The 63856-nt window shown below is 57.4% G+C and overlaps 3 protein-coding genes across 3 annotated transcripts in view; 1 reads left to right on the top strand and 2 right to left on the bottom strand.

Moving 5' to 3' along the window:
• Positions 1–7409: 7409 nt before the first annotated feature.
• Positions 7410–34226, bottom strand: LOC144951299 (stromal interaction molecule 1-like). The gene is made up of 13 exons (XM_078881501.1): positions 34160–34226; positions 23887–24081; positions 22383–22510; positions 21844–21958; positions 19342–19453; positions 18190–18305; positions 17560–17737; positions 16295–16487; positions 15749–15916; positions 13112–13212; positions 12303–12448; positions 11500–11779; positions 7410–10914 (listed from the first exon to the last, which is right to left on the bottom strand). Exons 2-13 carry the CDS (start codon positions 23990–23992, stop codon positions 10437–10439), a joined length of 2121 nt encoding a protein of 706 aa, XP_078737627.1. The 5' UTR covers positions 23993–24081; positions 34160–34226; the 3' UTR covers positions 7410–10436.
• Positions 34227–55808: 21582 nt separating this feature from the next.
• Positions 55809–61545, top strand: LOC144951226 (transmembrane protein 26-like). Its single transcript, XM_078881374.1, has 4 exons — positions 55809–56014; positions 56524–56698; positions 59897–60257; positions 61295–61545. The coding sequence occupies exons 1-4, from the start codon at positions 55809–55811 to the stop codon at positions 61543–61545; spliced, it is 993 nt and encodes a 330-aa protein (XP_078737500.1).
• Positions 61546–62872: 1327 nt separating this feature from the next.
• LOC144951208 (pre-mRNA-splicing factor ATP-dependent RNA helicase DHX16-like) overlaps positions 62873–63856 on the bottom strand; it is a 37013-nt gene continuing 36029 nt past the window's right edge. The window contains 1 exon segment of the mRNA XM_078881356.1: positions 62873–63839. Coding sequence (XP_078737482.1) covers positions 63714–63839 — 126 coding nt within the window. The 3' untranslated portion in view covers positions 62873–63713.

Here is a 63856-nt window from a genome sequence, read left to right as displayed (position 1 = left end):
CGTCCTCTCTCTCTCTGAGTCGTCCTCTCTCTCTGAGTCGTCATCTCTCTCTCTGAGTCGTCCTCTCTCTCTCTGAGTCGTTCTCTCTGTCTCTGAGTCGTCCTCTCTCTCTGAGTCGTCCTCTCTCTCTCTGCGTCGTCCTCTCTGTCTCTGAGTCGTCCTCTCTCTCTGAGTCGTCCTCTCTTTCTGAGTCGTCCTCTCTTGCTGAGTCGTCCTCTCTCTGAGTCGTCCTCTCTCTCTCTGAGTCGTCCTCTCTCTCTGAGTCGTCCTCTCTCTCTCTGAGTCGTCCTCTCTGTCTCTGAGTCGTCCTCTCTTTCTGAGTCGTCCTCTCTGTCTCTGAGTCGTCCTCTCTTTCTGAGTCGTCCTCTCTCTCTCTGAGTCGTCCTCTCTGTCTCTGAGTCGTCCTCTCTCTCTGAGTCGTCCTCTCTCTCTGAGTCGTCCTCTCTGTCTCTGAGTCGTCATCTCTCTCTCTGAGTCGTCCTCTCTGTCTCTGAGTCGTCCTCTCTCTCTGAGTCGTCCTCTCTCTCTGAGTCGTCCTCTCTCTCTGAGTCGTCCTCTCTCTCTGAGTCGTCCTCTCTCTCTGAGTCGTCCTCTCTCTCTCTCTGAGTCGTTCTACCTCTCTCTACGAGAGCGAGGAGTGTGTGTGGCGGTGCGCTGCAAGTCTAAGTCATTATTTGCATGTTAACGTTCAACCGATGTGTAACATCACACGCTGGCCCCATGCTGCTGCTGCCTACAGCGGTGGAGGGTCTCAAGCCGTCGCAACGAGAGGATTGTCATTCCGTGCCATTGAGCAGCCACGGTGGAAACCCGTGCAGGAATTTCATTATCGCGGTGCCAATCAGTTGTTGGCCGTGCTGGTGCCCAGGGCGGTGAAATTGTTGATAACCCCCCCCCCCCCCCCATAATTTAATTAAAATAGCGTTCACGATGATGATGAATTAGCAGCGTTTAGAGCCAAGTTCGCGCTACACGCAGAGATAATCGCCTAATGCCGCTGGGTGCCACCCACAGCGATTTTGTGCTGGTGGTGGTGGTGCTGGTGGTAGTGGTGGTGGTGCTGGTGGTGGAGCTGGTGGTGGAGCTGGTGGTGGTGGTGCTGGTAGTGCGGGTGGTAGTGGTGGCGCTGGTGGTGGTGCTGGTGGTAGTGGTGGTGGTGCTGGTGGTGGAGCTGGTGGTGGTGGTGCTGGTGGTGCAGGTGGTAGTGGTGGTGCTGGTGGTGGTGCTGGTGGTAGTGCTGGTGGTGCTGGTGGTGGTGTTGGTAGTGGTGCTGGTGGTGCTGGTGGTGGTGTTGGTAGTGGTGCTGGTGGTGGTGTTGGTGCTGGTGGTGCTGGTGCTGGTGGTGGGGGTGGTGGTGGTGCTGGTGGTAGTGGTGGTAGTGGTGGTGGTGCTGGTGCTGCTGCCTCCCTGCTCCTGGCTCCTCCGAGTCGTCCTCCGACGTGACTGCGACCATCACCATCATCATCATCACCATCATCACCACCATCATCACCACCATCATCACCATCATCATCACCACCATCATCACCATCATCATCATCACTATCATCACCACCATCATCATCATCATCACCACCATCACCACCATCATCATCACCATCATCATCATTACTATCATCACCACCATCATCATCACCACCATCATCACCAGTACTTCCTCAACAGATGGCACCTCAGCCAGCCACTCACAGGGGGTGGCTTCTTCCAATATTTGAGGCACCGCAGCCTCAGCAGGGTTATCCACACTTTGTGCTACGATGTTTTCCTGGCTGAGGGATTTCCCCTCCCCCAGGACCTCACAAATGCTCAGCAAATCTGCAAACCAGTTCCTGGGGGTCGGAGATTGGATCACCGTTTTTCCCCTAATGATGGTAATAGGTGTGGCGCTGCAGGTTACTTTTTTAATGGAGTTAAAAAGGGATTTGTGATCGCGGGCCACTGAGGCAGATTCCATCCCCTCAGCAACCCGCGACCACCACCCATCCTTGCAGCACCTCACGGCTCTCTGAACCTCCGAGCGAAGGCTGCGGTAAACCTCCTCATTCTCTGACGTGGGATGCTGCAGACGATTAGAGTGGGCCTGTCGCTTTTTCTCAACCATCCTGAACACCTCCTCTGTCAGCCAGGGTCTCTGGGGAGGTCTGAACCGCGTACCCAAAGCAGCCATTGCAGCTGCATGAGTCACAGTCCTACACCTCGCCCATTTACCCTCAACATCAGGAGTGGGGGACGATGCCAACCCCAGCTGCAAGCGATGATGAAATTCTCGCTTGCAACTTCTATCACCTAGCTGAGACCAGGCCACCTTAGGTTCGAATGGGGTCCTGGGTGTACACCCACCACCAGAGTGGAAGAATGGCAGGCGCATCTTACAGATGACAAGTCGATGGTCAGAGGGCAGATCAGCTCCACGGTAGGTCCTGGTGTCAAGGACATGGGCTCGCATCCGCTGGCCCGTCACTACGTAGTCCAGCAGATGTTCTTGCTTGGACCCGGCATGCATCCATGATGTTGTGTGGATGCGCCGATGCCGGAACAGCATGTTGGTAATTACAAGCCCATGGGCTGCACAAAAATCAAGCAGCCTCCTACCGTTATTATTGAGCTGATCTGGCCCATGCCTTCCAATCACTCCAGACCAGGTGCCAGCATTATGACCAACTCGGGCATTGACATCATCCAACAAGTTGACTCTATCCCGAGGAGCCACTTTAGCCAGCACCTGTGACAGGTCATAGAACGCATCTGACTCATCGGCGTTGCCTGCATCCCTCCACGGATGTTCGTCTTCGGTAGGGGCATAAGTAACCACGACCACTACTTCTCGCCTCCGGTTGATGGGAAAGCGAGCCCAAAGTAGCCTGGGGCTTACAGCTTCCCACACCTCACCGCCACGCTCCCACGCACCCTTAATTATTTTATTCAGAAGAAGAGCCATACCCTGTTGTTTGGCAGTCTCCTGCCCCGAGTAGAGAGCTGTCCACCCCTCATGGTGGCAGGAGCCAGAGCCGGTCCACCGGACCTCCTGAACGCCACAGAGATCCAGGCGGTACCGGTCCAGCTCCCGACAGAGGAGTGGCAGCCTCTCCTCTGTAGTGAGCGTTTGAACATTACACGTGGCCATCCGAAGTGGCTTTTCGTTGTTTCTGGAGGAGCCCCGAGGGTAAAGATTCAATCTCCTGGCTCCGCCAAATGGGGTTTGGCCAGGAGACGTCATAGACGCCTGTCCCCCTGGGGCCTCCGGCACAAGCTTATTAGTTAGATATTTCATTCGTGGTTTAGTGGTAATTTATTGAAGGTGGAGGGGTTACCAGCCCCTCGCACCCTTCCAGAGCCCCCATTTAGCCACTGTGGTGGTCAGAGACGCCATGAAGGGAAAGGCCAATCGGAAATGGCCTACGTACACACAAAGATCCCCCGTATAGCCTTAACAGACTGTAGGGGCAAGTGCTGTTAGCGAGCACCTATGAAGGCCGGAACGGTACACGAGGGGGTGGGTGGCCAGCACCACGCCCGACCGCCTTTGTTTACACACCGCACCAGGTACTCATTTAAGGCTGAGTCGACCTAGGGGAGGCCCAGGACCGGTTCAGATAATCGTCACTGGTGTTAGCCATGAGCGGGAATCGAACCCGGGTCGCCAGGTTCATAGCGCAGCGCGCTAACCGCTACACTACCGCTCCCCACTACTACGTACACACACACACGTACACACATACACACACATGCGCACACACAAACGCACAAACACGCGTGCTTCTGCCACCACCACCGACGCAACAACGCAACATCCAAATAAATGCAGACGACTTCAGCGCGCGTATCCTTTAAAGACTTTCTTTTAATTCAGCAAATGACACCAACAATATTAAATATGTTTTAGCCAGGGCGAGGGACGTGGGCCTTACAAGTACAGCACAGCATACAGTCAGCCTGAAGGTTCAAAATCTGCGGGCGATCAAAAACCCGGGCAGGCGAGGGAGCCCTGTGCGGGCACCTTGCATAGCAAGCGGTCGCGTTCACTCGACCTCACGACGGCAAGCACCACCCCTCCCCCCTCCCCTGCACCCACCCACCCCTCCTCTCTCCCCTGCATCCACCCACCCACCCCTGCACCCACCCACCCACCCTACCCCTGCACCCACCCACCCACCCTTCCCCTGCACCCACCCACCCACCCTTCCCCTGCACCCACCCACCCTTCCCCTGCACCCACCCACCCCTCCCCTGCACCCACCCACCCACTTACCCACCCACTCCTCTCCTGCACCCACCCACTCACCCAGCCACCGACTCACCCACCCCTGTCATGCACCCACCCACCCCTCTCATGCACCCACCCACCCCTCCCCTGCACCCACTCACCCCTCCCCTGCACCCACCCACTCACCCACCCCTCCCCTGTACCCACCCACCCACTCATTTACTCACCCATCCACCCAATCACTCACCCACCCACTCCTCCCTCCCCTGCACCCACCCACATCCCCTGATGCTCTGTGCCCTGAAGGTCAAGATAAATAAAACACCAATCGGCTCGCTTTTGTATCGTAGCAGGTGAGACCCACTGCGCTGCGATGAAGCCCTTGTTCAGAAGCCAGCCGGCGATCACCAACGACAGCTCCGACGAAGTGTGGCTTGTCATGTAGAGGCGGCCAAATAGTCTGAATGCATTCGTGATTCGAACGCAGTTTCTGAATGTGGAAACTAAAAACGAAACTCGACAACAAGATCGTACTTCACTAGATAAGGCCCACTACCGATCTGCTACGTGGCACTTTTGAACAAAAGCAACCTGGCCACCGCAAATGACAACAACACAACGAAGTGGCGGCGGCTTATCGTCAACATCAACATTGTCAACATCGTCGACGTCAACATCGTCGTCTGCGTGGAAATTTACAGCAGTGGCCAAATAATCTGCGCGGCGACATCGATTCAGAATGTGGGGAGGAGGGAACGGAGGCCCCGGAGATCGAAATCCTCGCGATCACGACAGCCGAAGGAGCAGCAGAGCCACGTGGACTGCCCACTCGTGCATACACCCTGCCCATAGACTCAACACTGCCCATAGACTAAACGCTACCCATAGACTAACACTGCCCATAGACTAACCCTGCCCATAGACTAACCCTGCCCATAGACTAACACTGCCCATAGACTAACCCTGCCCATAGACTAACACTGCCCATAGACTAACACTGCCCATAGACTATCACTGCCCATAGACTAACACTGCCCATAGACTCAACACTACCCATAGACTAACACTGCCCATAGACTAACACTGCCCGTAGACTCAAAACTGCCCGTAGACTCAACACTGCCCATAGACTCACCGCTACCCATAGACTAACACTGCCTGGCAAGGTTCCGACTGTAGTACGATTGTAAATTTCGCGATGGAAAAAGGATCGTAAGTAAGCGGGGGCAGGGGGGGCAGGGGGAATCGTAGCCTCAACTCTCATCTGTGTCAGTGGTTGCGAGGGATTACGTCATCACTGCCACCACACCGGCCAATCAGCTGCCGTGAAGACAACCCCTCACGCAACATGGCCGACGCCACGTCCCCCAGGAAACATGGCCGACACCACATCCCCCAGGAAACATGGCCGACACCGCGTCCCCCAGGAAACATGGCCGACACCACGTCCCCCAGGAAACATGGCCGACGCCACGTCCCCCAGGAAACATGGCCGACGCCACGTCCCCCAGGAAACATGGCCGACGCCACGTCCCCCAGGAAACATGGCCGACGCCACGTCCCCCAGGAAACATGGCCGACGCCACGTCCCCCAGGAAACATGGCCGACACCACTTCCCCCAGGAAACATGGCCGACGCCACGCCCCCCAGGAAACATGGCCGACGCCACGTCCCCCAGGAAACATGGCCGACGCCACGTCCCCCAGGAAACATGGCCGACACCACGTCCCCCAGGAAACATGGCCGACGCCACGTCCCCCAGGAAACATGGCCGACACCACGTCCCCCAGGAAACATGGCCGACGCGACCTCATCACTCCCACGAGCACCGGGACATCAGCCACCACGACGACGCAAAAACCACACGCAGCCAGGCACAGTGGCGGCACTTGTTGTCTTAAAGGGGCCCTAAAAACACACGACGTTTTATTACTTGCATAGTAAAGTAATTCTATTTTTTCATTTGCTACACAGCCACACGACAAGTCGCTAACCTTAAACACCCAGTCGTTCGTAAAAGTCGAAGGCGGTATAGTACTATAGTAACAGAGCAAGTGCAGAATCACTGAACCGGAATTGATAGCTTGAAAGCATTTAGCGCGGGGCCCTTGAAAGTTCGGGGCCCGTAACTACTACATAGTAGCTACTTATGTAGCTACATAAGTACTACTACACGTGTAGTAGCTACTACTTATGTAGCTACTTGTGCTACTACGGTAATCCGGCACTGGCCAGGCAGCATCACTGGCGTGAGCTCATCGCTTCGACGCGTTTGAAGCCGCTGTGGCGATGTGGGTCGTACGTTGATGCTGTTAGTGCCGATGGCATTAGCAACGCTACAGTAACACCTAGGGTGCATTCTACACAAAGTGGCAATGTGGGATCTTTGTGATTGTTTCTCTATGTCTGATTATGCCTTTGCGTGTTTGTGTTGACAGGCAGGAGTCTATGGGCAGTGTTGAGTCTATGGGTAGTGTTGAGTCTATGGGCAGTGTGAGTCTATGGGTAGTGTTGAGTCTATGGGTAGTGTTAGTCTATGGGTAGTGTTGAGTCTATGGGTAGTGTTGAGTCTATGGGTAGTGTTGAGTCTATGGGTAGTGTTAGTCTATGGGTAGTGTTAGTCTATGGGTAGTGTTAGTCTATGGGTAGTGTTGAGTCTATGGGTAGTGTTGGTCTATGGGTAGTGTTGGTCTATGGGCAGTGTTGAGTCTATGGGTAGTGTTAGTCTATGGGTAGTGTTAGTCTATGGGTAGTGTTGAGTCTATGGGTAGTGTTGAGTCTATGGGTAGTGTTGAGTCTATGGGCAGTGTTGAGTCTATGGGCAGTGTTGAGTCTATGGGCAGTGTTGAGTCTATGGGCAGTGTTAGTCTATGGGCAGTGTTGAGTCTGTGGGTAGTGTTGAGTCTATGGGTAGTGTTGAGTCTATGGGTAGTGTTGAGTCTATGGGCAGTGTTGAGTCTATGGGCAGTGTTGAGTCTATGGGCAGTGTTGAGTCTATGGGCAGTGTTGAGTCTATGGGCAGTGTTGAGTCTATGGGCAGTGTTGAGTCTATGGGCAGTGTTAGTCTATGGGCAGTGTTAGTCTATGGGCAGTGTTAGTCTATGGGCAGTGTTAGTCTATGGGCAGTGTTAGTCTATGGGCAGTGTTAGTCTATGGGCAGTGTTAGTCTATGGGCAGTGTTAGTCTATGGGTAGTGTTAGTCTATGGGCAGTGTTAGTCTATGGGCAGTGTTAGTCTATGGGCAGTGTTAGTTTATGGGCAGTGTTAGTCTATGGGCAGTGTTAGTCTATGGGTAGTATTAGTCTATGGGCAGTATTAGTCTATGGGCAGTGTTGAGTCTATGGGCAGTGTTAGTCTATGGGCAGTGTTGAGTCTATGGGTAGTGTTGAGTCTATGGGCAGTGTTGAGTCTATGGGTAGTGTTGAGTCTATGGGCAGTGTTAGTCTATGGGTAGTGTTGAGTCTATGGGTAGTGTTAGTCTATGGGCAGTGTTAGTCTATGGGTAGTGTTGAGTCTATGGGTAGTGTTGAGTCTATGGGCAGTGTTGAGTCTATGGGTAGTGTTAGTCTATGGGCAGTGTTAGTCTATGGGTAGTGTTGAGTCTATGGGTAGTGTTGAGTCTATGGGCAGTGTTAGTCTATGGGTAGTGTTGAGTCTATGGGTAGTGTTGAGTCTATGGGCAGTGTGTCTGCATGTTGAACTTCTATCGCAACGTACGTAGCCAGCCGTGCTAATCGCTCCGTCGCGTGCGCCGAGCGACCTCCGGCGAGAACGTCGCTCGTACGACGACGACGACAAATCCTCGAGACGCTTCGGCGCTCCGGCGGTTTGCCGACACGACTTGGAATCCGCCAACACATTTTCACCGTGACCTGACGACCCCAGCGGCTCTTTTGGTGGGTGGCGCCGGAGAGGTTTTTTTGGTAAAATAGTTTTTTGATATTTTGCCTTCAAATAAAATAATAAATACGCTGTAACCAACACGACGATCTCACCGAAGCAGAGAAGAGTTATGGCGAACATCGGTCACGGGGGGGGGGGGGGGAAGCCTTCAAATAAAAGTCGCCGTCAATGTTACTCGTCGCGGATTTCGTGACCGAAGCCGTAGCAGTTCCTCACCACGAGCGGCTGAGACTGACCATGAGCCACGTGACGTCCCACGTCTCCCCTCTCCGCCCCGGGGTTGCCTCCACGCGGCGCTTTAGACCAAGTTGACGTGAAAGGCCCCTCGTGAAATGAGCGTCGCACTTGGAGCGACCGATCGCTCGCAAGGCCACACTTTACTCTGCTACCTCTATCCCCCCAGGGAAGGTTTTGTGAATGGGAGGGATCAAGGTGGGGGGGGGGGGGGCAGGACACACGCACGGACTCGCTAAGGCAAAACTTTCTCTCGGCGCGACTGCGGTAACAAACGGGACCGGGGCAGAAATCCCGGAATAAATACGCAGAAAGCGACATGCTTGCACACACACACACACGCATCTACACACACACACATCTACACACACACGCATATACACACACACACACGCGCATCTACACACACATATCTACGTACACACACACGCGTCCGTACACGCACGCGCGTAGCGCTTCATGCAAAAAACAAATAATCTCGCGACGTCACAGCCGCGTGTGGCTGTGACGTCGTGAACCGTGGGCAGCGCCCCCCCCCCCCAAGCCGGCGAGCCGAGTTCGATTCCCGCTCGCGGCCCAAATGCCGGCCAGCGTCACGATTATTTGAAGCGGTCGCGGGACTCCCCGAGGTCGACTCAGCCCGGAATGAGTGCCTGGGTGGCGCGGCGCGTAATAAAACATGGCCACTGGGGAGACGAGGCGGCCGCGGCGTGGAGCTGGCCGCCCACACCCCCCCCCTCGTGCGCCGTGCCGGGGCGTGCGGGCTACACGTGTGGGCTTCACGTGTGGGCTTCACGTGTGGGCTTCACGTGTGGGCTACACGTGTGGGCTTCACGTGTGGGCTACACGTGTGGGCTACACGTGTGGGCTACACGTGTGGGCTACACGTGTGGGCTACACGTGTGTGCGGGCGTGCGTCAGTTCTGTGTCGATGCGGATCGACGTATTAAAGCTGAGCAACCACTAAAAACAGGCAGTCGCCACCCTGCGCTTCACGCACACACACACACACACGCGCACGCACGACACGACGCACGCACAGAAGCACGCACGACGCAGGCGCCCGCAGCGCACCAACCCCACGCTCCGCGTAAACGCCGCGCAAGCTTCCGCCGGTGCCCACGTTTTTTCGACCGGCGCATCAGAGCCAGCGCAGGGTGGCGGGGGGGGGGGGGGGTGCTATCGTGGACGCGTGGTTTTTACCGCCGGCTTTAGTTGCCGAGCCGTTTACCGTGCCGTGACTCGCTGCTGGCCCTCGCAGAAGCTGCGGATCTTGCTCGGAGCCAAGCAGGGCCGGCGTAGGGGGGCGGCGGGGGCTCTCGATGCGCTCGCCGCAGGGAGGGGGGGGGGGGTGCCGTGACATCAGCGACACGCGGGAGAGACGATTTCGTCGCCGAAACGTCCCTCGTCTGGCTCCCGGGCTCCCGACTGTTTCCGAGCGAAAGCGATTGTGGGAAGGCCGCAGGGCAACGTCACGAAGCCACCGGCGGAGAGGCCGATGCCGCCGCCTCTGCAAGGGGCAGCAGCCGCGTGCCGGGCGCGGTGCGAACGAGCGGCGACGGCGCCGGCGAGGACCGCGGTGCGTTCACCGTCGCGAAGGACGTGGGGGCGACGGTGAAATCGGCGGCGGGCGCCGGTGGCGCTTTGCCACGTGGCAGGTTTGCACGAGGCGGCGGCGGCGGCTTGGTTGAGGCCTTCATCCAGCAGTGGACCGATCACGGCTCGTGACGAATTAACGATGTGTATTTGTACGCAACTGAACTGTGGCGCTGGCTGCAACGAGGCGGCCGCGAACCAAAACAATTCAACGACAAGTGTTTCTGTTCGTGGGTTCCGCCTTCCGTTACAGTGCACTCTCGCGTCCCACGTTGTTTTGGTTCAAGCAAATAGGTCAAAGACAACTCGGGATAAAAAAAAGAGAGAAAAATACAGCACACGCACACGCTGCGGTTACCACAGACCGGCGATCAGACGTACGGGCGATCGGCGATCGGACAGACCGGCGATTGGACAGACCGGCGATCGGACAGACCGGCGATGGAACGGACGGGCGATCGCGCGAGCGCGGCGACGGGGCGGGTTGCGCCGCGGCGGCTAGCTGCTCGTCTTCTTGAAGAGGCGCGCGATCCGGGACTTGCGGCCCACCTTGAACTCGGACACGGACGAGGAGTCGTCCGCTCTCGCCGCGTCTCCCGCCGGGCGCGGGGCCCCGGGGGCCGGGCCGAGGGTGGTGGCACTGGCCGTGGCGGCGGCCTCGGCGAGGCTGCCGCCGCTGTTGTTGCTGCTGTCGCTCTCGTCGGCGTCGTCGTGAGCCGCGAGGACGGCACCCGGCGGGGCCGCCAGCTGCTGCAGCTGCTGCTGCTGCTGCGGAGGCTGCAGGTGGTGCAGGTGGTGGTGGTGCTGCAGGAGGTGCGGGGTGGCGTGGGAGGGGGCGTGGTGCTGCTGGGAGGAACCCGCGCCACCACCTCCGCCCCCAGCGCCGCACGGGGGGAGGGAGGCCAAGGAGTGGAAGGAGACTGGGCCCGGAGGAGCGGAGGCCGTGGAGAGGAGAGACTCCATGCTGGAGTGAGGCCTGCGTGGTGGACAGAGAGAGTGAGAGTGAGAGAGAGTGAGAGAGAGTGAGTGAGAGAGTGAGAGTGTGAGAGTGAGTGAGCGTGTGAGAGAGAGTGAGTGAGAGAGAGTGAGAGAGTGTGAGAGTGAGGGGAGAGTGACAGAGGGGTGAGAGTGAGAGTGAGTGAGTGAGAGTGAGTGAGTGAGAGAGTGAGTGAGTGAGAGTGAGTGAGAGAATGAGCGAGAGTGGAAGAGTGAGTGAGAGAATGAGAGAGAGCGAGAGTGGGAGAGTGAGGGGAGAGAGCGTGAGTGAGAGAGAGTGAGTGAGAGCGTGAGTGAGAGTGAGTGAGTGAGTGTGTGTAGTGGAGCGGTTAGCGGCTCTGCGCCACAAACCCGGCTGCGATCCGAGTTCGATTGCCGCTCACGGCCAGCAACACCGGTGACGATTCTCTGAACCGGTCCCGGCCTTTTTAGCTCTGGGTTTTTTGTGGTCTCCAAGGAGTTTCTACGTCAATCCCCAACTCTCAGACATCGGCTCGTCTCAGACAGAGTTGCCGTGACCCCACGTCACACGCAGACGGACCGACGGACGGAGATCGACCCTCACCAGCTGGAAGAGGCCGAGAACATGATCATGGAGTCTCGCTCGTATCCGGAGGAGGGCAGCTGGTCATGTGACACGGCCCGCGACCAATCGGAGAGCGGCATGTGGGAGCTCACGTGACGCCGGGACACCGGCGACGGAGTCTTATTGGCCGGCAGTCGGGTCATGTGACTGTCGGCCGTCACGTGATTGGTCGGCTGGGGCGGCGCCGGCGCCGGCGCCGAGAGGGACGACTGCGTGACGATCATGGAGGGCGGAGAGGTGACGAGGCTGAGGGGTTCGTCTGTAAAACAGCGACAAGGGTGGAAGTTCCACGTTACTATGGCAGGCAACAGTCTCTCCATCGGATGGCCAGCGCTCTTTGCTCAAACTGGTGCTTATTTTATTGACTCCAGATTTATGATCTGCACACACACACACAGACGTGTACACACACAGACACACACACACACAGACGTGTACACACACATACACAGACGTGTACACACACAAACAGGTACACGCACACAGACGTGTACACACACACAAACAGGTACACACACAAACAGGTACACACACACAGACGTGTACACACACACAAACAGGTACACACACACAGACGTGTACACACACACAGACGTGTACACACACACAGACAGACACACAGACAGCGGGAACCGGGTATCGCGGATCGAACTCGGGTTCGCCGGGTTCGTAGCGCAGCGCGCTAACCGCTGTACCGCTACACCCCCAACACACTCACACGCGTGTACACACTCACACGCGTGTACACACGTACATGCGCACGTACACGCGTGTACACGCACCGTCCTGCGGGCTCTCGTCGTAGAGGCGCGTGTGCAGCGCGGCGAGCCCGGCGTTGTTGACGATGTGGAAGCCGCACACGTGCTCAATGTGCTGCCAGCGGTGCAGCCGCTCACGCAGGCTGCTCGTCACCTCGTTCAGCGCCTGCCTGCCACGGGAGAGCGCACGCAGAGTACACACAGTACACACACAGTACACACAGTACACTCACAGTACAAACACAGTACACACACAGAGTACACACACACAGTCCACACACACACAGAGTACACACACAGTCCACACACACACAGTCCACACACACACAGTACACACACACACAGTACACACACACAGTACACACACACAGTACACACAGTACACGCAGTACACATACACTACACACACAGAGTACACACACAGCACACACATTACACACACAGCACACAAACACAGTACACACAGTACACACACACAGTACACACACAGTACACACACACAGTACACAAACACAGTACACACAGTACACACAGTACACACACACAGTACACACACACACAGCACACACACAGCACACACACAGCACACACACACTACACACACACAGCAAACACACACACACAGTACACACACACAGTACACACAGTACACACACAGTACACACACAGAGTACACACACACAGTACACACACACAGTACACACACACAGTACACACACAATACACACACAGAGTACACACACACAGCACACACATTACACACACACAGCACACAAACACAGTACACACACACAGTACACACACACACAGTACACACACACGGAGTCACTCACTTGGCCGAGAGGATCTTGTGGTCGACCTCGTCGAGCGAGGAGCTGTGCGCCACGTAGAACGTGCCCAGCACCGAGTTGCGCTTGCGGTTGATCTTCTCCGCCTGAGCGGGCGCACGCACGCACACACACACAGTTACACACGCACACACGCGGTTACACACGCACACACACAGATACACACGCACACACGCGGTTACACACAGTTACACACACACACACGGTTACACACACACACACGGTTACACACAGTTGCACACGGTTACACACACACAGTTACACACGCACACACGGTTACACACACACAGTTACACACACACACACGGTTACACACACACACGCGGTTACACACAGTTGCACACGGTTACACACACACAGTTACACACGCACACACGCGGTTACACACACACGCGGTTACACACAGTTACACACACACGGTTACACACAGTTACACACACACGGTTACACACAGTTACACACGCACACGCGGTTACACACACACGCGGTTACACACAGTTACACACGCACACGGTTACACACACACACACGCGGTTACACAGAGTTACACACGCACACGGTTACACACACACACGCGGTTACACACGCACACGGTTACACACGCACACACGGTTACACACGCACACGGTTACACACGCACACGCGGTTACACACGCACACGCGGTTACACACGCACACGCGGTTACACACGCACACGCGGTTACACACGCACACGGTTACACACACGCACACGCGGTTACACACGCACACGGTTACACACACACACACGCGGTTACACACGCACACGGTTACACACGGTTACACACGCACACGGTTATACACGCGCACACACACACACGGTTACACACGCACACGGTTACACACGCACACGGTTACACACGGTTACACACGCACACGCGGTTACACACACACACACGCGGTTACACACAGTTACACACGCACACGGTTACACACACACACACGCGGTTACACACACACACGCGGTTACACAGTTACACACACACAGTTACACACGCACACACGCGGTTACACACACACACACGCGGTTACACACACACACGCGGTTACACACAGTTACACACACACACACGGTTACACACACACACGCGGTTACACACAGTTACACACGCACACACGCGGTTACACACGCACACGCGGTTACACACAGTTACACACAGTTACACACACACACGGTTACACACACACAGTTACACACGCACACACGCAGTTACACACACACACGGTTACACACAGTTACACACGCACACGGTTACACACGCACACGGTTACACACGCGCACACACACACACGGTTACACACGCACACGGTTACACACGCGCACACACACACACGGTTACACACGCACACGGTTACACACGCGCACACACACACACGGTTACACACGCACACAGTTACACACGCGCACACACACACACGGTTACACACGCACACGGTTACACACGCGCACACACACACACGGTTACACACGCACACGGTTACACACGCGCACACACGCACACGGTTACACACGCGCACGGTTACACACGGTTACACACGCACACGGTTACACACACACACGCGGTTACACACGCACACAGTTACACACGCGCACACACACACACGGTTACACACGCACACGGTTACACACGCGCACACACGCACACGGTTACACACGCACACGGTTACACACGCGCACACACACGGTTACACACGCACACGGTTACACACGCACACGGTTACACACGCACACACACGCACACGGTTACACACGCACACGGTTACACACGCACACACACGCACACGGTTACACACGCACACGGTTACACACGCACACACACACGGTTACACACGCACACACACGCACACACACGCACACGGTTACACACGCACACGGTTACACACGCACACACACGCACACACGCGGTTACACACACACACGGTTACACACGCACACACGCGGTTACACACACACGTGGGTACACACACGCACGCACGCACGCACGTGGGTACACACACACATCAGCCCACAGCTGCCCACGCTTCACCTCCACGCCCCCACAGCCCTTCACCGCGTCGTCACCAAGTGCCACTCCCCTGTCGCTGAGCAGGCGTCCGCGGCAAGGACACAAACACAAAGGTCCCCCGTGTAGCCTCCAACAGACTGTTGGGGAAAGTGCTGCTTCGCGAGCAGCACCTGTGAAGGCCGGCACGGCGGCCAGCACGGCGCACGGCGATGATGACGATGTGACGGCGATGGTGACGATGGTGATGATGATGATGACGGTGAGACAGCGATGAGGATGGCGATGATGACAGTGATGATGATGATGACGGTGATGATGACGACGATGATGACGATGGTGATGATGACGACGACGACGATGATGACGGTGATGATGATGACGACGGTGATGATGATGATGATGACGTTGATGATGATGACGGTGATGATGACGACGACGATGATGATGATGACGATGGTGATGATGATGGTGATGACGGTGATGATGACGTTGATGACGATGATGACGACGATGACGACGGTGACGACGGTGATGATGACGATGGTGATGTAGCTACGATAACGGCGGCGGTGCGGTACCCGGGGCGTCCGTGCCTCACCACTTCCTTGGCGGCGCTCAGCTGGCGCTCGGCCTCCATCTTCTGCAGGTTGTAGTACTGCAGCTCCACCTCGTGCGTCAGCTGCAGCCACGCCTGCAGCGCCGTGGGCACCCCCGAGCGGCGCACCGCCTCCAGCTCCTGCTCCGCGCGGCGCAGGCTGCGGCGCACCTGGGGGGGGGGGCACAAACACGTGCGTGTGTGTGTGTGTGTGTCTGTGTGTGTGTGTCCGTGTGTCCCTGTGTGTGTGTGTGTCCCTGTGTGTGTGTGTCTCTGTGTGTGTGTCCCTGTGTGTATGTGTGTCCCTGTATGTCCTTGTCTGTGTGTGTGTGTCTGTGTGTGTCCCTGTGTGTCCTTGTCTGTGTGTGTGTGTCTGTGTGTGTCCCTGTGTGTGTGTCCTTGTGTGTGTGTCCCCCTCCGAGTGTCTCCCCGCGTGTCTCCCCGAGTGTCCCCACGTGTCTCCCCGCGTGTCTCCCTACGTGTCTCCCCGCGTGTCTCCCCGCGTGTCTCCCCGCGTGTCTCTCCGCGTGTCCCCCGCGCAGTCCCCACCTGCTCCAGCTCCTCCTCCGCGAACCTGCGCCGCATCTGCTCCCCCTCCGCATCGCCGTGCTGCTGCTGCGCTTCGTGCTGCTGCTGCTGCTCACGCCGCTGCTGCTTCTCCGTCACCTCCCAGCGAAGCTTCGTCTCCAGGTGGCGCTTCTCGTCCTCCACCAGCTTCTGCTCCTCCTGAGCCTTCTGCAGCCTGCGGCGCGCGGAGGGAGGGAGGGGAGACACGGGGAGTGGTGGAGGGAGACACGGGGAGTGGTGGAGGGAGAGGGGGAGACACGGGGAGTGGTGGAGGGAGAGAGGGAGACACGGGGAGTGGTGGAGGGAGACACGGGGAGTGGTGGAGGGAGACACAGGGAGTGGTGGAGGGAGAGAGGGAGACACGGGGAGTGGTGGAGGGAGACACGGGGAGTGGTGGAGGGAGACACGGGGAGTGGTGGAGGGAGAGAGGGAGACACGGGGAGTGGTGGAGGGAGAGAGGGAGACACGGGGAGTGGTGGAGGGAGACACGGGGAGTGGTGGAGGGAGACACGGGGAGTGGTGGAGGGAGACACGGGGAGTGGTGGAGGGGGAGAGGGGAGACACGGGGAGTGGTGGAGGGAGAGAGGGAGACACGGGGAGTGGTGGAGGGAGACACGGGGAGAGGGGAGACACGGGGAGTGGTGGAGGGAGAGAGGGAGACACGGGGAGTGGTGGAGGGAGAGAGGGAGACACGGGGAGTGGTGGAGGGAGAGAGGGAGACACGGGGAGTGGTGGAGGGAGACACGGGGAGTGGTGGAGGGAGAGAGGGAGACACGGGGAGTGGTGGAGGGAGACACGGGGAGTGGTGGAGGGAGACACGGGGAGTGGTGGAGGGAGAGAGGGAGACACGGGGAGTGGTGGAGGGAGAGAGGGAGACACGGGGAGTGGTGGAGGGAGACACGGGGAGAGGGGAGACACGGGGAGTGGTGGAGACACGGGGAGTGGTGGAGGGAGACACGGGGAGTGGTGGAGGGAGGGAGACACGGGGGAGTGGTGGAGGGAGAGAGGGAGACACGGGGAGTGGTGGAGGGAGACACGAGGAGGAGTAGGGAATGAGACGGAGTGCCGTCTGTGCCAGCGTCTCGATTCAGCAAGGAGGTAACGACGGCCTCCCACCACCCCTCCCCCCCCACCACCCCTCCCCCCCCACCACCCCTCCCCACCCCCCCCACCACCCCCCCCCCCACTCCCCCCCCCCCACCACCCCCCCACTCCCCCCCCCCCACCACCCCCCCCCCCCCACTCACTTGCCCTGCATGTCCAGCAGGCTCTGCTCGGCACGCTGCAGGCTGTCCAGCTCGCGCATCATCTTCTTCATGTGGTCTCGCGAGAACTTGTGCTGGATGTATGCGAACCAGCAGCCGCCCACCCCCATCACCACGGACACCATCAGCAGCAGGTCCTTGAGGCGGCTCCGCTGGGTGGCTGCGGGGGGGGGGGGTCACAGTGGGGGGCGTGGTGAGTGTGGGGGGGGGGGCTGAGTGTGGGGCAGAGGTCGCAACCGGGTACCCGATACCCGTACCCTACCCGACACCCGGCTACCTGTACCCGGCCGGGTACGGGTAGACCGTGAGTCACTGGTGAGTAACTGTTTGTCACTCATTTCCCAACGTCTTGTTTCTTCTCACAATTCAAGTTCCTAGAATCAACCCACCCGCGCCTGCAACGTGGCTTCATCCCAGAGGTCATAATCAGGTACCGGATACCCGTATAGGTAGGGTACAGGTAGGGTACGGGTACGGCCGGGTACGGGTACGGGTACCCATTTGCGACCCTGGTGCGGCCGGGTACGGGTAAGGAATCAAAACCCGTTTGCGACCTCTGGTGTGGGGAGGACCGTGTGGGGGGGCGTGGTGAGAGTGGGGGGGGGGTCTCACACGCGGGCGTGCCGAACAGGATGGCGTCGAGAGCCTTGAGCTGCAGCTTCTGGCGGTGGCTGCGGTCGGTGATCTTCAGCACGCCCGACATGAGGGTCTGGTTGTTCACGGCCAGCCTGGGGGGGGGGGGGGGGGCACGCGGGGGGGGGGGGTGGGGGACACGTGCACGAGACACAGAGTGAACACGTGCAATGATGGGGGTGGGTTGATCGTACTTCACCGCGCTGCTCGGTGCGGGTTGGTGTCAGGTCGAGGGGGGGGGGGGCAGCCCCCGGGCCGGTTCGGACGTCGCTCGCTGCCACCGACGTTGGTGGTGCGCTAACCGCGCTCCCGACGGGAGTGACGTCGACCGGCGTCGTCACGGGGCGAGGGACCCGCTCGTGGATCTCGCACGAGCAGTGCCCCCCCCCCCCCCCCCCGCGTGCCCCCCCCCCCCCCCCGCGTGCCCCCCCCCCCCCCCCCCGCGTGTTAAGAGAACGTCCCGCGGAAGCGGATATCACAGAGCTGCCTCCGAGTTCCTTCTCTGCTGCGTGACGGTCATTTTAGTTAACCACACACTCACGTGACAGCTCCTCTGCCCTGTGTTCTTGCTGTTATCGCTCCCCACGCACACAACACACACACATGCACACACACAATGCACACACAACGCACACAACGCACACACAACGCACACACGAACGCGTGGTGTGTTATTCGTGCAGCACGGCACACGCGCACGTGCAAGCCCCAGGCAACGCGGGTGCCGATTGTGCACAGCAACACAAACAACACAAAGATCCCCCGTGTAGCCCTGGACAGACTGTGGGGGCAGGCGGTGTGAGTGAGCAGCAGCAGCACGGTGGCACACGAGGGGGGGGGGGGGGGGCGGGTGGCCAGCACCACGCCCGGCCGCCTTTGTCTCCCCGGCGCCGGTGCTGTTTGCTCACCGCACCGGGTGAGTCCAAGGGCAGGCCTCAATCTTCACCGTCGCCGTTATTGAACGCGCGTGTTGACACACACACATGCACGCAAGCACACACAAGCGTGTACACACACATGCGTGTACACACACACACATGCGTGCACACACGCACGCAAGCACACACATGCGTGTACACACACATGCGTGTACACACACACATGCGTGCACACCCACGCGTGGACACACACCTGGGAAGACTGGGCCCATCAATGTTGTTTTGTGTGAGGATGTCTGAGTACTGAGGCAGCTCCACAATCTGCTCTAGCCAGTGGATCACGTCTTCCACTGTCCAGTTATAGACTAGAGACACCACGGAGACAGAGACAGTGAGAGACACAGATACAGAGTGAGACACAGAGAGACACAGAGACACACACAGAGACACAGAGACACCACAGAGACAGTGAGACACAGAGAGACAGAGACACAGAGACACCACAGAGACACCACAGAGACACCACAGAGACAGTGAGACACAGAGACACCACGGAGACACCACAGAGAGAGTGAGACACAGAGACAGACAGAGACACAGAGATACCACAGAGACACAGAGACAGACAGAGACACAAAGACACACAGACACACAGAGATAGAGACACAGAGACAGACAGAGCAGTATGGCATGGAGAGACGCAGAGACAGACAGACAGAGGCAGAGAGACAAAGCGTTACGTCACAGAGCCACGATTCAGCATCGCACGACATCATGCACACAGGTACGGAGATGACCACACAGGTGTACACAGAGAGAGACACACAGAGAGAGACAGAGACAGACATCGGCACAGACACACACGCACACAGACACACACATAACAACAACCGCCATTCGCCACTAAGTGGCGGTGACGTCACCACGATGCCAGGCCATGTGCACCTTGAGGCCACATGAAGTGTCGAACGCCCGCTGGCAGGAGGTCACGGGGCAGACCCAGGTGCCACGGGTCGACTGACTGAGATGACCGAGATGACTGGCTGATGCACCACCTGTGCCCCCTACTGTGCCAACTTGCTGTGCTTTAGCCACCCGGCGCTCTGCTCGTTGTTGTGAGCGTCGCTCCTCCGCCCTCCATTGTTGTTGGAGGGCGACTGCCTCCAACTGCCCAGTAGCGTCCTTCACGAGCCTCCTCCACTGAGGCCGATCTTGACACCGCTGGTACCAGTCATCGGCAAGTCCACTCAGCTCCACGTCCTCCTGTACCACGTCACTCCATTTCTTTTCTAGCCCATGCCACGTCCGTTTAGCCCCCTCGATCTGGCCGAACAAAAGCTGTTTAGGCATGCGGTGGCTGGGCATGCGAGCTACATGACCCAGCCAGCGCAGCCTTGCCTGCCGAAGGACTTTTCCCAGATCTTTCAAGGATTTCTGAGCTCCTCACACAATCCAGCCTGGTTAAACCCAGGATGGATTGTAGGCAGGCCAGCCTAAATGTTTCCAACCGGCGAAGATGCTCGATTAGGGGGGTCCACGTTTCGCAAGCATAGAGAAGGGAGGGAATGACTGTGGCCGAGAAGACCTGAAGCTTCGTGCGGAGCAACAGACCAGGTAGCTTCCACACAGCGTTACGCAGCCGATGAAAAGATATTGCCGCTCGACTGATTCGGAGTGAGACCTCTGCTGTCAAACCGGAGCCGGTCATGAGCACACTGCCCAGGTATGGGAAACTCTCCACTCTCTCCACAACTGCCCCATCACAGACACACACAGACACATACACAGACACACACACACAGACGCGTATCGAGACACAGGTAACCTGTATCACCTTAACAGACTGTTGGGGCAAGGGTTGACTGCGAGCACCTATTAAGGCCGGCATAGCCCACGAGCCGCCTCTGTCTCCCCCGTGGCGATGTTCACACACCGCACAAGGTACTCAGTTAAGGTCTGAGTCGACCTAGGGGAGGCCCAAGACCAGTTAGAATATTCAACCTGGAGTTTACATAGAACAGTGGTGTTGTGAGTCTCACACTCACTAGGGGAGAGAGAGAGAGACAGTGGTGGTGGTGGTGGTGGTGTTGGTGGTGGTGGTGTTGGTGGTGGTGATGGGGTTGGTGGTGTTGGTGGGGTTGGTGGTGGTGGTGTTGGTGGTGGTGGTGTTGGTGGTGGTGGTGGTGGGGTTGGTGGTGGTGGTGTTGGTGGTGGTGGTGGTGTTGTTGGTGGTGGTGGTGTTGGTGGTGTTGGTGGTGGTGTTGGTGGTGGTGGTGTTTGTGGTGTTGGTGGTGGTGTTGGTGTTGGTGGTGTTGGTGGTGGTGATGTTGGTGGTGGTGGTGGTGGGGTTGGTGGTGTTGGTGGTGGTGGTGGTGTTGTTGGTGGTGTTGGTGGTGGTGGTGGTGTTGGTGGTGGTGTTGGTGGTGGTGTTGGTGGTGTTTGTGGTGTTGGTGGTGGTGTTGGTGGTGGTGTTGGTGGTGGTGATGGGGTTGGTGGTGTTGGTGGGGTTGGTGGTGGTGGTGTTGGTGGTGGTGGTGTTGGTGGTGGTGGTGGGGTTGGTGGTGGTGGTGGTGGTGGTGTTGGTGGTGGTGGTGGTGTTGGTGGTGGTGTTGGTGGTGGTGTTTGTGGTGTTGGTGGTGGTGGTGTTTGTGGTGGTGGTGTTTGTGGTGTTGGTGGTGGTGTTGGTGGTGTTGGTGGTGGTGTTGGTGGTGGTGGTGTTGGTGGTGTTGGTGGTGTTGTTGGTGGTGGTCTTCACCTTCTGAGTTTCTCCAGCTGAGCCACATCTCCTGCAGGCTGATGTGCTGGTCCTCCTTGTGGAAGTTGCTGTGCTTCAGCGCGGGGTCGCTGTACTTCATGTCCTCGCGCAGGAACTGGGGACCACAACGAGCACTCAGGACGTCCGCCGGAAAGAGCTTCACAGCTCCTCGGATTCGAGTCGCGAGACGGACAGACCACCTCGCCCCCCCCACCCCCAACTCCCTCCCTGTCTCACTCCCTGCCTGCCTGTGAGCGGGTGTGTGAGTGTGGGAGCGAGTGTGTGTGAGTGTGGGAGTGTGTGGGAGTGAGCGAGTGTGTGTGAGTGAGCGTGAGCGAGTGTGAGCGAATATGGGAGTGTGAGCAAATATGGGAGTGTGAGCGAGTGAGTGTGAGTACGAGTGAGTGAGTGTGCGAGTGAGCGAGTGTGAGTGCGAGTGAGTGAGCGAGTGTGTGAGCGAGTGTGTGAGTGAGCGAGTGTGCGAATGAGCGAGTGTGAGCGAGTGTGCGAATGAGCGAGTGAATGAGTGTGAGACTCACGTCGTCGCTCTCCTGGGTGTCCACCGAGCCGTCGTCATCGTCGTCCATCTGGTTGTGGATTGCCCGCACGGCCTCGTAGCTGAGCAGCTCCAGCTCCGAGTAGACGCACTCGTCTAGTGAGCAGAAGCCTGGGGGGGGCAAGGGGACATCTCGGACGTGATGGTGGTGATGGTGATGATGGTGGTGATGGTGGTGATGGTGGTGATGTAGACGCACTCGTCCAGCGAGCAGAAGCCTGGGGGGGGCAAGGGGACATCACGGCGGTGATGGCGGTGATGGTGGTGATGGTGATGATGGTGGTGATGGTGGTGATGATGGTGATGATGGTGGTGATGGTGATGATGGTGATGATGGTGATGATGGTGGTGATGGTGGTGATGGTGGTGATGGTGATGATGGTGGCGATGGTGGTGATGGTGGTGATGGTGATGATGGTGGTGATGGTGATGATGATGGCGGTGATGGTGGTGATGGTGGTGATGGTGATGATGGTGGTGATGGTGGTGATGGTGATGATGGTGGTGATGGTGATGATGGTGATGATGGTGGTGATGGTGATGATGGTGATGGTGGTGATGGTGATGATGGTGGCGATGGTGGTGATGGTGGTGATGGTGATGATGGTGATGATGGTGATGATGGTGGTGATGATGATGGCGGTGATGGTGGTGATGGTGGTGATGGTGATGATGGTGGTGATGTAGACGCACTCGTCCAGCGAGCAGAAGCCTGGGGGGGGGGGGGGCCAAGGGGACATCACGGCGGAGATGGCGGTGATGGCGACGGTGGTGGCGGTGGTGGTGACGACGGTGGTGACGATGGTGATGATGGTGATGATGACGGTGGTGGTGACGGTGGTGGCGGTGGTGGCAATGGCGGTGGTGACAGTGACGGTGGTGGTGGTGGTGACGGTGGTGGTGACGGTGGTGGTGACGGTGGTGGTGACGGTGGTGGCAATGGCGGTGGTGACAGTGACGGTGGTGGTGGTGGTGACGGTGGTGGTGACGGTGACGGCAGCAGTGGCGGTAACGCAGGAGGCGCCGGTGGCAATGTCGGCGCCGTTTGTTTTTACCCGCCGCGAGTTTAACCTTCGTCAGTTCACCACGTAGTGGCGGTCGTAGGCTTCCGTGACCAGTGTCATTCGCAAGGAATGTTTATGGGTTCCATGGCGTCGACAGAAATGCGTTGGTCACCCGCCACCGCCGCCACCACCGCCGCCACCGCCGCCACCACCACCGCCGCCACCACCGCCACCACCGCCACCGCCGCCACCACCGCCACCGCCGCCACCACCGCCACCCGACACAGCCGACGAGCGAGGCTCGTCACGTAGCTCGTGACGACGCCCAACAGCGCGGCGCTGCGCGAGTGAAAGTGCCACGTCTTGTTTGACGAACCTCGCCGAGTGGCCGTGTCGGGTGGGTGGCGGACTTGTGGCGGGTTAACGACGCGTCCATCATGAGCCCAACAACAAACAACAACAAACAGAACCCGCCACGTTTACCTTCGTCGTCGGCTTCCGCCTCCGCCTGGGCCCTGTTCACCTCGATGCAGTTGGAGAGCACCGCCATGAGCGACATCACCACCATCGCGTACTTCCTGGGCCTCATCGCGCGGTGGGGGCGGCGGTGGCGGCGACGGGATCCGGGCCGCTCCTCCTCCCGGGCCGAAGGCGACGCGGAGAGAGACGCACGCCTCGCTGCGGGCAGGCGGAGAGAGCGAGAGGGAGAGAGGGAGGGAGAGAGAGAGAGATAGAGGGAGATAGAGGGAGAGAGGGAGGGAGAGACTTTTTTTTTTACTTTTAAAACGGTTTTATTGCTGCGGCAGCAATTGTGCCGCAGCCACTTTTTGCATCAAAGTAGTCCATGGCCCGAAGACCACGATGCTCATTACAGTGGGTCACACAGAATCCACCACGGACACAAGGACACACAAAAAAAAACACAAGGAGTCATGGCACATGCGCCACCAACTCATACGCGCGCGTGCCACTCGCTCGCACCGCACCGCTGCACGCGCGCCCCGCCGCCAAACAGCTGCACGGGCTACTCCGCCAACTCACCCTCCAACTCACCCTCCCACTCACCCTCCAACTCACCCTCCCACTCACCCTCCAACTCACCCTCCAGCTCACCCTCCAACTCACCCTCCCACTCACCCTCCAACTCACCCTCCCACTCACCCTCCAACTCACCCTCCCACTCACCCTCCAACTCACCCTCCAACTCACCCTCCAGCTCACCCTCCAACTCACCCTCCAACTCACCCTCCCACTCACCCTCCAACTCACCCTCCCACTCACCCTCCCACTCACCCTCCAACTCACCCTCCCACTCACCCTCCAACTCACCCTCCAGCTCACCCTCCAACTCACCCTCCAACTCACCCTCCCACTCACCCTCCAGCTCACCCTCCAACTCACCCTCCCACTCACCCTCCAACTCACCCTCCCACTCACCCTCCAACTCACCCTCCCACTCACCCTCCAACTCACCCTCCAGCTCACCCTCCAACTCACCCTCCAACTCACCCTCCCACTCACCCTCCAGCTCACCCTCCAACTCACCCTCCAACTCACCCTCCAGCTCACCCTCCAGCTCACCCTCCAACTCACCCTCCCACTCACCCTCCAACTCACCCTCCCACTCACCCTCCAGCTCACCCTCCAGCTCACCCTCCCACTCACCCTCCCGCTCACCCTCCCGCTCACCCTCCCGCTCACCCTCCAACTCACCCTCCCACTCACCCTCCAACTCACCCTCCCACTCACCCTCCCACTCACCCTCCAACTCACCCCCCAACTCACCCTCCAACTCACCCTCCCGCTTGTCCACTGTACTCGCATTCTGCCGGGCTGAACAGCGGCGGGTCGTGGCCCACGTGCACAGGGTCTCTCGCGACCCCCCCACGGTTTACGTTCCGCGTAGAGACCCAGCCCCCCCCCCCCACTAGCATCGCCCTCACGTCGTAATAATACTTTTACACACTCACACACTCACAGCGGCCTCATTCATGCCAACAGCATCCCACAGCGCCGCACATTAATTCATGTACGGGCACCAAATCCCATCGGTATGCGCAGTTGGCTGCGCAAAAGCCAGGAAATAATTAAGAAACGGGCACCAAAAACGAAAAGCGCAAACGACAAAAAGAAGTCGTCACGCGACGTAGAGGATAGCAGAGCTTGGACAACCGTTGGTGGTGCGGGATCCTCCTGGCGCCCCCGGAGTCGCCCCCTCTCTGTGAGGGCGCCCGTCTGGAACGCTCTCCCCCCCCCCTTACGATGTGAGCAAGCCACTGGGAGCTACGATGCCCTTTTAGATCATCGCCATCCAAGACTCACAAACTCGTTTCTTTGGCACGGATTTGTGTTGTCCTTCTCCCGCGCCTCTGATTAGCACAGATGGCTACGTACGGTGCGAAAGAAGTTAACTGTACACGCAAACATAGACTCAACACTGCCCATAGACTCAACACTGCCCACAGACTCAACACTGCCCACAGACTCAACACTGCCCATAGACTCAACACTGCCCATAGACTCAACACTGCCCATAGACTCAACACTGCCCATAGACTCAACACTGCCCACAGACTCAACACTGCCCATAGACTCAACACTGCCCACAGACTCAACACTGCCCACAGACTCAACACTGCCCACAGACTCAACACTGCCCATAGACTCAACACTACCCATAGACTCAACACTGCCCACAGACTCAACACTGCCCATAGACTCAACACTGCCCATAGACTCAACACTGCCCATAGACTCAACACTGCCCATAGACTCAACACTGCCCACAGACTCAACACTGCCCACAGACTCAACACTGCCCATAGACTCAACACTGCCCATAGACTCAACACTGCCCATAGACTCAACACTGCCCACAGACTCAACACTGCCCATAGACTCAACACTGCCCATAGACTCAACACTGCCCATAGACTCAACACTGCACATAGACTCAACACTGCCCATAGACTCAACACTGCACATAGACTCAACACTGCCCATAGACTCAACACTGCCCATAGACGCAACACTGCCCACAGACTCAACACTGCCCACAGACTCAACACTACCCATAGACTCAACACTACCCATAGACTCAACACTACCCATAGACTCAACACTACCCATTGACTCAACACTGCCCATTGACTCAACACTGCCCATAGACTCAACACTACCCATAGACTCAACACTACCCATAGACTCAACACTTCCCATAGACTCAACACTGCCCATAGACTCAACACTACCCATAGACTCAACACTGCCCATAGACTCAACACTACCCATAGACTCAACACTGCCCATAGACTCAACACTACCCATAGACTCAACACTGCCCATAGACTCAACACTGCCCATAGACTCAACACTACCCATAGACTCAACACTACCCATAGACTCAACTCTGCCCATAGACTCAACACTACCCATAGACTCAACACTACCCATAGACTCAACACTGCCCATAGACTCAACACTACCCATAGACTCAACACTACCCATAGACTCAACACTACCCATAGACTCAACACTGCCCATAGACTCAACACTACCCATAGACTCAACACTACCCATAGACTCAACACTGCCCATAGACTCAACACTACCCATAGACTCAACACTACCCATAGACTCAACACTGCCCACAGACTCAACACTGCCCATAGACTCAACACTGTCCATATACTCAACACTGCCCATAGACTCAACACTACCCATAGACTCAACACTACCCATAGACTCAACACTACCCATAGACTCAACACTACCCATAGACTCAACACTTCCCATAGACTCAACACTGCCCAGAGACTCAACACTGCCCAGAGACTCAACACTGCCCATAGACTCAACACTGCACCTCCGATTAGCACGGTTGGCCACGTACGGTGCGAAATAAGTTAAACGTACACACATGCCGTGCGACGGTGGCGTCGTTACTATTGCTTTTTGTGTGTGTGTGCGCGTGCGTGTGTGTGTGCGCGTGTGTGTGCGCGTGTGTGTGTCGTAAACCCCTCCACCACCGGACAAGCGCCCATGAACAGATCCGGGGCACACGGCACGGAGACCACCGCCGCCACCACCGCGGCGCTTCTCCTCCCCGCAGCGACGCCTCACCGCTCGCTCGCCACCAGGCGCTCCCCCCGTGCACACTCACGCACTCCGGTGACTGCTCAGGGAATTCAACAAAGTCCCGTATTTGGCGAACGCGGCTCAGGCATCGGGACGGCAGCTCGTCCCCTGCCGCCCACACTGAGACGCACACGAAGATAAAGACTCCACCCCGTCCGTGTAGCCTTAGCAGACTGTCGGGGCAAGTGCTGTTAGCGAGCGCCTGTGAAGGCCGGCACGGCACACGAGGGGGTGGGTAGCCAGCACCACGCCCGGCCGCCTTTGTCTCCCCAGTGGCGATGTTTACACGTCGCACCGGATACTCGTGTTGAGGCCGAGTCGACCTAGGAGAGGCCCACGACCGGTTCAGACAATCGTCATGAAGAGGTGCACAGTGGCCGTGTCAGAGATGCCGAGACCCTGGGTTCAACCCCTGGGTCTGGGTGTCTCTTCCTCTCTGGCCATGAGGATGTTCATAGTGGCCGTGTCAGGGACTCGGCCCTGCTCCCTCATCGTCCGTTCGACGGACGTCCGCACGTCGCGGCGGCAGCGGCCGCTGTCCGGTACGCGACGCCGCCGTCGGCAAAAGCGGCCGCGCAGCGCTGATGAGCCTCCTGTCTTCTCGGCGAGGTAGGAGGGGGGGGGGGCGCCGGCTGCGGGGGAAGGGGGTGGGGGGTGGGGAAGCTCCACGCCGGCACAGGGCGGGAGAGACGGGGAGAGCGCCCCAGTGCCGGCGAGACTTGCCGCGTAGACGACATTCGGGAATCTTGGAACGGGAACGGGAGAACCGACCGGGAGGGGCGGGCGACAGAGGTCGCAAACGGGTTTTGATTCCTTACCCGTACCCGGCCGCACCAGGGTTGCAAACGGGTACCCGTACCCGGCCGTACCCTACCCGATACCCGGCTACCCGTACCCGGCCAGGTATCGGGTAGGGTACGGGTACCCGATTGCGACCTCTGGGATGAAGCCATGTTGCAGGCGCGGGTGGGTTGATTCTAGGAACTTGAATTGTGAGAAGAGACAAGACGTTGGGAAATGAGTGACAAGCGGTGACTCACCAGTGACTCACGGTCTACCCGTACCCGGCCACACCAGGGTCGCAAACGGCTACCCGGCCAGGTACAGGTACGGGTACAGGTACGGGTACAGGTACAGGTACGGGTAGCCGGGTATTGGGTACCCGATTGCGACCTCTGCCGGGAGACGCCGTCTCGGCCGGCGTCCGCGGCAAACCGTCCCGGTGATCGGATGCCGATTCCGCTCGGGGGTCGGTTCGGAGGTCGGTTCCAAGAGACGTTACTTTGTCAGTGCTGCCTTCCTAACGTCGTGAGGGAGGGAGGGAGGGGCGTTCCGGACGGGCCGCTGAAGCGTGCAGCCGCGAGCGGCGCCACGCGGCGACCGGCTCTGCTCGACGGCACACGGCGGACGCTCGCACAGTGGTTTTGAGGAGCGAAACGGGAGGATTTCTACACAAATCTGGCTGCTGTGCGCCTGATGAAGCGAGTTGTAATTACTGGCGAAAGGTCGTCCACTCAGATTGTGAATGTTGTGGCTTGGCTCGCCGACACACACCCGGTGGTGCTGTGCTCACGCTCTGTTGACGTGACGAACCGTGCCGATTGGCTGCGTCGGGTGGTGGCGAGTTTAACGACACGTTTCTATTCATGCGGTCTGACACAAATAAATGAAACCTACATTAATGGATGACATTGTTCGCGAAATCCTACCGCCTGTTAAACTGCGGGTTGGGAAATTTTGACAACGCCGCCCTTATAAGGGCAGCCTCCGCGGAGCAGCGAGCGGTTCGCAATGAACCAAAACTAAACAACTTTTTTTATTTTACCGGCTGTGGGGCCCACTGAGCTTTTTTTCAGACGCGACGTGGGCACAAATGATGGCTCAACGAAGCGGATTGTAGCGTGGACATTTATAGCGGCAGCCAAATAATCTCGACGCGTGACGTTGCTTCTAAATGTGGAGGGGGAAACGGAAGGGCCCCGAGAAAAATGCACACGGCCACAACGGAGAAAGACAAACTCCAAATGCACAGCAGCAGGCATCGTCAGGGTCAGGATCGAACCCACGACCTCCTGCGTACCAGGCGATGGAGTTAACATCTCCTAGCCACAGTGGGTTGTAGCTGGGGTTGACTCAGCCCATCAGCCTATCAGCATCATCACTCCCTCCAGGGCAGATAAAACGAGCACCGGTCACCAGAGGTCGCAAACGGGTTTTGATTCCTTACCCGTACCCGTACCCGGCGGCACCAGGGTCGCAAATGGGTAACCGTACCCTACCCGAAATGAGTGACAAACGGTTACTCACCAGTGACTCACGGCCTACCCGTACCCGTACCCGGCCGCACCAGGGTTGCAAACGGCTACCCGTACCCGGCCGGGTACGGATAGCCGGGTATCGGGTAGGGTACGGGTATCGGGTACCCGGTTGCGACCTTTGCCGGTCACACGGCCCAGCGGCAGTGCAAGTTGCCGACTTGCGGCGGAGGTTCGCGGTTGTAAACCGAGGCAGGCCGCCCCGGTTACCGCTGCGGTGTCCGCCGGTCGATCAAAAAAGATTCCACGACTCACGTCGCAGGTACAGGGGCAGGACAACCAACTCAGCACAACAGCGCGTTGACAACTCCGCGTGGATTGGCAGCGCCGCCACCGTCACCATCGCCGCCGCGGTCGTGGGGGGGGGTGGGGTGGCACGTGCCCCTCACAATGATCCGATTGAAATCCCTAATTTCGATCGGATCATTGGGGTTTATTAGTAATAACTCGGCATTTTGCGACCCCCACTGCCACTGTGTAGCATATTATTACGTGCCAGGGACTCTATGAGATGATAGGACAATAGTCTGAGTCCATAATTGGCAATAAGTAATGGCAAAGCGGTTATAAGTGATTCACAGAATTGTGCGCAGTTGCGTACACAGCACACGACTTCCCAGAAGGCATCAACACCTTCAGCGAGCGCGATGCCGATCACACGACGCGGTTCGAATTCGACCCTCGATCGATGGCTGCGCCATCGCCGCACACGCGTCGAATCAAAAGCAAGGGACAAGTCCTTACTCACTAACAACTCCTTACTCACTAACAACTCCTTACTCACTAACAACTCCTTACTAACAACTCCTTACTCACTAACAGCTCCTTACTTACTAACAACTCCTCTATCATTTCTCATCGCTGGAGGGGTTGCCCCCCCCCCTACCTGAAAATCCTGGCTCTGCCATTGACGACACATACATTGAGACCCATAAAGATTCACAGCGTCCCAGTGAGATCCATGAAGATGATGAAAAAACGAATGGGCTTGATCCTTTCCGGCAAGAATGCAGGAGGTGTTACAAGCCGGCACGTTTGCATTCGCCACGCATTCTCGCAGTAAAACATGCACACACGTTTTGTTTGCATATTAGGGGCGTTCAGTGGCTAGGAGATGTTAACTACCTCGCCTGGTGTACATGAGGTCGTGGGTTCGATCCCAACCCTGACGCCTGCTGCTGTATATTTGGAGTTTGCGTGTCTCTCTCTCTCATCATCATCATCACGGTGGCTAGGAGATGTTAACTACCTCGCCTGGTGTACAGGAGGTCGTGGGTTCGGTCCCGACCCTGACGCCTGCTGCTGTATATTTGGAGTCTCTCTCTCCCCGTGGCCGCGTGGATTTTTCTCCGGGTCCTCTGCTTTTTTCCCTCCACATGTAGAAGCTGCTGCTGCACATTCCCATGCAGATGATGACGACGCTAAGCCGCTACTTTGTTGATCTGCTATCATTGTGATCGCCAGGTCGCTTGTGAACAAAAGATCTGCATAGCTCAGTGGGCCTTCACCTGGTAAGATAAAAACATGGTTCAGTTCTATTTCTATTTATTTTTTGTAAGCGATTTGTTTCCCTATCCGCGCCCGTTTGGTGTTTGTGTCATCGTGTTTGTTGTTGTAGCAATCTGACCCCGTGCCACATTCCCCTTCTCGACATCTGTGCAAAACGAGAAGAGCTTTATCGCTCATCGGATTCCTCCAACTCCACTACAAACACTGTCAATGGGCTGCAGTTGAGTGCAGTGAAGAGTGGATTGCAGTGATCAATGTGCTGTTGATGACGATGATGATGTGTGCTGTGCGTTAGTAAGAGGACGGCTGCTTGCGTTGTGGCCGAAACGTCGTGAGAATAATGTTATTATGTTTTATTTTTATTATTTTATTATTTCCATTCTACGTGATGACTTTACCGAAAGAACCAAGAAGAAGAAAAAAGGAGGATGTATGCCATCCAGCAGTGGATTGAGCTCGGCTGCTGCTGCTGCTGATGACGATGGTGATGATGAAGAAGCGACCGATCAATAACACAATCACGCTGCCCTAAGGGCACATTCAGTGAGCTCAGCACGGCTGGGGATGCTGCCCAGCTGGTGTCAGAGGCAGCTCTGGGGGCCGCCCAGTCGCTGTAACCGCACCGCGGATCCCATCAAAGCGCCGTGTGCTGCTGGGACGATGATGAGTGGTGTAGTGATACTATAGTGTAATAGTAGTGATACTATAGTGTAATAGTAGTGATACTATAGTGTAATAGTAGCAGTACACACAGTGAGGAGTGTGATGCTGTGGTGATGAGTGGTGTAGTAATACTATAGTGTAATAGTAGTGATACTATAGTGTAATAGTAGTGATACTATAGTGTAATAGTAGTAGTACTATAGTGTAATAGTAGTGATACTATAGTGTAATAGTAGTGATACTATAGTGTAATAGTAGTAGTATTATAGTGTAATAGTAGTGATACTATAGTGTAATAGTACTAGTACGATAGTGTAATAGTAGTGATACTATAGTGTAATAGTAGTGACACTAAAGTGTAATAGTACTAGTACTATAGTGTAATAGTAGTGATACTATAGTGTAATAGTAGTACTAGTGTAATAGTAGTGATACTATAGTGTAATAGTAGTGATACTATAGTGTAATAGTAGTAGTACTATAGTGTAATAGTAGTGACACTATAGTGTAATAGTACTAGTACCATAGTGTAATAGTAGTGATACTATAGTGTAATAGTAGTTATACTATAGTGTAATAGTAGTGATAATATAGTGTAATAGTAGTGATACTATAGTGTAATAGTAGTGATACTATAGTGTAATAGTGATACTATAATGTAATAGTAGTGGTACTATAGTGTAATAGTAGTGATACTATAGTGTAATAGTAGTAGTACTATAGTGTAATAGTAGTGATACTATAGTGTAATAGTAGTAGTACTATAGTGTAATAGTACTAGTACTATAGTGTAATAGTAGTAGTACTATAGTGTAATAGTAGTGACACTATAGTGCAATAGTAGTAGTATAGTGTAATAGTAGTGATACTATAGTGTAATAGTACTAGTACTATAGTGTAATAGTAGTTATACTATAGTGTAATAGTACTAGTACTATAGTGTAATAGTAGTGATACTAATAGTACTGATACTATAGTGTTATAGTAGTGATACTATAGTGTAATAGTAGTGATACTATAGTGTAATAGTAGTGGTACTATAGTGTAATAAAAGTGATACTATAGAGTAATAGTAGTGATACTATAGTGTAATAGTACTAGTACTATAGTGTAATAGTAGTAGTACTATAGTGTAATAGTACTAGTACTATAGTGTAATAGTAGTGATACTAGTAGTAGTGATACTATAGTGTAATAGTATTAGTACTATAGTGTAATAGTAGTGATACTATAGTGTAATAGTAGTGATACTATAGTGTAATAGTATTGATACTATAGAGTAGACGAACCTGTTGTAGTGCTACATAGTAGTGATACTATAGTGTAATAGTATTGATACTACAGAGGAGACGAACCTGTTGTAGTGCTATATAGTAGTGATACTATAGTGTAATAGTATTGATACTATAGAGGAGACAAACCTGTTGTAGTGCTACATAGTAGTGATACCATAGTGTAATAGTATTGATACTATAGAGGAGACGAACCTGTTGTAGTGCTACATAGTAGTGATACTATAGTGTAATAGCATTGATACTATAGAGGAGACGAACCTGTTGTAGTGCTACATAGTAGTGATACTATAGTGGAATAGTATTGATACTATAGAAGAGACGAACCTGTTGCAGTGCTACATAGTAGTGATACTATAGTGTAATAGTATTGGTACTATAGAGGAGACGAACCTGTTGTAGTGCTACATAGTAGTGATACTATAGTGTAATAGTATTGATACTATAGAGGAGACGAACCTGTTGTAGTGCTACATAGTAGTGATACTATAGTGTAATAGTATTGATACTATAGAGACGAACCTGTTGTAGTGCTACATAGTAGTGATACTATAGTGTAATAGTATTGATACTATAGAGACGAACCTGTTGTAGTGCTACATAGTAGTGATACTATAGTGTAATAGTATTGATACTATAGAGGAGACGAACCTGTTGTAGTGCTACATAGTAGTGATACTATAGTGTAATAGTATTGATACTATAGAGACGAAACTGGTGTAGTGCTACATAGTAGTGATACTATAGTGTAATAGTATTGATACTATAGAGACGAACCTGTTGTAGTGCTACATAGTAGTGATACTATAGTGTAATAGTATTGATACTATAGAGACGAACCTGTTGTAGGGGATCGCCGCTCTCCGCCTGTTGCCCGCTGCCCGTCGCCCCGGGCCGCTGCTGCGCGGAGGGTCCGCGGCGATTTGCTACAAGTTCGACCTTGCCCCGCCCCCCCACACAGAAGTCGGAATAATAAATAATTAAATACCCCCCCCTCTCCCGGCAGCATTCCTAGGGTCCGGGGGAAACGCCCTCCCTGCACCGACACGAGGTTGATTGGCTACCAAGCGACGTTCCCTTTGAACCACGGCGCCCGTGCCAGGCTGGGTGCACCACCAGCTGTACCCTCTACTGTGCCAGGCTGGGTGCACCACCAGCTGTACCCCCTACTGTGCCAGGCTGGGTGCACCACCAGCTGTACCCCCTACTGTGCCAGGCTGGGTGCACCACCAGCTGTACCCCCTACTGTGCCAGGCTGGGTGCACCACCAGCTGTACCCCCTACTGTGCCAGGCTGGGTGCACCACCAGCTGTACCCCCTACTGTGCCAGGCTGGGTGCACCACGCGTGAGATGTCGCTGCTGGCGGGAGGTCTCGGGACAGACCCAGCAGGCGCCGTGGGTCGACTGACTGAGATGACCGGCAGATGCACCACCAGCTGTACCCCCCACCCCACTCTGTGCAAACTCGCTGCGTTTTATCCACCCGGCGCTCCGCTCGTTGTTGTGAGCGTTGCTCCTCCGCCCTCCGTTGTTGTTGGAGGGCGACTGCCTCCAACTGCCCAGTAGCGTCCTTCACGAGCCTCCTCCACAGAGGCCGATCTTGACACCGCTGGTACCAGTCATCGGCAAGTCCACTCAACTCCACGTCCTCCTGTACCACATCACTCCATCTCCTCTCTAGCCCCTCGATCCGGCCGAACAAAAGCTGTTTAGGCATGTGGTGGCTGGGCATGCGGGCTACATGACCCACCACAACCACCACCACCAACCACCACAACCACCACCAACCCAGCCATCGGGACCTCGATAAGATCCCCTTCTTCACCACGCCGCAGGGACACCTTTTTGTGACCCCGTGACCCTTCAACGATGCGAGGTCAACCCCCGACGAAGCTACGACGAGGCTGAATGTGAGTTGCTCGAAAGAATTCTCAAACAAACAAACAGACGAGGCCCTTGCCGTGAACGCCTCAAACCAGGAGGCTGCCGCTGGCTCCTGATCGTCCACGCAGCTGAGCGTGGTCCAGCCCCATGCACCGCCCCAGCCACTGCACACAGCGTGGCAGCAGCAGTGGAGGCAGCGGGTCGCTGCTGCTGATGATGATGGTGATGCTGCTGATGATGATGATGGTGATGCTGCTGATGATGCACAGGCGGGGAATGAGAAACTCTGCGGTAGTCTCGATTTAAAGCTTTCGTGACTGCAGGGATTTATCTTCTTGGTTCTTTCGGTAAAGTCACGTAAAAGGGAAATAATAAAACATAATAAAATAATTCTCACGACGTTTCGGCCACAAAGCAAGCAGCCGTCCTGGTTTTCACCTGAGGATGGCTGCTTCCGTTGTGGACGAAACGTCGAGAGAATTGTATTTTATTATGTTTTATTTTTATTATTTTATTATTTCCCTTCTACGTGACTTTACCGAAAGAACCAAGAAGATGAATCCCTGAAGTCACGAAAGCTTTAAATTGAAAATTAAACTGCCCATAGACTCAACACTGCCCATAGACTCAACACTGCCATAGACTCAACACTACCCATAGACTCAACACTGCCCATAGACTCAGCACTGCCCATAGACTCAACACTGCCCATAGACTCAACACTGCCCATAGACTCAACACTACCCATATACTCAACACTGCCCATAGACTCAACACTGCCCATAGACTCAACACTGCCCATAGACTCAACACTACCCATAGACTCAACACTACCCATAGACTAATACTACCCATAGACTCAACACTGCCCATAGACTAACACTGCCCATAGACTCAGCACTGCCCATAGACTCAACACTGCCCATAGACTCAACACTGCCCATAGACTCAACACTGCCCATAGACTCAACACTACCCATAGACTCAACACTGCCCATAGACTCAACACTGCCCATAGACTCAACACTGCCCATAGACTCAACACTACCCATAGACTCAACACTACCCATAGACTCAACACTGCCCATAGACTCAACACTGCCCATAGACTAACACTGCCCATAGACTCAGCACTGCCCATAGACTCAGCACTGCCTGCATACTCAACACTGCACTTCCAATGAGCGCCGTTGACTTCATATTCATTCCATATAGAATAGATATGGTGTGAAAGAAGTTCAACATAGTACATACAACAGGCAGATCAGATTCTAATAGAAGATCGATGCTCCGTCCCCCCAACCAGGGCCGTATTATCCAATACGCCGCAGTAGGCACTGGGTCTAGAGCCTACTCACTCAGCCACCCGCTCACTCAGCCACCCACTCACTCACCCACCCGCTCACCCACCCACTCACTCATCCACTCACCCACCCGCTCACTCAGCCACCCACTCACTCACCCACCCGCTCACCCACTCACCCACTCACTCACCCACTCACCCACCCGCTCACTCAGCCACCCACCCACTCACTCACCCACCCACTCACTCACCCACCCGCTCACTCAGCCACCCACCCACTCACTCACCCACCCGCTCACCCACCCACTCACTCACCCACTCACCCACCCACTCACTCAGCCACCCACTCATTAATTCACCCACTCACTCACCCACTTACCCACTCACTCAGCCACCCACTCACTCATTCACCCGCTCACCCACCCGCTCACTCAGCCACCCACTCACCCACCCACTCACTCAGCCACCCACTCATTCATTCACCCACTCATCCGCCCACTCACCCACTCACTCAGCCACCCACTCATTCATTCACTCGCTCACCCACCCACTCACTCACCCACCCACCAGGGCCGTGTTGTCAAATATTCCACAGTAAGCACTGTGTCGAGGGCTTACGAAAACAAACGTTGACCACGTGTTTTTGTTTGTTTGATAAAAAAAATGCAACCAAGATATCTTCTCTCATAAAGATATACTGTATATAGCAAGAGTAGGCACAGTGCAGATACAAAGATCGTTTTTTTCACAAGGTTATAGAGAAATTACCACCGGAGATGAACTTTTCGAGATTTATTTCACTGCTAGAATAGCCCCCCCCCCACCACCGTTCCATTCCCTGACTGCCACATTTAGATAAGCTCCTCCCCCTCCCCTTAACCAGTATATAAGATCTTATCTCTTGGATGTCTCCTCACTTGATACAGTAAATTTGGCTGTGACGGTCCCACCTGAAGACGGAGACTTGTGTTGCCTCCGAAACGTCGTGATTTAATTGAGTTATTTTCATTTAATATTACTATTTTTTTTACCTACGTGACTTTACCTAAACAACCTAAGAGTATGGTATGTGCATTTCGCTGTTTTTTCCATCTCCAAATCTGCAGTGGCTTCTGTCCAGCGTGCAGGATCACTGGCAGGCCGACTCGTAAAGTCAGCATCTGATGTTAGCTTTGGAATCTCTGTGATTGTTTATTTCAAACCACATCATCTGCTCTCCAAAGGGGCATCATTAGCCTCGTAAAGTCACTTGATCTACCCTCGGTGTGGCAATGTGATTCCGCTTCGAGACCGACATCTTCACAAGGTTCATTTATTATAATGATCCAGCCGTATCATTCATGGTGACGATTCCATCGGAGGCTTTGCGCTACTATCACTCTTCACATTCACGTTCATTAAAATCAGAAGAGATCCATTGACGTCCTTCAATGCTTCACCATTTTTTCTCTCCTTTATTCCTCGTCTCGTCTGCTGAACCACGCTTTCTTTAATATCCATCTGACATATTGGGAGGCTGGAGAGGGTGGGATCACTTAAAATCAGAAAAAAACAAACTCGATTGTCAAAAATATTGCTACATTTCAGTGTAAGAAATTACACTCGAGTACATTATTCGAAATAGGAAATGCACAAAGCACGAAGCCAGTAACAATGTCCGAACAGCTCGTGACCTAACAGGAAGATGAAGACAAAGAAAACTAAGAAAGTAAAATGCAATGATGCTAGAATTCTGTTAAGTATAGACATTAGGGTTAAGCCGCTAAATGTTTTTTTTTATAATTTTGCCTAAAATAGCAGCCAAGTAGGCCTAGTCCCCGGCCGCTTCTGAAATGATAATATCCAAGGTCAACTGGGGGAATATGGTCACTTATTTTTCTATGCACTAATTTGGACATTTTGTATTTGAGAATAAAAACTTTTTTTTCGTTAAATTATTTTTGCCACTTAATTTGTTGGCTGCTCGTTGCAATTCCTTTGCAGTGGCAACAATTCGTCGTAAGTGACGCTTATTACAAACTAAACCGTTACAACCTCAACTAAAGAAACTAACGAGTCAAACAAAACTTTCAAGCTAAGACGAGAGTAAAGCAAGATGGCGCTCGTCCACGTGGTTGTCCCATTTGAACGTCGAGTTCGTTGTCGATGAAAGCGAACGGCCTCCCTCCTGTGAAAGCTGCCTCATGCGATACGATAACTAAGCGGGGTAACGAACAAAAACAATTGTTGCGAGACATTTTCGCTCGTAACATGTTTAGGCTCACTTTGTGTGCGTGCTTTTTTTTTCTCTCAACAATTTCAAATTAAATCTGCTCACCCATAAGAGGTTTTTTGGGGCGTTAAATCGCGTAAATATATAAATGTTGTGTCGTTAAACTCGCCACGACCCGACACAGCCAACTAGTGAGGGTTGTCACGTAAACAGAACGTGCCAATTCGTCTATAGTGCAGCACTAGTGTATAGTGTAGTGTATAGTGTAGTACATAGTAGTGTAGTATATAGTGTAGTGTATAGTAGTGTAGTGTATAGTGTAGTGTATAGTAGTGTAGTGTATAGTAGTGTAGTGTATTGTAGTGTATTGTGTAGTGTATAGTGTAGTGTATAGTGTATAGTAGTGTAGTGTATAGTGTAGTGTATAGTGTAGTGTATAGTAGTGTAGTGTATAGTAGTGTAGTGTATTGTAGTGTATAGTGTAGTGTATAGTGTAGTGTATAGTGTAGTGTATAGTAGTGTAGTGTATAGTGTAGAATACTAGTACAGCACACTAGTGTGTTGGAGAGCCAAGCCACAACATTTACAATCTGAGTCCAACGTTTCGCCAGTAATTGGCGAAATTACATATTTACGCGATATAGCCCCAAAAAAATCTCTATAATGGATGATATCGATCGCGAAAGCCTCCCGCGTGCTAAACTAAATCTGCTCAACTGCTGCGGGGCAACACGGCACAGACTGAATGACGACGTGAACGCGTCAGCAGTGACGTCGTGAACGTGTCACCAGTGATGACGGTGAACGCGTCAGCTGTGACGACGTGAACGCGTCAGCTCTGACGTCATGAACGCGTCAGCTGTGACGTCGTGAACGTGTCACCAGTGACGACGTCCCTCCAACGGGCGTGAGAAACACGTGGAGAGACACGGGCAGCAGCAGCAGCAGAGAGTAAACTTATCACCAGAGGTGGGACAAAGTCATTGTTATGCAAGTCCAAGTCGAGTCGCAAGTCATCAAATTCATGACTCGAGTCTGACTCGAGTCCAAGTCACATGACTCGAGTCCACATCTCATAGGTGGGACAAAGTTATTGTTATGCAAGTCCAAGTCGAGTCGCAAGTCATCAAATTCATGACTCGAGTCTGACTCGAGTCCAAGTCACATGACTCGAGTCCACACCTCTGCTTATCACTGAAGGCCTAGGGCCCTATAAGAACCTTCATCCGGCCAGTGCCGGATTAATTATCGTAGTAGCACAAGTCACTACATCTACATATGTAGTTGTAGCTACTACTACATATGTAGTAGCTACTACTACATATGTAGTAGTAGCTACTACTACATATGTAGATGTACTACTACATATGTAGATGTAGCTACTACTACATGTGTAGTTTTCAAATGTAGACACATCACCCCCAATAATCAAATATGCTCAAAATGTCCCCCCCAATATATTGCTATAAAAAATTTTTTTAAAATAATAATTGCGATGCTCTGTAAATAAAAATAACAATTTGCTAAACCTTGGCCACAATAACAATGCATAGATTTCTGTTGAGATGATTGTGGTTATGGTTATACTTTATGAATCCCTAATCTCTGCCATTACATTACAATGAAACAAGAAAAGGTAAAAAAGTTAAAACAGAGCAATGTAACACAATACACTATTCGGCATTGTAAAAAATAACTAAAAAGTCCATCCCATGTGTTACTGATTTTTTTTATATTTTAGGCAGAAAATGGCAGGAAATTCGTTTTCAAATTTAGATTTTTTTTTTTCTGGGGGGGGGGGGGCAGGGACCCCCAGACCCCCTGCAAGATTTGGTCCCCCCAATGTTGACTCCATGGCTAGGGCCTTGACAGAAAGTACCGCGTGAGAACACGTGGTGTGACAGCGACGGTGGCAGTGACACGAGGCAGCAGCAGCAGCAGAGTTCTCACTGAAGGCCAAACACCAACAGAAGTGGCCACCAGGGCCCTCCACAGGAGGAACCTTCATCCAGCCCCCCCCTCCACTATCAGAGAGTGCCCGGAGCGAGACAGCTGCACCCCGGTTCGCTCGGCTGTTGACTGCCACCCCTAAACCTGTGACCCCCATCGAGACCCCCCCCCCCAAGCTGTAGCACCCGCCCGCCCGCCCGCTCTGCGGCGTGCGGTGAGCTCGTGAGCGCCTATTTATGGACCTGGCTTCCATCAAGCAGCATATGGGGTGGCGTGTGTGTGTGTGTGAGCTGTGTGTGTGTGCTGTGTGTGTGTGTGAGCTGTGTGTGTGTGCTGTGTGTGTGTGCTGTGTGCTGTGTGTGTGTGTGAGCTGTGTGTGTGAGCTGTGTGTGTGTGCTGTGTGTGTGTGTGAGCTGTGTGTGTGTGCTGTGTGTGTGTGCTGTGTGTGTGAGCTGTGTGTGTGTGCTGTGTGTGTGTGCTGTGTGTGTGTGTGAGCTGTGTGTGTGTGTGAGCTGTGTGTGTGTGTGCTGTGTGTGTGCTGTGTGTGTGTGAGCTGTGTGTGTGTGCTGTGTGTGTGAGCTGTGTGTGTGTGCTGTGTGTGTGTGCTGTGTGTGTGTGTGAGCTGTGTGTGTGTGTGCTGTGTGTGTGCTGTGTGTGTGTGAGCTGTGTGTGTGTGCTGTGTGTGTGTGCTGTGTGTGTGTGTGAGCTGTGTGTGTGTGTGAGCTGTGTGTGTGTGTGAGCTGTGTGTGAGTTGTGTGTGAGCTGTGTGTGTGTGAGCTGTGTGTGTGTGAGCTGTGTGTGGGTAAGCTGTGTGTGTGTGTGAGCTGTGAGCTGTGTGTGTGTGTGAGTTGTGTGTGTGTGAGCTGTGTGTGTGTGTGAGTTGTGTGTGTGAGCTGTGTGTGTGTGTGAGTTGTGTGTGTGGTGTGTGTGTGTGAGCTGTGTGTGTGAGTTGTGTGTGTGTGAGTTGTGTGTGTGGTGTGTGTGTGTGTGAGCTGTGTGTGAGCTGTGTGTGTGTGTTGTGTGTGTGAGCTGTGTGTGTGTGTGAGCTGTGTGCTGTGTGTGTGAGCTGTGTGTGCTGTGTGTGAGCTGTGTGTGTGAGCTGTGTGTGTGTGAGCTGTGTGTGTGTGAGCTGTGTGTGTGTGTGAGCTGTGTGTGTGTGAGCTGTGTGTGTGTGAGCTGTGTGTGTGTGTGTGAGCTGTGTGTGTGTGTGAGCTGTGTGTGTGTGTGAGCTGTGTGTGCTGTGTGTGAGCTGTGTGTGTGAGCTGTGTGTGTGTGAGCTGTGTGTGTGTGTGAGCTGTGTGTGTGTGAGCTGTGTGTGTGTGTGAGCTGTGTGCTGTGTGTGAGCTGTGTGTGTGTGAGTTGTGTGTGTGGTGTGTGTGTGTGAGCTGTGTGTGAGCTGTGTGTGTGTGTTGTGTGTGTGAGCTGTGTGCTGTGTGTGTGAGCTGTGTGCTGTGTGTGTGCTGTGTGTGAGCTGTGTGTGTGTGTGAGCTGTGTGTGTGTGTGAGCTGTGTGTGTGTGTGAGCTGTGTGTGTGTGTGAGCTGTGTGCTGTGTGTGAGTTGTGTGTGTGTGAGTTGTGTGTGTGGTGTGTGTGTGTGAGCTGTGTGTGAGCTGTGTGTGTGTGTTGTGTGTGTGAGCTGTGTGCTGTGTGTGTGAGCTGTGTGCTGTGTTTGTGCTGTGTGTGAGCTGTGTGTGTGAGCTGTGTGTGTGTGAGCTGTGTGTGTGTGTGAGCTGTGTGTGTGTGAGCTGTGTGTGTGTGTGAGCTGTGTGTGTGTGTGAGCTGTGTGTGTGTGTGAGCTGTGTGTGAGCTGTGTGTGTGTGAGCTGTGTGTGTGTGAGCTGTGTGTGTGAGCTGTGTGTGTGTGTTGTGTGTGTGTGAGCTGTGTGTGTGAGCTGTGTGTGTGAGCTGTGTGTGTGAGCTGTGTGTGCACTGTGTGTGTGTGTGAGTTGTGTGTGTGGTGTGTGTGTGTGAGCTGTGTGTGTGTGCGCTGTGTGTGTGTGCTGTGTGTGCTGCGTGTGTGTGAGCTGTGTGTGAGCTGTGTGTGTGTGCTGTGTGTGAGCTGTGTGTGTGTGCTGTGTGTGAGCTGTGTGTGTGTGTGTGCGCTGTGTGTGTGAGCTGTGTGTGTGTGCTGTGTGTGAGCTGTGTGTGTGCTGTGTGTGTGAGCTGTGTGTGTGAGCTGTGTGTGAGCTGTGTGTGAGCTGTGTGTGAGCTGTGTGTGAGCTGTGTGTGAGCTGTGTGTGAGCTGTGTGTGAGCTGTGTGTGAGCTGTGTGTGTGTGCTGTGTGTGAGCTGTGTGTGTGTGTGTGTGCGCTGTGTGTGTGAGCTGTGTGTGTGAGCTGTGTGTGAGCTGTGTGTGAGCTGTGTGTGAGCTGTGTGTGAGCTGTGTGTGTGTGTGTGAGCTGTGTGTGTGGTGTGTGTGTGTGAGCTGTGTGTGTGTGAGCTGTGTGTGTGTGCGCTGTGTGTGTGCTGTGTGTGTGTGCTGTGTGTGTGGGTGCTGTGTGTGTGTGCTGTGTGTGTGTGCTGTGTGTGTGCGCTGTGTGTGTGTGTGCTGTGTGTGTGCTGTGTGTGTGTGTGTGGTGTGTGTGTGAGCTGTGTGTGTGTGTGTTGTGTGTGTGTGCTGTGTGTGTGTGTGCTGTGGCCCGAGCCAGCCCTTGCCAGGCGCACAGTGTCTCTTGTTATGAGTTTGAAGACCGCATCGGGGCTTCCTTCCTGCAACGACGACGATGATGATCATCGTGGTGGTGGTGGTGATGATATCGGAAAGCAAACAAACTGTTAAGAAAAGAGGATTCGGGCTCACCACCCACTCGGTCACTCACCCACCCACACCACCCACACCACCCACTCACCCACCCACACCACCCACACCACACCACCCACTCGGTCACTCACTCACCCACACCACCCACTCACCCACCCACACCACCCACACCACACCACCCACTCGGTCACTCACTCACCCACCCACCCACACCACACCACCCACCCACCCATACCACCCACTCACCCACACCACCCACTCACCCACACCACCCACTAACCCACCCACACCACCCACTAACCCACCCACACCACCCACTCACCCACCAGCCACCCACCCACTCGGTCACTCACCCACCCACCCACTCACCCACCCACCCACACCACACCACCCACTCGGTCACTCACCCACCCTAGGCCTTGACCAGGTCAATACACCTCTGCTGTAGCAGACGGACAGAAAATATGGCATCTGTGCAGGACCGCTCTTTCCTGAAACCGCATTGGGGCTCCGCAAGCCTCTCCTCAGGGTGCCTAGCAAGGCGATGTTGAATAATCCTTGCCAGGACCTTTCCCGGCACACTGAGGAGTGAGATGCCCCTGTAGTTGTTTCAGTCTGTGCAGTCCCTCTTCTTAAAGAGGGGGACCACCATGGCATCCTTCCAATCCTGCGGAACCCGTCCAGTGGTCCAGACTGTTGTTATGATGTCATATAGGGCAGTCTGTGCACCAACGCCACCCTCCCTCAGCATTACGCTTGGGAGATCATATCTGCCCGGTGCCTTTCCTGGTCTCAGACTCCGGATCGCCTTCAGTACTTCCTCAACAGATGGCACCTCAGCCAGCCACTCACAGGGGGTGACTTCTTCCAATATTTGAGGCACCGCAGCCTAAGCAGGGTTATCCCCACTTTGTGCCATGATATTTTCCTGGCTGAGAGATTTTCCCTCCCCCAGGACCTCACAGAAATGCTCAGCAAATCTGCAAACCTTTTCCTGGGGGTCGGAGATTGGATCACCGTTTTTCCCCTAATGATGGTAATAGGTGTGGCGCTGCAGGTTACTTTTTTGATGGAGTTAAATAGTGATTTGTGATCGCGGGCCACTGAGGCAGACTCCATCTCCTCAGCAACCCGCGACCACCACCCATCCTTGCAGCGCCTTACGGCTCTCCGAACCTCCGAGCGAAGGCTGCGGTAAGCCTCCTCATTCTCTGACGTGGGATGCTGTAGCCGATGAGAGTGGACCTGTCGATTTTTCTCAACTAACACCACCTCTGTCAGCCAGGGTCTCTGGGGAGATCTGGACCACGTACCCAAAGCAGCCATTGCAGCTGTATGAGTCACAGTCCTAAACCTCGCCCATTTACCCTCGACATCAGGAGGAGTGGGGGACGATGCCAACCCCAGCTGCAAGTGATGATGAAATTTTCGCTTGCAACTTTCATCAGCTAACTGAGACCAGGCCACTTTAGGATGGAATGGGGTCCTAGATGTACACCCACCACTGGAGTGGAAGAATGACAGGCGCATCTTACAGATGACTAGTCGATGGTCAGAGGGCAGATCAGCTCCATGGTAGGTCCTGATGTCAGACTCAACACTACCCATAGAATCAACACTACCCATAGACTCAACACTACCCATAGACTCAACACTGCCCATAGACTCAACACTACCCATAGACTCAACACTTCCCATAGACTCAACACTGCCCATAGACTCAACACTGCCCATAGACTCAACACTTCCCATAGACTCAACACTGCCCATAGACTCAACACTGCCCATAGACTCAACACTGCCCATAGACTCAACACTGCCCATAGACTCAACACTGCCCATAGACTCAACACTTCCCATAGACTCAACACTGCCCATAGACTCAACACTTCCCATAGACTCAACACTGCCCATAGACTCAACACTGCCCATAGACTCAACACTGCCCATAGACTCAACACTGCCCATAGACTTAACACTGCCCATAGACTCAACACTGTCCATAGACTCAACACTGCCCATAGACTCAACACTACCCATAGACTCAACACTGCCCATAGACTCAACACTTCCCATAGACTCAACACTGCCCATAGACTCAACACTTCCCATAGACTCAACACTGCCCATAGACTCAACACTGCCCATAGACTCAACACTGCCCATAGACTTAACACTGCCCATAGACTCAACACTGCCCATAGACTCAACACTACCCATAGACTCAACACTGCCCATAGACTTAACACTGCCCATAGACTCAACACTGCCCATAGATTCAACACTACCCATAGACTCAACACTGCCCATAGACTCAACACTACCCATAGACTCAACACTGCCCATAGACTCAACACTTCCCATAGACTCAACACTGCCCATAGACTCAACACTTCCCATAGACTCAACACTGCCCATAGACTCAACACTGCCCATAAACTCAACACTGCCCATAGACTTAACACTGCCCATAGACTTAACACTGCCCATAGACTCAACACTGCCCATAGACTCAACACTGCCCATAGACTTAACACTGCCCATAGACTCAACACTGCACCTCCGATTAGCGCGGTCTGCTCCGTACGGTGCGAAAGAAGTTCAACGTACATATATGCAAAGACAAAGATCCCCTGTATAGCCTTAACAGGCTGTAGGGGCAAGTGGTGTTAGCGAGCACCTGTACACACACAAACAGGTGACCTCGCTCGACCCCGATGGGCGAGTGAGCCAGCGAGTCCACCGCCTGCCCCGCTAAGCCGCGCGATTTAATCCGCGTGGCCCGAACCCTCCCCTCCCTCCCCCCTCTCTCCCTCCCCTCCTCCCTCCCCTCCCCCCCCTCCCCCCTCCCTCCCCTCCTCCCTCCCTCCCCTCTCTCCCTCCCCTCCTCCCTCCCCTCCCTCCCCTCCCCCTCCCTCCCCTCCTCCCTCCCCCCTCCCCTCCTCCCCCCTCCTCCCTCCCCTCTTCCCTCCCTCCCCTTTTCCCTCCCCTCTCTCCCTCCCCTCCTCCCCCCCTCCCCCCTCCCCTCCCTCCTTTTTTTTAACGATCAGAAGAGAAAGATGCTCGATCTTTCGGCGCTTTGCTTCGTTCATCATGTCGGGTTTTTGTATTTTTTTTTGTTTGCTTATGTGCCCCCATTTTTAAAATCAAAGATATAACGCGCGTTTCCCGTGTAACGTAAGTCCCATTGTGTGTTACTGTGTTCATAGACACCAACAAGAAAAAATAAAATCACCCTCAAAAACCCATCACCAGACCCCCTGCTTTAGTCACAGTACACAAAGCACCCTCGGTGGCCCAACGCGTCGAGAAAGATGCGACCCTCCCCCCCCCCGTCAACTGAGCGTACCGAAATTCCAGCCAAATTCTGGCAGAAACCACAGGGCCTTGAAGATGCGGCAGTGGCTGGGGAAGCCGCTCCTTTCAATTGCGCAATTCCTGGCCTTATAGGTGGCCAGTTTGGCGTTGTTCATGATAAAGTTGGTCAACCCCTCTGTATGCACGCTACCCTCGTTCCCCCTATATCCAAAAATAAGAATTGTGGGTGAGAAATGAAGATTGAATTTCAGTAGAATATTGCGTAACAGCTTATAGAGTGATTCTCGGCTTTTGCAGTTGTACGTATTGATGCGCCACTGTTTCGAGCTCACCACAGAATCCGAATTCAGGATTCGTGTCTGTGAAAAGTGCCAGAAATGTGTTCGTGGTCACAGTCCCATGGCCAATGCTCCAGCTAAGATCACCATGGCGCTTGTATGACGGATTTGAGTAAAACAGCTCCCAATGAGGCCTCAAGCGATCACTGTCGGACATCGTGTCCCTCCAAGCGTAGTCCTAGCGTGACGTTATTGTTTGTTGGTGGTGGAAATCGACCATTTAGCCGTACAGCTTTTTTCCGGTCTACACCTGAGAAGCACCCCTCCTGGTCATTCCCCGAGGCGTGCCCCCCCCCCCCCGTGCTGCTGTGAGGAACAGAGGTGAGTGCCCCCCCATGCTGGGGCGACGGTCAGTTTTGGTGGCACTGGGCCACCGCCACTTCTAGGGGCATCTGGGATGGCGAAGACCCCGTCCTTGCCACCAGTGCTCTCCGCATCTCCCCCAGGCGTCGGTGCGATGTCCGACTCCAACTCTGGGAGATCTTTAAAGGGACTGACCTCATCCCCACTGGTCTCTGGAGATAATGAAGCCGAGTCTTCCGTAAATTTCCTCTTCAGAGGTCCGGCTGTCGATGATGACTGGGTGGCTGGCTGAGCCTCAGTCTCCATGTCAGTAGCTGGGGTTGGAGCGAGGTCTACCGCCACCTCGTGTGATCTCCGTGGTGAGGGACCCTCTCCTGAGTCACGTGTTGGGTGTGCCTCTTTATCACCCTTTTCCACCGTTGTCTCGCTGGTAGATTGGGCATTTGCTGTCATCTGGCAGTGTTTTTTAACATGCCCCTCTGCTTTGCATATGTTGCATTTTAGCACGTCCCTGCAGTAAAACAGCCTGTGGGCCCTTCCTCTCGGGGGTCGGGGGGGTCGGGGGGGTGGGGAGGTGTGGGGGGTGGGGAGGTGTGGGGGGTCGGGGGGGTCGGGGGGGGTCGGGGTGGGTCGGGGGGGTGGAGAGGTGTGGGGGGTGAGAGGTGTGGGGGGTCGGGGGGGTCGGGGGGGGTCGGGGTGGGTCGGGGGGGTGGAGAGGTGTGGGGGGTGGGGAGGTGTGGGGGGTCGGGGGGGTGGGGAGGTGTGGGGGGTGGGGGGGTCGGGGTGGGTCGGGGGGGTGGGGAGGTGTGGGGGGTGGGGAGGTGTGGGGGGTGGGGGGGTCGGGGTGGGTCGGGGGGGTGGAGAGGTGTAGGGGGTGGGGAGGTGTGGGGGGTCGGGGGGGTCGGGGGGGTCGGGGTGGGTCGGGGGGTGGAGAGGTGTGGGGGGTGAGAGGTGTGGGGGTCGGGGGGGTCGGGGGGGGTCGGGGTGGGTCGGGGGGGTGAGAGGTGTGGGGGGTGGGGAGGTGTGGGGGTTCGGGGGGGTGGGGAGGTGTGGGGGGTGGGGGGGTCGGGGTGGGTCGGGGGGGTGGGGAGGTGTGGGGGGTGGGGAGGTGTGGGGGGTGGGGGGGTCGGGGTGGGTCGGGGGGGTGGGGAGGTGTGGGGGGTGGGGAGGTGTGGGGGGTCGGGGGGTCGGGGGGGGTCGGGGTGGGTCGGGGGGTGGAGAGGTGTGGGGGGTGGGGAGGTGTGGGGGGGTCGGGGGGGTCGGGGGGGGTCGGGGTGGGTCGGGGGGGTGGAGAGGTGTGGGGGGTGGGGAGGTGTGGGGGGTCGGGGGGGTCGGGGGGGTCGGGGGGGGTCGGGGTGGGTCGGGGGGGTGGAGAGGTGTGGGGGGTGGGGAGGTGTGGGGGGTCGGGGGGGTCGGGGGGGGTCGGGGTGGGTCGGGGGGGTGGAGAGGTGTGGGGGGTGGGGAGGTGTGGGGGGTCGGGGGGGTCGGGGGGGGTCAGGGTGGGTCGGGGGGGTGGAGAGGTGTGGGGGGTGGGGGAGGTGTGGGGGGTCGGGGGGGTCGGGGGGGGTCGGGGTGGGTCGGGGGGGTGGAGAGGTGTGGGGGGTGGGGAGGTGTGGGGGTGGGGGGGTCGGGGTGGGTCGGGGGGTGGAGAGGTGTGGGGGGTGGGGAGGTGTGGGGGGTGGGGAGGTGTGGGGGGTCGGGGGGGTCGGGGGGGGTCGGGGTGGGTCGGGGGGGTGGAGAGGTGTGGGGGGTGGGGAGGTGTGGGGGGTCGGGGGGGTCGGGGGGGGTCGGGGTGGGTCGGGGGGGTGGGGAGGTGTGGGGGGTGGGGAGGTGTGGGGGGTCGGGGGGTCGGGGGGGGTCGGGGTGGGTCGGGGGGGTGGAGAGGTGTGGGGGGTGGGGAGGTGTGGGGGGTCGGGGGGGTCGGGGGGGTCGGGGTGGGTCGGGGGGGTGGAGAGGTGTGGGGGGTGGGGAGGTGTGGGGGTCGGGGGGGTCGGGGGGTCGGGGGGGGTCGGGGTGGGTCGGGGGGGTGGAGAGGTGTGGGGGGTGGGGAGGTGTGGGGGGTCGGGGGGTCGGGGGGGGTCGGGGTGGGTCGGGGGGGTGGAGAGGTGTGGGGGGTGGGGAGGTGTGGGGGGTCGGGGGGGTCGGGGGGGGTCAGGGTGGGTCGGGGGGGTGGAGAGGTGTGGGGGGTGGGGAGGTGTGGGGGGTCGGGGGGTCGGGGGGGGTCGGGGTGGGTCGGGGGGTGGAGAGGTGTGGGGGGTGGGGAGGTGTGGGGGTGGGGGGTCGGGGTGGGTCGGGGGGTGGAGAGGTGTGGGGGGTGGGGAGGTGTGGGGGGTCGGGGGGGTCGGGGGGGGTCGGGGTGGGTCGGGGGGGTGGAGAGGTGTGGGGGGTGGGGAGGTGTGAGGGGTCGGGGGGGTGGGGAGGTGTGGGGGGTGGGGGGGTCGGGGTGGGTCGGGGGGGTGGGGAGGTGTGGGGGGTGGGGAGGTGTGGGGGTCGGGGGGTCGGGGGGGTCGGGGTGGGTCGGGGGGTGGAGAGGTGTGGGGGGTGGGGAGGTGTGGGGGGTCGGGGGGGTCGGGGGGGGTCGGGGTGGGTCGGGGGGGGTGGAGAGGTGTGGGGGTGGGGAGGTGTGAGGGGTCGGGGGGGTGGGGAGGTGTGGGGGGTGGGGGGGTCGGGGTGGGTCGGGGGGGTGGGGAGGTGTGGGGGGTGAGGAGGTTGTGGGGGGTGGGGGGGTCGGGGGGTGGGGAGGTTGTGGGGGGGTCGGGGTGGGTCGGGGGGGTGGGGAGGTTGTGGGGGGTGGGGGGGTCGGGGTGGGTCGGGGTGGGTCGGGGGGGTGGGGAGGTGTGGGGGGTGGGGAGGTGTGGGGGGTCGGGGGGGTCGGGGGGGGTCGGGGTGGGTCGGGGGGGTGGAGAGGTGTGGGGGGTGAGAGGTGTGGGGGGTCGGGGGGGTCGGGGGGGGTCGGGGTGGGTCGGGGGGTGGAGAGATGTGGGGGGTGGGGAGGTGTGGGGGGTCGGGGGGGTGGGGAGGTGTGGGGGGTGGGGGGGTCGGGGTGGGTCGGGGGGGGTGGGGAGGTGTGGGGGGTGGGGAGGGTGGGGGGTGGGGGGTCGGGGTGGGTCGGGGGGGTGGAGAGGTGTGGGGGGTGGGGAGGTGTGGGGGTCGGGGGGGTCGGGGGGGGTCGGGTGGGTCGGGGGGTGGAGAGGTGTGGGGGGTGAGAGGTGTGGGGGTCGGGGGGTCGGGGGGGGTCGGGGTGGGTCGGGGGTGGAGAGGTGTGGGGGGTGGGGAGGTGTGGGGGTCGGGGGGTGGGGAGGTGTGGGGGGTGGGGGGTCGGGGTGGGTCGGGGGGGTGGGAGGTGTGGGGGGGGGGTGGGGGGTGGGGGGGGGTGGGGTGGGGGGTGGGGGGTCGGGGTGGGTCGGGGGGGTGGGGAGGTGTGGGGGGTGGGGAGGTGTGGGGGGTCGGGGGGGTCGGGGGGGTCGGGGTGGGTCGGGGGGGTGGAGAGGTGTGGGGGGTGGGGAGGTGTGGGGGGTCGGGGGGGTCGGGGGGGGTCGGGGTGGGTCGGGGGGGTGGAGAGGTGTGGGGGGTGGGGAGGTGTGGGGGGTCGGGGGGTCGGGGGGGTCGGGGGGGTCGGGGTGGGTCGGGGGGGTGGAGAGGTGTGGGGGGTCGGGGGGGTCGGGGGGGGTCGGGGTGGGTCGGGGGGGTGGAGAGGTGTGGGGGGTGGGGAGGTGTGGGGGGTCGGGGGGTCGGGGGGGTCGGGGTGGGTCGGGGGGGTGGAGAGGTGTGGGGGGTGGGGAGGTGTGGGGGTCGGGGGGTCGGGGGGGGTCGGGGTGGGTCGGGGGGGTGGAGAGGTGTGGGGGGTGGGGAGGTGTGGGGGGTGGGGGGTCGGGGTGGGTCGGGGGGTGGAGAGGTGTGGGGGGTGGGGAGGTGTGGGGGGTCGGGGGGTCGGGGGGGGTCGGGGTGGGTCGGGGGGGTGGAGAGGTGTGGGGGGTGGGGAGGTGTGAGGGTCGGGGGGGTGGGGAGGTGTGGGGGGTGGGGGGTCGGGGTGGGTCGGGGGGGTGGGGAGGTGTGGGGGGTGGGGAGGTGTGGGGGGTCGGGGGGTCGGGGGGGGTCGGGGTGGGTCGGGGGGGTGGAGAGGTGTGGGGGGTGGGGAGGTGTGGGGGTCGGGGGGGTCGGGGGGGTCGGGGTGGGTCGGGGGGGTGGAGAGGTGTGGGGGGTGGGGAGGTGTGAGGGGTCGGGGGGGTGGGGAGGTGTGGGGGGTGGGGGGGTCGGGGTGGGTCGGGGGGGTGGGGAGGTGTGGGGGTGAGGAGGTTGTGGGGGGTGGGGGGTCGGGGGGGTGGGGAGGTGTGGGGGGGTCGGGGTGGGTCGGGGGGGTGGGGAGGTTGTGGGGGGTGGGGGGGGTCGGGGTGGGTCGGGGGGGTGGGGAGGTTGTGGGGGGTGGGGGGTCGCTACGAGGCGCCGCCCGCTCGGCAAACAGCGGCGCGATCAGCGGCCTCATTCACCTGCCAGCCCAGCCCGCCGATACAATAACCAGCAAACAACAACAACCACCACCACAACCACAACAACCACAACCACCACCACCTCTAGCTGAATCCCCCCCCCCCCGGCCTCCCCGATACAAAAGAATGGAAGGGGGTGGTGGTGGTGAGGCATTATCATCAGCAGCAGCAGCTGTGTTATTGAAGCGGCCAGAGAGAATGGGCCGGCGACGCTTGCAAAAGGGCAGCGGTTGTGTGATTGTGGCCACCCTCCCTCCACCTAATCCTTCCCACCACCTCCATCACCTCCTACTCACTCATCCACCTCCTCAGTCGAGGAAGCTTCAAGCGCTTTGACGATCGCCCCCCTCCATTTCCCGCCACTCGCTGGCGAAGTGAACCACGCGGAGTTCGCGGTGCCGGTGAGGAGCGGACAGTACCCCTCACCCCTCTCACCCTCACTCACCCCTCCTCACCCCCCTCACCCCCCCCCCTCACTCACACGCCTCACTCACCCTCACACACCCACACCACCCCACTCACCCCACACACCCCTCCTCACTCACCCACCACTCACCCCTCCTCACCCCTCCCACACCCCTCACCCCTCACTCACCCCCTCCTCACCCCTCACACACGCCTCCTCACCCTCACCCCTCACTCACCCTCACTCACCCCTCCTCACCCTCACCACTCACTCACCCCTCCTCACCCTCACCCCTCACTCACCCTCACTCACCCCTCTCACCTCACCACACTCACTCACCCCTCCTCACCCCTCACTCACGCCCTCCTCACCCACCCTCACTCACCCACTCACCCCTCCTCACCCTCACCACTCACTCACCCCTCCTCACCCCTCCTCACCCTCACCCTCACCACCCCTCCTCACCCTCACCCCTCACTCACCCCTCACTCACCCCTCCTCACCCCTCACTCACGCACCTCACCCTCACCCCTCACTCACCCCTCCTCACCCTCACTCACTCCTCCTCACCTCTCCTCACCTCACCCCTCACTCACTCGCTCACTCACTCACTCACTCACCCTCCTCACCCTCACCCTCCACTCACCCCTCCTCACCCTCACTCACTCCTCCTCACCCCTCCTCACCCTCACCCCTCACTCACTCACTCAATCACCCCTCCTCACCCTCACTCACCCTCACTCACTCACCCCTCCTCACCCTCACCCCTCACCCTCACTCACTCCTCCTTACCCTCACCACTCACTCACTCACCCCTCTTCACCCTCACCCCTCACTCACTCACCCCTCCTCACCCTCACTCACCCTCACTCACTCACTCACTCACTCACCCCTCCTCACCCTCACTCACCCTCACTCACTCACTCACTCACCCCTCCTCACCCTCACCCCTCACTCACTCCTCCTCACCCTCACCCCTCACTCACCCCTCACTCACCCCTCACTCACCCCTCACTCACTCTTCCTCACCCCTCCTCACCCTCACCCCTCACTGACTCACTCACCCCTCCTCACCCTCACTCACTCACTCACCCCTCCTCACCCTCACTCACCCTCACTCACTCCTCCTTACCCTTACCCCTCACTCACTCACTCAACCCTCCTCACCCTCACCCCTCACTCACTCACTCACTCACTCACTCACCCCTCCTTACCCCTCACTCACTCCTCACCCCTCACTCACCCCTCCTCACCCTCACCCCTCCTCACCCCTCACTCACTCACTCACTCACCCCTCCTCACCCTCACCCCTCACTCACCCTCCTCACCCCTCCTCACCCCTCACTCACTCCTCACTCACTCACTCACCCCTCCTCACCCTCACCCCTCACTCACCCCTCCTCACCCTCACCCTCCTCACCCCTCACTCACTCCTCACTCACTCACTCACTCACTCACCCTCCTCACCCCTCACTCACTCCTCACCCTCCTCACCCCTCACTCACTCCTCACTCACTCACCCACTCACCCTCCTCACCCTCACTCACTCCTCCTCCTCACCCCTCCTCACCCTCACCCCTCCCCCTCCTCACCCCTCCTCACCCTCCCTCCTCACCCCCCTCCTCACCCCACACCCTCCTCACCCCTCCTCACCCTCACCCCTCCTCACCCGCATCCCTCCCCCCTCCTCACCCCTCCTCACCCTCACCCTCCTCACCCCTCCTCACCCTCCCCCTCCTCACCCCTCCTCCCCCTCCTCACCCCTCCTCACCCTCACCCCTCCTCACCCCGCACCCCTCCCCCTCCTCACCCCTCCTCCTCCTCACCCCTCCTCACCCTCACCCCTCCTCCCCCCTCCTCACCCCTCCTCACCCTCACCCCTCCTCACCCCGCACCCCTCCCCCTCCTCACCCTCACCCCTCCTCCTCCTCACCCCTCCTCACCCTCACCCCTCCTCACCCCGCACCCCTCCTCACCCTCACCCCTCCTCACCCCTCCTCACCCCTCCTCACCCCTCCTCCTCACCTGTCGGGCGAGCGGCGTGGCCAGGGTCCTGTCACGAGTGAATGTCAACACTCACTCGCTGCCTCGTAGCGTCTTCAAATGTAGAGGATCGCAGAGCTTGGGCAATTGATGTACGAATGCAATTTGAACGTAGATAGAGAATTTACTTTCTGTTGTTAGTATTTAAGAGGCGCCTTGGTGGCTAGGAGATGTTAACTACCTCGCCTGGTACACAGGAGGTCGTAGGTTCGATCCCGACCCTGACACTTGCTGTATATTTGGAGTTTGTGCGTCTCTCTCTCATCATCATCATCATCATCACAGTGGCTAGGAGATGTTAATTACCTCGCCTGGTGTACAGGAGGTCGTACGTTCGATCCTGACCCTGACACCTGCTGCTGTAATTTAGAGTTTGCGTGTCTCTCTCATCATCATCACGGTGGCTAGGAGATGTTAACTACCTCGCCTGGTGTACAGGAGGTCGTTGGGTTCGATCCCGAACCTGACGCCTGCAGCTGTATATTTGGAGTTTGCGGTGTCTCTCTCTGTCTCTCTCTGTCTTTCTCTCTCGTGGATTTGTCTCTGCGGGTCCTCCGGTTTTTTCCTCCTCGATATTTAGCGTCAACGTCACGCGTTCAGACGATTTGGCTGTTGCTAGAAATGTCCACGTAGATGATGGTGGTGGTGTTGATGGTGGTGATGGTGGTGATGGTGTTGATGGTGGTGGTGGTGTTGATGGTGGTGATGGTGGTGATGGTGGCGATGGTGTTGATGGTGGTGATGGTGGAGATGATGGTGATGATAGTGATGATGATGGTGGTGATAATGGTGGTGGAGATGGTGGTGGTGTTGATGGTGGTGATGGTGGAGATGATGGTGATGGTGGTGATGATGGTGGTGGTGGTGATGATGGTGGTGATCTGCTATTATTTGTGATGGCGAGTTCGCTTCTGAAATAGAAGCTAATAGCTCAGTGGGCTTTACCTGGTAAGATAAGAGAAACATAGTCGAGTTTCATTAGTTTATATATATAAGTGCTTTGTTTACCTTTCATACACTGGGCATCTGTGAACTACTCGGCGTGTGTGAAGAAGAGCTTTATGGCTCTTCGGATTCCTCCAGTACGGAGACATATTCTGATTCTCCCTCCTCATCCTCCGCCTGTCGTCTCCTTCACCGCAGGCCGCCGGTGAAGGGAACCACACCAGCACACCACCACCACCACCACACCACCACACCACACACCACACGCCACACCACCACACCACCACCCACCGCACGCTACACCGCACACCGCACCATCCCACCACCCCACCACCTCACCACCACCTCACCACCACCTCACCACCACTACACCACGACTACACCACCCCACCGCACCACCACACACCACACCACCACACACCACCCCACCACACACCACCCCACCACACACCACCACACCGCACCACCACCACACCGCACCACCACCACCACCACCACCGCAACCACCACACCGCCCCACCACCACCGCCAGCGAGGAGCGATGTGCGGCACGACGGCGGCTCAGCTCCTCACGGCGGCGCTGAGCCGCGCGGTGCTGCTGGCGCACGCGGCGCTGGTGTCGTGGCGCGCCGTGACGGTGCGCCACGGAGACGGCTTCCTCTGGGTGCTGCTGCTGCTGGGGGCCGCGCTGCTGCCGCTCGAGATGGCGTTTACCACGCGCCTCACCCAGCGCGGCGAGTGGAAGTGGTGCGTCCATCGGTGCGGCTCATCTCCCCTCTCTCCTCCCCCCTCTCTCGCTCTCTTCGGTGGCGCGGCGGTCAGCGCGCTGCGCACCGAGACCCGAGTTCGATTCCCGCTCGCTGCCAACACTGGTGACGAATATTTGAACCGCTAACAGCCCTTGCCCCAACACTCTGTGAAGGCTATACGGGGGGGGGGATCTTTGTCTGTGGGGAGCGGTGGCGCGGCGGTCAGCGCGCTGCGCACCGAGACCCGAGTTCGATTCCCCCTCGCCGCCAACACTGGTGACGAACATCCGAACCGGTCCTGGGTCTCCCCTAGGTCGACTCAGCTTCGAATGAGTACCCGGTGCGGCGATGTAGTAAAACATCGCCGCTGGGGAGACAAAGGCGGCCGGGCGTGGTGCCGTGCCGGCCTTCACAGCCCTTCCCCCAACATTGTGTTGAGGCTACACGGGGGGTGGGGGCTGGTGGGGGGGTGATGTCTGTCTGCGTGGTGGCCGCCGCGTGTCGCAGGCTGTCGCCCATGGTGCTGCTCTACCTCGCGAGCGTCGTGCCCAGCGTCTGGATCCTGGAACTGGACCTCCTGGAGGGACGCATCGCTCATCTCAACCTCTCGGCGTCCACCACCTCCTCCTCCTCCTCCACCTCGGCCCCCGAGCAGACCACCGCTCCGCTCTCCGTGTCTGGGGTGAGGGCCGTGAACAAGACGGCGGCGTCCAGAATCTCACAAATCGTGATTCGTCCCTCCCGGAGAAAATCCGCTGAGCCCAGCAAGGGGCCATCCATGGAGTAGGTCCGCAAATTGACCGCCACCCTCCCCCCGAATCCTAGAAAACGGCCGATATTTAATCCACGCAGAATCGATCAAGGGTCAACAATATTGACGTGTTTGAGCAAACAGACAGTCCACCGCCGGCTGCATTGAATAATGAAGTCGCGCGCCTTGGCCACTGATGTTGCTGAGCTGCGTGATGGCTGCAGTCAGGGAGTCAGGGGCACACGAGGGGCACGTGGCACACGAAGTGACGCCTCTCCCACAGTCCCACCGCTCCCCGCAGTGCTTGTTGTCTCACAGCTGGAGACACTGAACTGTGGCTCATTTGAAGGTCGATGTCGACAAATTATTGTCGAGGCTTTACCGCCCCCCCCCCGCCGTTTCCTATGCGTACATTGTCAGTGGACCCCCCCCCATACGCATGCTACGCATGTGGGTTAACCTCCCCCCCCCTCCCAACCTCCATGAGTACGGACTCGATCGATGGCCCCTTAGCGCTTTATATTTTTTTATCATCACGGATCTCCACTCGGGCGAGAGAGGAGCGGGGGATTGTGAGAGGGAGATACTGAGAGAGATACTGTGAGAGAAAATAGGGAGATATTGTGAGAGAATACGTGAGACCCTGTGAGAGATGCTGAGAGAGAGAATACGTGAGACCCTGTGAGAGATGCTGAGAGAGATTACGAGAGACGCGAGAGAGAATACGGGAGATATTGTGCGAAAGAATACGGGAGACCCTGTGAGAGATATTGTGAGAGATTACTGGATATATTGTGAGAGAGAATACGAGAGATCTCCTAGCCACCGTGACGATGATGAGAAAGTTATAAACTCTAAATACACAGCAGCAGCAGGCGTCAGGGTCGGGATCGAACCCACGACCTCCTGCGTACCGAGCGAGGGAGTTAACATCTCCCAGCCACCGCGGCTAACCGAGTGGTCGTCGTGGTCTCTCTCGTGCCCGAGCCAGAACCATCACGGGGCATTGACACGGGAGGAATCCGATGAGCTGTAATGCTCTTCTTCACACACGTCCAGCCGACTTCGTGAACGATCGTGGACAAGGGGGTGGGAGGGGGTGGGGTCGTCCTCTATCTGAGTCTTCCTCACTCCATCACTCCATCACTCCTCCTCACTCCATCACTCCCTCACTCCCTCACTCCTCCCCCCTCACTCCTCCTTTCTCCTTCTCCCCCCTCCTCCTCCATCCTCCTCCTTCCTCCTCCCTCCTCCCCCCTCCTCCTCCTCCCCTCACTCCTCCTCCCCCCTCCTCCTCCTCCCTCACTCCTCCTCCCCCCTCCTCCTCCTCCCTCACTCCTCCTCCCTCACTCCTCCCCCCACCTCCTCCTCCCTCACTCCTCCTCCCCCCTCCTCCTCCTCCCTCACTCCTCCTCCCCCCTCCTCCTCCTCCCCTCACTCCTCCTCCCCCCTCCTCCTCCTCCCTCACTCCTCCTCCCTCACTCCTCCTCCCCCCTCCTCCTCCTCCCTCACTCCTCCTCCCTCACTCCTCCCCCCTCCTCCCCCTCCTCCTCCTCCCTCACTCCTCCTCCCCCCTCCTCCTCCTCCCTCACTCCTCCTCCCCCTCCTCCTCCTCCCTCACTCCTCCTCCCCCCTCCTCCTCCTCCCTCACTCCTCCTCCCTCACTCCTCCCCCCTCCTCCTCCTCCCTCACTCCTCCTCCCCCCTCCTCCTCCTCCCTCACTCCTCCTCCCTCACTCCTCCCCCCTCCTCCTCCTCCCTCACTCCTCCTCCCCCCTCCTCCTCCTCCCTCACTCCTCCTCCCCCCTCCTCCTCCTCCCTCACTCCTCCTCCCCCCTCCTCCTCCTCCCTCACTCCTCCTCCCCCCTCCTCCTCCTCCCTCACTCCTCCTCCCTCACTCCTCCTCCCTCACTCCTCCTACCTCACTCCTCCTCCCTCACTCCTCCTCCCTCACTCCTCCTCCCCCCTCCTCCTCCTCCCTCACTCCTCCCCCCTCCTCCTCCTCCCTCACTCCTCCTCCCTCACTCCTCCTCCCTCACTCCTCCTCCCCCCTCCTCCTCCTCCCTCACTCCTCCTCCCCCCTCCTCCTCCCCCCTCCTCCTCCTCCTCCCTCACTCCTCCTCCTCACTCCTCCTCCCTCACTCCTCCTCCCTCACTCCTCCTCCTCCCCCCTCCTCCCTCACTCCTCCTCCCTCACTCCTCCTCCCTCACTCCTCCTCCCCCCTCCTCCTCCCCCCTCCTCCTCCTCCCTCACTCCTCCTCCCTCACTCCTCCTCCCCCCCTCCTCCTCCTCCCTCACTCCTCCTCCCTCACTCCTCCTACCTCACTCCTCCTCCCTCACTCCTCTCCCCCCTCCTCCTCCCCCCTCCTCCTCCTCCCTCACTCCTCCTCCCTCACTCCTCCTCCCTCACTCCTCCTCCCTCACTCCTCCTCCCCCCTCCTCCTCCTCCCTCACTCCTCCTCCCCCCTCCTCCTCCTCCCTCACTCCTCCTCCCCCCTCCTCCTCCTCCCTCACTCCTCCTCCCTCACTCCTCCTACCTCACTCCTCCTCCCTCACTCCTCCTCCCTCACTCCTCCTCCCTCACTCCTCCTCCCCCCTCCTCCTCCTCCCTCACTCCTCCTCCCTCACTCCTCCTACCTCACTCCTCCTCCCTCACTCCTCCTCCCCCCTCCTCCTCCCCCCTCCTCCTCCTCCCTCACTCCTCCTCCCTCACTCCTCCTCCCTCACTCCTCCTCCCTCACTCCTCCTCCCCCCTCCTCCTCCTCCCTCACTCCTCCTCCCCCCTCCTCCTCCTCCCTCACTCCTCCTCCCCCCTCCTCCTCCTCCCTCACTCCTCCTCCCTCACTCCTCCTACCTCACTCCTCCTCCCTCACTCCTCCTCCCTCACTCCTCCTACCTCACTCCTCCTCCCCCCTCCTCCTCCTCCCTCACTCCTCCTACCTCACTCCTCCTCCCTCACTCCTCCCCCCTCCTCCTCCTCCCTCACTCCTCCCCCCTCCTCCTCCTCCCTCACTCCTCCTCCCCCCTCCTCCTCCTCCCTCACTCCTCCTCCCTCACTCCTCCTCCCTCCCCCCTCACTCCTCCTCCTCAACCATCCGATCCTTGGGCCCACCGCTCAACCTCTCCCAGGTGCCGTTCGGCGGCAACAACGGCGGCAACGGTGGCGGCCCCGACGCGGCGACGGCTCTGTCGGAGGCGTGGGTGCTCGCCCTGCAGCAGCTCATGCTGGTGGCGCTGGTGCTGGCGCGCTGGCTCACGCCGGCGCTGGGCGTGTCGCGCGCCGCCCTGTCGCGCCTGCTGCTTGCCCAGACCGGGGTGGCGGCCGACGTCTTGGACCTGCTGGACGCCTTCAAGCAGCCCGAGGTGCGCGCCGACCGCGCCGTGCGGCTCGCCGGCCTGGCGCTCTTCTCGTGGGCCTCGCTGCAGTTCTGCGTGGCGCTCATGCAGGCCGAGGAGGCCGCCACGGCGGGGGGGGCCGTGGCCTCCGCCGGTGGAGCCGCGTCGGCACAGGCGAGGCCCCCCCCCCCCTCCCCGGTTGTCGTCGATTGTTGTTGTTCTAGTTTGTTGTTGTTGTCTCACTCCTCTCTCCGTCATCATTCATCGTCGTTGTCACACGGACACAGGCGAGACCCGTCGTCATCATCGTCGTCATCGTCATTCATCGTCGTCATTCGTCGTCATCATCGTCGTCATTGTCGTCGCTGTGTCGCACGGGCACAGGTGAGGCCCGTCGTCATCATCGTCATTCATCGTCGTCATCGTCATTCATCGTCATCGTCGTCGTCATTGTCGTCGCTGTGTCGCACGGGCACAGGTGAGGCCCGTCGTCGTCTTCATCATCGTCATCGTAATTGTCATCGTCGTCATCGTCGTCGCTGTATCGCATGGTCACAGGCGAGGCCCTGTCGTCACAGTTGTCATCCCTCCATCGTTGTCGTCACGTTCTCCTCAAACCACCAGGCGATGGTCATCGTCACCACCATCACCATCACCACGACGATGATGATGATGGTGGGAACGGCTTCGATGGAGATGCTGCGCAAGTGAGAAGTCACGAGGTTGAGCTCGACAATCCTGAACAGAGTTAAAAGGAGGGCGCCCTCCCCCCTCCCCCCTCTCGGGGCCGCAAATCAATCAGCGGGTCGCGGGAGGGATTACCGGAGAGAGTTTTTGTCGCAAATAAATGTTCTCTTTTGTGGAACAAACAAACTACACGTGGCGTTCACAACGCAACCAGTTACAGCCACGGTACATCCACCCCCCTCCCACGTCTCTCCCCCTTCCTCGTCCCCCCCACCCCCCCGCACCCCCCCCCCGCACCCCCCCCCCCCCCCCCATCGACCAGCGAGTTCCACCGTCACGGTCGCCTCTCGTTCTGCCGGCTCCAGGTCTCCCACGCTCCCAGCGCAAGTCACCTCTCCTCCTCCACCATCTCCACCATCTCCACCACCACCTCCTCGTCCTTCTCCTCCACCTCCTCGTCACCCTTCTCACTCTCCAAAACTACGGCCGACGACGACGACGAAGCCGGCGCCGGGGCGAAACGTCGGACCTCCTCCTCGGCCCGCCGCCGCCCGTGCCGCTGCCCCATGGAGTCGCTGCAGCTGCTGTCGAGCGTGCTCATGCAGGACGCGCCCTTCCTGGCGTTCCGCCTCTACCTGCTGGCGCAGGTGGGCGTCGTCAACCAGACCACCGTCTTCTTCACCTGCAAGAACGCCCTCACGCTGCTCGTCGAGCTCTACGGAGCCGCCACCGCCGCCGCTGCCACCACGGCCTAGCGGCTAGCACCACGGCCTAGCGGCTAGCGCCACGGCCTAGCGGCTAGCACCACGGCCTAGCGGCTAGCACCACGGCCTAGCGGCTAGCACCACGGCCTAGCGGCTAGCGCCACGGCCTAGCGGCTAGCGCCACGGCCTAGCGGCTAGCACCACAGCCTAGCGGCTAGCACCACGGCCTAGCGGCTAGCACCACGGCCTAGCGGCTAGCACCACGGCCTAGCGGCTCACCGCCACGGCCTAGCGGCTAGCGGCTAGCACCACGGCCTAGCGGCTAGCTGCCACGGAGGCCGTGAGCCGTGCCGGGGAACGTGCCGAGGCATGGTGAGATGTTAACCGCCTCGCCTGGTGTACAGGAGGTCGTGGGTTCCATCCTGACCCTGACACCTGCTGCTGTATATTTGGAGTTTGCGTGTGGGTCTTTACGTGCATATCTATGATTATGTGCGAGCCTGTGGGTCTCTGTGCATATATATAGTTATGTGCGAGTCAGTGGGTCTCTATGTTGTGAATATATGGGTTTCTATGTGAGTCTATGAATCTCTGTCAATAAAACCTATGTGAGTCTATGGGTCTCCATTCGACTCTGTGTCTCCATGTGATACTATGGGTCGTTGTGTGAGTCTATGGGTCTCTGTGCGAGTCTATGGGTCTCTGTGTGAGTCTATGGATCTATGTGTGAGTCTATGGCTCTCTGAGTGAGTCTATGGCTCTCTGAGTGAGTCTATGTGTCTCTGTGTGTGAGTCTATGGGTCTCTGTGTGAGTCTATGGGTCTCTGTGTGAGTCTATGGGTCTCTGTGTGAGTCTATGGGTCTCTGTGTGAGTCTATGGGTCTCTGTGTGAGTCTATGGGTCTCTGTGCGAGTCTATGTGTCTCTGTGTGTGAGTCTATGGGTCTCTGTGTGAGTCTATGGGTCTCTGTGTGAGTCTATGGGTCTCTGTGCGAGTCTATGGGTCTCTGTGTGAGTCTATGGGTCTCTGTGTGAGTCTATGGGTCTCTGTGTGAGTCTATGGGTCTCTGTGCGAGTCTATGTGTCTCTGTGTGTGAGTCTATGGGTCTCTGTGCGAGTCGCCGGTGACCGTGCTGACACCACCAACTCGCTGAACGTGAGACCCCCCCCGGTCTGACCGCCGTGGTTGGGGCGCCCAACACCCGGACTGGACCCCAGCCGGCTCAGCGTCTCCGACCTCCGACCTCCTGAGCCGTTCCCACCCGGCCTCCTAAACAAACCCAACAACACCAAATCCGTTCCGCGCCCTAATCCTAACGCAGGAGGACACGCGGCATTAACGACGACACAAGAACAACAACAACAACCTTCACCGCGGATGAAAACACGACGCGTTTATTCGCTATAGCAACGCGAGCGTAATCCTGTACACGCGCGGCGAAGCGTTATGTACAGCGAGGTCACACGCAACAGTTACACGCAACAGTTCCACGCAACAGTCTCTCGCAACAGTCACACGGTGGGGCAAGATCGCTCATCAACACACCACGACAACGTGGCAACAGGCACGCAACACAAGTCACACGCAACAGTCTCACGCAACAGTCTCACGCAACGGGCACACAACACAAGTCACACGCAACAGGCACGCAACACAAGTCACACGCAACAGGCACGCAACACAAGTCACACGCAACAGGCACGCAACACAAGTCACACGCAACAGGCACGCAACACAAGCATGGCAACAGGCACCCGGCAGAGCCGTCGTCTCTCCCCGAGGGAGTGGACACTCCCTCGGGGAGAGACGCTCTCGCAGCGTTCCAAAGTTGACGTCGCGACCACAACGCGACAGACGTCTCGGAGTGAGGGGGAACGCTCGATCCCCGTCCTGCCGCAACAGGTGGGATTTAACACGTCGTAGTAGTAGCAGTAGGAGGAGGAGGAGGCTTTCACGACCGACATTATCCCTCAAGAGGGTTGTTTTGGGGTTAGAACGCGAGATTATTAATATGTCGTCAAGCCCGCCGCCGCCACCACCCGACACAGCCAATTTCGCACGGTTTGTCTCACGGAAACAAGACGTGCCGATTAGTTTGCTGGTTCAGCACTAACCAGTTGCGCGTCGTCGGAGTAAACCCACAGCGGCATTTACAATCCGAGCAGCCGGTGGCGTTCCGTCGTTGCTCTGCCGCCGGCGGGAGGGACGCCCCTCCTCCTCTACCCAAGCTCCTCCAGCGCTTTGCCCGTGTTCTTGGGCATCTTCTTGGTGGAGTCCTCGAGCTCCTTGGTCTTGTAGTAGTGGGGCGCCACCTCCAGCAGCCAGCCGCTCTCGATCTCAATCACCTGGCCAAGCGGCAGCG

This window comes from Lampetra fluviatilis, chromosome 61 (assembly GCF_964198595.1).
Source record: "Lampetra fluviatilis chromosome 61, kcLamFluv1.1, whole genome shotgun sequence".
NCBI lineage: Eukaryota > Metazoa > Chordata > Hyperoartia > Petromyzontiformes > Petromyzontidae > Lampetra > Lampetra fluviatilis.
Note: the sequence above shows the minus strand (reverse complement) of the source record. Positions and strands in the feature narration are given on the sequence as shown.

Excerpts from the sequence above, each read along its gene's own strand:
- LOC144951299 (XM_078881501.1), bottom strand. The coding sequence starts at position 23,992 with ATGAGGCCCAGGAAGTACGCGATGGTGGTGATGTCGCTCATGGCGGTG. Across the intron at positions 17,738-18,189 it reads CCTGTTCGGCACGCCCGCGT|CCACCCAGCGGAGCCGCCTC; the intron begins GTGAGACCCCCC and ends CCCCCCCCGCAG. Across the intron at positions 10,915-11,499 it reads TTCTCGGCCTCTTCCAGCTG|GCCTCACTCCAGCATGGAGT; the intron begins GTGAGGGTCGAT and ends TCCACCACGCAG.
- LOC144951226 (XM_078881374.1), top strand. The coding sequence starts at position 55,809 with ATGTGCGGCACGACGGCGGCTCAGCTCCTCACGGCGGCGCTGAGCCGC. Across the intron at positions 56,015-56,523 it reads CAGCGCGGCGAGTGGAAGTG|GCTGTCGCCCATGGTGCTGC; the intron begins GTGCGTCCATCG and ends CGCGTGTCGCAG. Across the intron at positions 56,699-59,896 it reads CTCCGCTCTCCGTGTCTGGG|GTGCCGTTCGGCGGCAACAA; the intron begins GTGAGGGCCGTG and ends AACCTCTCCCAG.